The sequence below is a fragment of the Falco biarmicus genome, chromosome 10 (assembly GCF_023638135.1).
Source record: "Falco biarmicus isolate bFalBia1 chromosome 10, bFalBia1.pri, whole genome shotgun sequence".
Taxonomy (NCBI): Eukaryota; Metazoa; Chordata; class Aves; order Falconiformes; family Falconidae; genus Falco; species Falco biarmicus.
Genome location: NC_079297.1, coordinates 13,470,049 through 13,528,755, shown reverse-complemented (window position 1 = coordinate 13,528,755; position 58,707 = coordinate 13,470,049). Strand labels below are relative to the sequence as shown.

General features: G+C 48.1%; 1 protein-coding gene across 2 annotated transcripts; it reads right to left on the bottom strand.

Moving 5' to 3' along the window:
- Nucleotides 1-23,453: 23,453 nt before the first annotated feature.
- SLCO4A1 (solute carrier organic anion transporter family member 4A1) lies at nt 23,454-52,086 on the bottom strand. 2 transcript variants are annotated; one of them, XM_056354872.1, is made up of 12 exons: nt 52,032-52,086; nt 37,828-38,805; nt 36,660-36,750; nt 35,713-35,834; nt 35,295-35,406; nt 30,142-30,296; nt 29,263-29,458; nt 28,516-28,681; nt 27,737-27,909; nt 27,301-27,365; nt 26,624-26,772; nt 23,454-25,824 (listed from the first exon to the last, which is right to left on the bottom strand). In XM_056354872.1, the coding sequence occupies exons 2-12, from the start codon at nt 38,651-38,653 to the stop codon at nt 25,675-25,677; spliced, it is 2,205 nt and encodes a 734-aa protein (XP_056210847.1). In that variant the 5' UTR covers nt 38,654-38,805; nt 52,032-52,086; the 3' UTR covers nt 23,454-25,674. The 2 variants fall into 2 exon arrangements, with proteins under 2 accessions (XP_056210847.1, XP_056210848.1); XM_056354873.1 differs by lacking the exon at nt 52,032-52,086 and adding an exon at nt 39,117-39,167.
- Between the last annotated feature and the right edge of the window lie 6,621 nt (nt 52,087-58,707).

Genomic DNA, 58,707 nt, shown 5'->3' with positions numbered 1-58,707 from the left:
CCCCCCACCATTTGTGTCCCTGGGCAGTTTGTTTTTTTAAAAAAAGGCAACCCAAAAAGCAGAACACACTGGGATGTGTATGATGATATTCATAAGAAAATTACCCTGAAGAAGGATCAATCTCTGGGAAGAGACAGCTGGGAAACGAGATGTCCAGACACCTCTTACAGGTCCCATCTTCTGTGTGCTGCATGGTTAAATTCAGTCCTTTGCTTTGGCAAAACTCCTTTAAAGTTAACAAATATACCGAAATATTTGCCTCAAACAGAGGAGACTGGTACCTCAGCTGGGCATGCACAGGAGGTATCAGCTGCTTTAGAGATAAAGTAGGTTTTGGGTCCCCCGAGTTGTTACTGCAACAAGCCCAAATCGGATTCCTCATGGCAATAAAATGTACTTTATCTTCATAACTGCAATATAAAGTGTTTAACGCATAGGCAGCTGTGCTCACACACTGCACACAGGGTTTCCCTTAGTAAATCTTGTTTTATTCCAGCAACAAACAAAAAGAGAAGGGACAGAGGAGTTCAAAGGGAGAGTTTGTGCCTGCTGCAGCTGGGAGACTCTCAGTGCACATGTAGACGGGCAGTTACTCTACTTCTAAAGGATTTCATTTGCTTTTGCAGCCCTGGCTCTCCGGAGCCTCAGTGGCTCTGCCAGGGATGCTTCCAACAGCTCCGCGCAGCGGTGCTGGCTCGGAGCGCAGCCCTCGCTGCTGGGGAGCACGCCAGCTCCAGCTCAGCATCGTCCCTTCTCCCCATACACAGCACCGACACTTCTCAGGAAATCTCAGGAGGCACAGATTAACCTAATTTTCTCACTTCCCCTCACCAACTCCCAGTAATTTCTGTTGTTTTTCAAAACTTCAGCATGCCTGGCAATTTTGAAATGCAAACGAAAAAGCAGTGCAGTAAAAATCCCTGGCAGCCAAACACTCTTCACTGCCTTTCCCCAGTGACCTTCCCATACATTTGAAATGCTCCCAAGTCCTTATTAAATGCCTTGGATTTCAGGAAACACAGAAAGCACCGGACATGCTTTGTGCTCTTTCCTAGTGAGTCTTTTTATTAAATGCTGGAAATACCACGGGCTGGTAGGGCTTTCTTCTTGCCCTTATGTCACCTAACAACATGACATTAGTTCAGACACCCCTCTCTGCCTTGGTCCCTTAGACCCAGAAAGGCCCTTTCCTTACGCTGGGGAGACCAGGGCTGCAGGGTGTAGCAGGGTCAGCACCAGGGAGGTTCCCAGCGGAAATTTTCCTGGGACACCCTACACTGGCTTTGAGTCACTCCGCACTGCTTCAGCAAACTTGAAAATTTGGCACTTTGATGTCTTCCAAAGCACATTGTGACCTGCTGTAAATACATATTATGTGTCCTGCAATCTGGCTGGTTCCTGCTATTCTTCCCTTTAAGAGCCCATATCCTCCCATTTTTTGCAGCGCAGGCACCCTGGGTTTGCCTGAGCCTGGGCTGCTCCCTAGCCCATGCTGGCACCCCTCGCACTGTGCGAGGAGAGGATGCTAACACTGGTCTGCAGCCTCTGAGAGTGATGAGAAGGTCTGTCCTGGTCATCACCAGGAGGAAGAACCGGTGGCTGCAGCGGCTCCTGAGCTCCATCACTGCCAGTGCGGACACGGGTGCTGTGCAGCCGCCTGGGCACAGCCCGACCCCAGCGCGGAGAAATCCCATTGTGTCCTGCTGCTCCCTCCGTGACCTGGCCGCAGGACCTGCTGCCCCGATGGTGAATGTGAGCCTGGGAGAAGGGTTTGTTCACTGCTGTGGCCAGGGGACAGTCGGGAACACTCCTCCGTGGGCTCGCCTGGGGACCTTTCTTTCCTCTGCTGACGTGTCCCGCAGAGCCCAGCGGATCTGTAGAGGCACAGCCGGACACCCCCAAACTGCAATCTCACACCTCCAGCCTTGCTGATTGTCGTCCTTCCCTTTGCCAGGCTGACCCAGAGGATTTCTCAGTTGGAGCATCTTGGCCCAGAGAAGACAAAACCAGTTTGAACTCCGTTAGAGTGTGCAGGGAGCCCCTGGGGAAGGATTTTCTTTTCCTTCTCCTGTTATGGCTCGGTGGTTGTTGCAGCCATCCTGAGGGAAAGGGCTCCCACGCTGCGGCAACAGCCCCGGCCCCAGGCTGTAACCTAGAGCAGCCCTGGGACTGCTCTAAATTAAATTGTATGAAAACAGCCAAAGGAGGAAGTAGGAGAAAAATGAAAACAACAACAACAAAATAATTACAGAAAACAGTCAGGGAGGCTAATTCAGTTCAGACTGCATTAGAGGGAGCTCATTCGGTGCCTTTCAGCATGATACTGGGGCTTGACTGTAGTTGCATTTAGTGCCTGGGATATTTTTTTTTTTTTTTTGTAGATCTGAACAGAGCTGTCTGGGGAACTGCAGGTATTGAAGAAACTTGGGAAAAAAAATCCCGGCTTGTGTGAAATAAATCTTCAGTTGATTTAGTGGAAAGATGTTTACTGAGAAGAAGTCTCTGGACAATAGCTATCTTGCTAAACTTTCTCATAAATCACAAACAAACCTTCTGACTACAAGGACAAATATTTCTAGCTGTTTCATTGTTAAAAAAGAAGTGATTCTTTGCATTGTAAAGCAAACAATGCCTGCTTTTGCAGCGTGTTCGTTTTGCTTCTAGAGAGTTTCCCGCTGCACTTCTTGTTCTGTCTAAACTGCAAATGTCTTTTCAAAACATAATGCCAAAGCAAAAGGGTGATCCTATGGTATCTGCTGGAATTGATTATTTGCTCCTCAGGGCATGCTGCTGTAGCTGTGTGATGAGGGAAGGCTTCTCTTGTGGAACGCTCTTCCAGATGGTGCAAAGAAAATATGGTCCAAGCTTTTCCTTAGGTTTTTCTGGAATGACTTCTGAAGAAGACAGTCTACCTCTTGTCTTGAAATCAAGAGTCCTTCACTGATGCAAAGGCCATGTAAAACAACAGCTTGTTTCTAGCTCAGACTTTGTAGCGTTTAGAGCCTTCACGAGGAGCCTTACCCAGCCGCAGTCTGGTGCAGTCTAATATCGCTGAAAAGCCATAGGGATGGGTCAGGCTTAATGCGGTGGGCAGGCTTACTTGGGGCAGGAGGGAAGGGAAATGCATGAACATATTTCATCCCAAAACATACTCCACTAGCAGTAATTAATTACTGTTTATGTACCTCTAAAAAACATGGAAATATGGAGATCTCATACATACTGGAGAGATTTTAAAGGGGGGTATTATGGAGGGGTAGGGTTATAACCAAGGAAATCTTGAGTATTGCTGGAGACACCCAGTAGATGTATATGCAAGGCATATTCCCAGCTCATGTAACAGTTTTTCTCTTCTGCTCACAAAGCTCATGCATGGCTGGATGTTGAAACCAAAATCAGTTCTCTTTTAGTGCAGTACGTGACTTTACAGCAAAATAGGAAAAGCTGCCCACCCAGCCTTGAATCCCGGTCTGAGTGCTGGAGGAAAAAGTTTAGAAAATTATTTGGGTAGAAGGATGCATTCATACAAGAATTTGCTGAACATCAGCAAAGCCACACTGGTGACAAAGATGTGAAATAGGTTAGAAAATTTAGATGGAGTCCTTCTCCCTCAGTAATGATAATTTCATCAAAGAAAGTCATATTTCACTACATGGTAAGCACAGAAGTAATGATGACGGTAACTGCCACAAAAACAGCTGTGAGATGAACTGGCAGACATCTGAACAGAGTTCAATTAACAAAAAAAGATTTCTTTAAATGATTTGATTCGCCAGAATTTGCTCTGATCTTTCAACCAATCCTTCAACACATTTTGCATGCACCGGTCAGCTTGGCACGGGTGCTGTGTGAGGTGGTGGTGCGGAGGGACACTCAGCCTTTGCCTTTCCTGGGGTGTGCTGCAAGATGAGGGGCTTCACCTCAGTGCAAGGACAGATGTTCCTCTGCCGGTGAGGAACAAGGAGAAGCAGAACCTATGGAATTCAAGAATTGAAATCCAACAGCCAAGCTGAAGTCAGCATGGCAGAATCTGTCCCCATTTCATTTGCACAAGTTGTAATTTCAGAGGGCAGAAGAGCACATGCGACGCTTTCTTTCACCTCTACCATTTTTGTGAAACAAGGCCAAGGCTTGGAAATGCTTGTCCAGTGTTTGGGGCATATAATATGTGGCATATAATAAAATGTAGGGATTTTGACCATAAATGTCAGGAGGTATTTGAAAAGATTTTTAGGAGTTCTTCATCTGTTGTCTCCAAAGAGCTTGTCTTGAGGGATGTCTCATTTGGCTGTCTAGCTAGAGAAACAGAGGCACCAGAGATATTTCAGGGGTGGATCACAGCTGGGAGAATAACAAGCTAACAGCATCTGGTGAGCCTCTGAAATGATAGGGAAATGAGCTGAGCCAGCAGCAAGTCCTAAATGCATCCTTGCGAGGCCTTACGTCTGCATGCATTAGAAAGCCTTGTAGTTCCCACTTGCTTGTATCTATACCTTAATGGAGATCTCCACTTTCCAGAAGCCTCCCCCCACCCAGGACCTTAGAAATATGTCCCTGCTCTGTTAGACTGTCTGCTTTCCTTGATAAGAATGCAAACACATTTGATTACCAGCCTAATATACTAGATAGAAGAAGACATTGATAATTTGCCATGTAAAGAGATTTGAGAATATACTTGAAAAAGGGCAGACTTACGAGAAATAAAATACACATCCTGTTGCCATATGAGGAGACCACTTTATCTGTTCATCTTTTATTGGAATAAAAGGGCATTTGTAGGCATTGAGTTAGCTGCATGACATGTCTCAGGCTGAGCCCCAAGCGGCATAAAAAGAAACATTTTGATCAACTGCACTTTTACTTCAAGATTTAAAAGGGATTATGTGAAAAGGCAACTTTACCTGTTTAAGCAAACTGGTTTAGAGCAGATTTTGGACATAGAGCAGATAGAGACAGCAGGTGTGCATATCCCACCCTCACCCAGCAGCCAGCCCACCACCCAACCCAGCTGCAGGGTTCTGTCCCAGCAGGACCCTTCCCTCCTGCTGCCCGCGAGGAGAACTGACCCAGGACGTTTAGCACATAGCTCTGCTTTAGCTTCTGCAGTGGCAGTTCGCAGCTTTATCTTGCCTTTGTCAAAGCTCTGAGACTGGTAGAAGAAGACAGCTGAAGACAGGGAGTCCAAGTGGGTGCTTTCGTTTGATGGGTGATCCTAATCCTGTTCTGGTTTCTGAATTTAATCACAGGGGTTTGGGGAGGAAGGATGCTCCTAATCCAGGAGAGGTGCAGTAGTCTCATGTTCAGTTCCTGATGGGTTGAGTTTCTTCTTCTAGTCAGCTAGAGAGGCTGAAGGAAGATTTTGTATAGATTCTTAATTTGCCTAATTGCCGACTTCTTTGCAAGGTGATGCTCATGGAGGACTCTGAAGGCAAGCTATTTTTGCTCTTCATTTAACTCTCCTAAGCCATTAGCAACTGAGAAGTTGTGATTAGTGCTGCGAGTTCTCCTGTGAAACAGTTATCCAGTGAATCACTCTTCACTGACAAGCCTCTGCCCACCTTCCCACCAGCCTCACCATGTGATAGCCTACCATTAGAACTCCTCCAGGGACCACTTATTTCACAAAGACAAGCTTTTCTTCCTCTCCTACCTGGTAGGGAGCTGCTCTGCTCAGATCTGTGGCAAACAGCAGCTACAGATGACATGTCCCTCCCAGACCCCGGTGTAGTCAGGGTATCTTCATGGATGGGGTTTCAACTGCTTCCACACCCGAGAGCCATGAGGAACAGTCCTGCTGGCTCCAAGGAGCTGAAAAGCTGGAAACAAAGAAATGTGCCCCTCAGTTCCTGGAGATCCACTGTCCTGGACATGCAGGGGGATCTGAACTGGTGGTTCAGGGTTGTGAAGTTTTCCCCATGAGCAGGAGTGTCCCCCCTTGTCTTAGCCAGCTCCAGCTGCAGCAGGAGGGCATTGCCCCCAAATGAGGACTTTCCTCCAGTGTCTAGTGAATACAGCACTCCTGTCCTCCACTCTATACCAAAATCAAAGCACAGCCATGCGCAGTGTTTCACCCGCGTGATGTCTCATCCGCAGGAGGAAGGAGGAGCAGCTCAGACCTGCTGCCACACCTTGTCCTCCTGTCCCAGTGCGTGGGCTGGCCTGGCCTCACCAGGAGGACGGTTGTCCAGAAACGCTGGTATTGATCATCATTATATTGCGCTGGAGAGGGATTTCTAATGACCACAATAATCATCATTGCTCCCATATCGTATTTGATCACACAGGCAGAGCCCAAAATGTGCTGATGATAACAGGAACCCCCTGTAAGCATCTTTGATTTTCTCTTTGTGAAATCACAAGTTTTTCTGTTTCCGAAAGACATTATATGAGACTCGTTACAAGGCAAATTAGGTTTGAATGTTGCCCATTCGTGGAGAGGAGATGGAGACACAGCCTCACTGAGCGCTTCGTCTCCGGTGTATCCGAGATCAGTGGTGAGGCTCCACAGGTGAGCCCCATGCTGCAAGGGCTGCCCAGACCTGCCCCAGAAATGAGAAATTTGTGATTTTCACCACGTTCCAGCTGACTGGGAGCTAACTAACAGTCTGGGTTCAGTTAACACCACCAATGTGTTTCAACCTTCCCATGCCACCACCTAAACCAAAATGAGTGGAGAAACAGCAGGGCCAAACCCCATCTCCTTCCCCTAACTCAGTGTACATGTGTCTTGCTATCGTGAGCTAATTATTACAGCTTGTGTTTATGTGTTTTTTGCCAACCTAGAAAATAGCAGTGAATACTCATGCTTGGTTTTGGCTTTGAGCAATCACCTCAAACACAACCTCCCCTGGAATGGCGCAGCTCCTGCAGCCCTTGGGTCTGCTGACACCATGGCAGTGATGGCTGGTCCTGTACGGCTTAGATGGTGTTAAGTGATTTTATGATGGTTTTTCCCATGGGTCCAATAGCAATGTCCATTCTGGAGTGCAATTTCTACCTTGGCACAGATGAGTGAAATAAATTTTGTGTGATGATATGCAAAGCAATGCTTTTGCTTTGGAATAAAGCAAGGAGAGAAAGCTAGCGGCTAGGCTGGCAACAAACCTGGAGGTAACCTGCTATTGCTGCTCACAGCTGCCTCATCAGGCTCAGCACCAGCAGTGCAATAAGGCATATAATTATGGGTGGTATGCATAATATATGTAAATACTATACATACTGTGGTTTGGCCAGCATGTGTGAATTCGAGTCCACGAGAGGAAGAGTAGCCTTTAATTTCCTTCCCCATTTCTGCCCACGGAAGATGGCAGATGGAGCATCTGGGATGCTTTAGCCCATCTGCATGGCAGCCCAGGGGGCTGGGACCAGTGGAGTTAGCACTGGTGGACATGCAGCTACTGCAGCTTCGTGTTTGTGACCTCTCCAGCTCTGTTCCAGGATCTGGCTGGGCTTTCCCTGCTCTGCACTGCCACCAACTCAGCAGCCTCTTGCTGCTGGGCATCACAAGGAGACAGGCAGGAGGACAACAACAGAGGCAGAGGCTGATTTTGCTGTGTGGTGATGAGAAGCTGTATGGGGATGTGCAGGGAGTATCACCTGGGATGGAGCAGCAATGGGAGAACACAGCCTTTCCCAGCAGACGAGACACATTTTCCTTGCAGAAGGCTGGAGGAGAGGAAGCTCTTGCTCAACCTGACACGTTTCTGTGTTGAGTCGTTTGAGAATTCATGTGCGACACGGGGCTGGAGGGACAGCAGCTGCTAAAAGTCTTGTGATGTTGTGACTGCTGAGCTGGAGGATGTTGAGAGCTGCCCATGGGGGTCTCCTGACCCGTGGGCTGCAGCCCCCAGGAGCTGCTGGGCTTTTTCCCTACCCTCCCCATGTCTGGAAGGAGGTGAAACCTCAGGGGGAGATAGCAGGGCCACCATCCCCAGCCTGGGGCAGATGAGCAAGAGAACTCCAAGAAAGCTAAGGGGCATTTGTGCTCTGGTTTGACTGACTCTGGCTCACCACAGCCAGCTGTCCTGAGCCGTGGTGGCAGCACCGTCCCCTAGCCCAGGGACCGGGTCCACCTGAACGCTTGTGCTGTGCAAAGGATGAGCGCATCAGCTAGACCCAGTGCCGGGCAGCAAGGACTGCTTGGAGCCATGGATTGCTTCTCATTTGAGAATTAATTAACCCATACATGACATAAAAGGAGTGCTGGGGTGACTGTGCAGTGCTGTGTGCTCGGGCAGACTCAGCACAGGGAAAGGCATGTGCCCACCGAGGCTTTGTCCCCTCTTTCTGGAGATGGGAAGATGTGACCAGGATGTTGATGCCATTTCATTTTCAGACTTGTAAAAGTGATTACAAACTTGAAACTTTGTTTGACTCATGACTAAAAGAAACATACGATTACTACAACATTTAGACTAAAGTATCAGTAAGAAAGAAAAGTAGCATATGAGGCAACATATGGTAAATATGTATTTAGAAGCACAGAAAGTAGACAAACTCATTTGGGTCAAGATTTAATCAGATAATGTTTGATTTAGACTCCGCACTAATGCTACTTAGGAAGCATATTACATTGGAATCTGTATTTAAAACTCTGTTAAAGGCAAATGAAAATAAAAATGGAGAGAAAAGAAGAAAGAGTGGCAAATTTCTGGCATGGCAAATTTCTATTTCTTAGGCAAGCAGAAGATCAAGTCTAATTAAGCTGCACCAACCCATGGCTTGCTGAAAGGGCTAGCCTGTGTGTATGTATGTATGTGGTTAATAACTAATTTCCTTTTGGTTTCTTCTTTATTCATCAGTTTGCAAATTTCAACTAGACCTACAAATATCACCTTAGACTCTGAAGAAGCTCCTGAAATGGAGAAGAAGGAATATACATAAGAATAATGCTGTAACCCCTTCATGTTTTAATTAAAGTTCTTATTGTTCAGGAGGTTCTGTGGGTTTTTAAGCATAACATTTTCCCCCAAAGCCGATCAATCACAAAACACAATCAGTACTGTCGTGGCTTGGGGTAGTGCTTTAAGAGCCCCATGACCCTGTGGACATGATAGCACCTAATGTTTCTCCAGCACCTTTATAATTTCCCAGTTCCCTCAATATGTGTCCTTTGACAGTCTGCATAAGCATATGGACGTTGTCATTCCAGCATGCAAAACACATCGACCACATTCAGATCTCTTTTACTCAGGTGAAGACAGCAGAGCGACACCACTCTCTGTGGGGCGTGAACCAAATCAGGATCCATCCACAGCCCTCTCCTCAGCCAAATAGTTATAGCTTCAAGCCATGAATAATACAAGACGTGTGGGATACAAACCTGAGCATGCATGAGACTCGTGGTACATATAAACATCCTGATGATGCAGAGCTGGTGGTGATTCAGCTCTGCTCTCCACAATTCTTTCCCCCCAGGACCGTTGCATCGCAGATGGCCCATCATGGTACCCAGAGCTGCAGCACTCCCGTGCTGCAACACAAGTCCAGCCACCAGCACAGCCTCTGATACCTGCTTTCCATCACCTCCTGATTGAAACAGGGCTTGAAACACCTGCTTTGTGACTTTTCATTATTCCTTCACTTGACCTCAGCCAGGATGTGTGGAAATATTCACAGAACGTCTCCTCCATTTGGTGCAGGGTGCCCTACCCAGCTCGCATTAACAGACATGATTCCATTAGTTTAGTGAGAACTGAAGTACATGGTAAAGATGATGGGAGAGGGCAGGGACCACACAACAGTCAAGGTTCAGGTCAAGTGATTTCCGAGCAGACATGTCTTTCTTTGAGGGTCAGGTTTAAGTTAGGATCAGGCATCTGATGGGGTTTCTGAATTCCCTATATATTCATGACTCTACACATAAGAAAAGTTGCCGATTTTTATCCTTAGAATTGAGAACAGTTTGAGGTTTACTCCTCTTTTAACAAAGGCACCAGGTGGCTGGCAAAGAAGCTGTATTACTTAATTAGCAGCAAGCAGAGCAGAAGGCTGTCTGTGAATGAGAGCTAGCACAGCAGAGCTCTTGCTGGAGGAAGCCAAGCAGATGAAGCTGTGGGATGGAGCCCCTCCAAGTGCTGATAGGAGAAGGGAAGAGGGGCCAAGCCGGTGAGAAATCCTGGCATTTCTTCCAGGCAGTCACAGAGACCTTGCACACTCCTTTCTCAAGACCATGAAACTATCTTCTGTCAAGACACATGCTTTGCTTCAGCCTTAATATTATCTTTCCTAACAAGGGCTGCTGCCCATAGGGCAGCGATTGCAGTAAGCCCCCCGGGAACCATAACCCATTAAAACATATGGCTCTGCTCCTATACATCTGCTCAGACATGGCAGCATCAGTTCTCACACAAGATCCTCAGCAAAGGTGGAGATGTGCAGCAGCAGTTCACAGATACCCATGGCTTTGGAGGAAAAAATTCCAGTCTCCTGGTTTTTGGACCATCTCTCCTAATTCGATCAGATTATGGCATTAGCGAGGGTAGGAGAGGCAATAAGCTAATGCGTTAGCCTTTCAGGCTCAGGGGGATTTACTACCCTCCTTTTCCTCATATCACAGAGATGCAATGTGGTTTAACATGGATATTGAGAACCAACCCTAAGACTGTACGCAAGAAGCTTCTCCCGAGTCCTAGGAGTAATTAATGTGTCCTTCCATTTTAAAAAGATAAAGAAAAATAACAGACTTCTGGGGGAAGGGGGGGTGGGGGGTGGGGCTTGGAACTCCTGTCATCAAGATTACCAAGAGGTATTAAAATGTATATGACTTTGCTATCTACCCAGGAGATCAGCCAACTGTGAAAGGAATATCTCCAATTTGAACCAACAAGCGAACTCAGATAAAGGATCACAAAGCTCTCAGACACCGCGCGTTGCCTCACAGGGTGCTGTGAATAGCCACAAGCCAGCAAAAGCAATTACTAGAACATTTTCCTTTCCTACTTGGTGGGGATTCAGACGAGTCCTTGCAGTACCAGTGGTGACTTCCATTTGCATTAACGGCACAGGGCGTTGCAGCGCAGTTATCACTCAGGGCTTCACTTTTGCTGAACACGTTAGAAAGGACAAGCTTTTCCTAGGCAATTGCAGCCCCCATGAGCTCCATGGGAGATCCAGAAGCTGAGGTTATGCCATGATTTCTCCTAGTTTTGCTCAAGTAGGGATTGCAGCAAGCAATGCCTGGCTGCACAGCTTTCCCTGGCCACACAGGTTGGGTATCTCCCTCCTGCAGACCCCTTGGTGGTCTCTGCTGCCAGCATCGCAGAGATCTTCTGTTTATCCCCCTGCCTGATCACCTGCTGCACACACCCTTCAGAGGTGGCATCTCAGGTGGCGTCATCCTCTTCTGGTGCCTTTAACTTTAATTGAAAGGTCACCTTCCAAACGCAAGTGAGAGGAGCCTGGTTGGTCCTTACTACTGTTCTCATGACACAAATTAGCCACGAAGGCACAACTGGGAAATTCAGCATCTCTCAGAAATTCATCAACATCTGCCAAACCATGATTAATCACCATTTCACTTTATAGGACTTGCTCGTTCACCCAGGACGGCAGCAGTGAGGAAAAGAAAATAACAGAGGAACTGTGAATGACCATCTTAATACAACAGTGTTATTGTCAAGTCAATGAAGGCTTGAGGACAAGTTAACAGACTTGAAACACAAACAGAAAAAAAAATGGAAAGAAGGGAAAGCTACTTCTTCAGAGCAGTGAGGTTCTGCTGCCCGTTTGAACTGGCATGATCAAAAGGGGGAAGGACTGAGAATATTTTTGTGTTACAATCCATGTAACAGTGGTTTTGGGCAGGTCACTTGGAAAGTCACTCCCTCTTCAAACGTTCAAGGACCAGATGAGCTGGCTTTGTGGGCGAACACAACGTAGTCCATACACCCTTCATCAAAACCTCTTGGTTACTCTTCCCACCGTGTGCTACCAGCCACGAGGTCTCATCCATGAAGTCCTGGCTGGAGGCGCAGCCGGACAGCAAGGAGCCCTTCCCGCTGCAGCAGGGGGATGATGGAGAGGAGCGATGCTTACAGCCTCTCCCTAGCAGAGATAAACCAGGCAGAGTAGCACTGCTAACGAATACGGCAAAATGAGCAGTTAAAGCCACAGGGACAATTTCATAATGCCGCTGGTAATTTGTAGCTGCTCGCTAGAGTTTTCCCTCACTGCTATTTCACGATGCTGGCTGATTAAATTTTTCTGTCTGGTATTGAGCCTAAATAATAATTAATAACTTATGAGGAGGTCTTCTAATGAAGCACGCTCTGTTCCTGTGATTCACTCGGTGCAAAGCGTTGGGGTTACTGCCCACCAGACCCAGGGGAGTCAGCCAGGTCCACTGCCCATTTTCCATAAATTCAGATACCAGTTGGTGAGCATCTGTAGCTGCCACCCCAGTGCCATTCACAGCTGGCTTCAAGCTACCTGCGGCTGTGAGTGAGGGGACCCTGAGCATCACCCCTGCTCCCACAGCACTGGGCATCGTGGTCAGCCCAGGAGATGAGGTGACTGGTGACATGCCCAGGGAGAATATAAAAATGGAAGCCCACCAGCCCACCTGGAAGCATCCCACCTGTCCCACCAGCTATTTCTTCTCAGCCAGCTCTTACTAGGTTTTCCTTTTCAGCTTAAGGCAAATCCCCGCCAGAATGAAGTGCTGGGCAAGATAATTGGAAGCATTTTGAGTGCTGCAGCTGGTTTTAGCTCTCCCAGGCCCCGTGCCCAGTGGAGGAAGACGGCAACTCTGCCCAGAAATGGTGCAAAAAATGTACCTTGGCTTTGCCTGGCTGGGTGAGCAGGAGCTCCGCCGCTGCTCGCCCCCCTTGCACCCCGCATAGGGCTGGTGTTTGAACCAGTTCCCTTTGAAACAAACTGCATAGCCAGTTCACAAAGGCAGGTCTGAATTCCCCAGCCTGAAATGTACTTAAAGGAGCTTTTGTGCAACTTCAGCTCCGATGATCCATGATCAGGTGGGTAATGCAAAGTGCCTGTTTCTCCCCCAGAGTGGAAGGCAGCTATTTTCTCAGCTGAAGTGTCGTGCATGTATCTGATATGCATGAAGAGCTGTTTGAGGATCTGTTGCCGGAGCCTGCCAAACAAGAAATAGACTTGCCTTCTACATTCAAGTGAATTTTTATTTTTGTCAATCTTGCTTCTCTTATAACATGTCCCCCTGTGAAATGTGTTGAACGGAGATAACCAGGCATGATGTATCCTCAGGGATTTGCAGTAGCAAGAAAACATTCTTGATATTCACAATGAAAAATGTCAAGTAGTTTTATGCCACTTATAGTATCAAATGATGATGGGTTTTATATGCAGTCTGGGGAGAGTATGCTTTGGAAAGAGCTAGACTATACGAATTTATGTACGTATGTGTTTATTTACTGCAAGCACTGATCAGATCAAGGAAGCAATAAGAAATCACAAACAAGCTGTATAATTTTCTCTGCACACCCCAGGACTTCTTTTCTTTCTGTATGTTTTCCCCCCTTCTAATTACAGCGATGATACTACCTGAATCAGCAGCTGAGGACACAGCTCATGACACCACAGGGAAACGCAGGAAAACCCTTTGCAGGATCAGGTGTGATGGCAGCGAGACGAGTGCCACCGGGAACTGGTAAGGTGCTGTCAGCCAGGAGGACAAAACACACGGGATTTGGGGAATCTCCTCTGTTCCCTGCAGTTACGAGATCCCCAAAATATGCTATCCTTTTTTTTATTTATTCTTTGCAGACCACAATCTTACCACAGCTTAGAATTTGGAGCACCGCTGAAGAGCCCATGCGTAGGGAAGACAGCGGGAGGCAGATTTACCCACCAAAGCGGATTAATTAGGAGAAAAGCAGCTGATGAACAAATGGATCAATAGGAACTGAAGGGTATGAATGAGTAAGAATGGGACAAGAGCATTTCTCTCCCAGCTACTGGTTTCACCATGTGTTTTGTGGTATCTGACATCTTCTTCAAGAGGGATAGTGCTTAAAAACCCCAAGTTAGTGAAATGAAGCCCATTTTCCAAATACGTGTTACTGGCCTGGAGGAATGACTTGTGCCAACCCTGTCTCTCTCATGTTAACTGTTAGAAAGACAAGTAAAACCTTTCAGTTCCCAGGAGGTTTGCGCAGGTGCTGAGGAGGGGGTCAGGGACCCCAGCACTGAGCCCAGACCCCGCAGAGCAGGCAGGATTGAACCCAGCCAGATGGCTCAGGCGCTGAGCGGTGAGATGGCAGGTCTACCCCTCCACATGTTTTAATTCAGGCCTAATGCTCCTAAAATTAAACAAATGCAGAAACATTTGCCTTATCCGATCTGAATTCAAAACTGAGCCTGTCAAAGTTTGGCAAGCATTTGGGACTGGAAGAGAGTTTTAACTTAATCTACCCCGTCTTCATGTTATACTGCGTCAAAATTTAGCTCTGATCTCCCTTTGATCTTTTCCAAGGTAACTTCCAGTCTGGGTCCAGTTAATGTCGTTACCCGGGTTTTTAACACCTCGTTAGCCAGTGGGCCAGCAGGAGGATGCAGTTTTAGGCTTTTCATCTTGTCAGCGGTTCTGCTGAGGTCGGGCTGTGCCAAATGCATTTGCCCGCAGAGGTACCGTGAGTGCACACCCGTGAGTGCACACCCGTGAGTGCACGCCTGAACTTGGTGCCTCCGTCTGTAATGGAAAAAAGCTCCAGGCAGTGGAATGGGGAATGCTGCGGAGCAGAGGAAGGCAAGGAGAGCCTGTCACATTCCTGTTGTCAGAGCAGTGCACAGAGAAAAGGTTAACGTGAATGATCTCTCTCTGGTGTCCTGTTAATTGCCTGCTTTCAATTATACCCTTCGATCCGCTGCAGGTAGGAAAGGATAAATTTTCATCACTTCTAACAGCTGTTTAGGAGTTTTAATTACATCTGGCACATTAAGTGTAGCCTAAATCAAAACACTTAGCATGGGGGAGGTTAAATGTTGCGCTTTTAAAATGACATATTGTGTTTAGATTTATCTAACATACATATTGTATGTTATAAAACATACATTGTTATATTGTATGTTATATACATATTGTATGTTATGTATGTTTTAAAACAACATACTGTGTTTTTAGATTTATAAACAGGATATTACGACAGCAAATGTGGCCGTGCTTGGTGAGCGCTTCCTCCTTAATCCATTTCAGCATTTGCATGCTCTCAGTTGGTTTTTACAGTAATTACATTTCCTTTATCTTTAATTCATAACTTGATCTTTCATTTCAAGTGTTTCTTTCTTCCTCTGTACATGCCTATGTATATTCCTGCTCGGGGTTCTTGCAATACACGATATAAAGCTTAAACCCAACACCAGAGGGAAAGCAAGGTGGATTTGTGCAGTGTGAAATTTCCAAAACAGGCTGACATTTGAGGAAGGATTCAGGTGCCTGAACATATAATGTGTGCTGCTTTGGAAACCCCACAGTATCTGAGACATCCCCAGAAGGGCTGGAAGACGTGACAGAAAACCTTTGGGACACCCAAGTCCTCGCGGGGACCGTGGCCCCCAAGGTTGGCTTAGTAGAGCACATAGGAAATCACGTTGTCATGGCAATTATTCCTGATGTTGAGGAGATCCAGGGGATGATGAAAACCTCCTGTCAGTCTTATTTCTTTCATGGATTTCAGGAAGGTAAAGGTGAAGACTAGCAGCCTCCTCTGTGGTGTGAGGGGGCAGGTGCCTGGGGAGGGTCCTCTCCCGCCTCAGGGTACAAGGGGGATGCTCTATACCCAGGGACCAGGGGCACTGGCCTCACAGCCCTGGTGGGTATAAGCTGCTCAGACCCAGTTTTAATCTACCGACAGGATTTGTATAAGAATGCCATGAAAGCTGGTAACTAAAGCTCTCAAGAGGTAGAGGATTTGCTGTGATCCTGGGCGGGATAAGCTAAAATGGTATTTCTTTAAAAACCAAAGCTGGCACAGATGCAGGCAAGAATCCCCAAATCCACAGAAGCTCTGTTTTAGGCTGAAAACAAACAAACAAAAAATGTTTTAAAAGAACTGGGACTCCACGTATGGGTGCTTTTTCCTGAGTTGCAGAGACATAAAGGGCATTTACCCATTTTATTATAGCACTGGGGATTGCTCCATCGAAGGCTGAGCCTCGCAGCTATGGAAAGGTGGCAGGAGGGGAAGGCGGTGGGAAGGACCCCCAGGGCAGCTGTTCAGAAGAGGAGGGTTAATAAATCACCTCCCAAAGCTGCTGCTTGAAGTTAGTCTGTCCCCATCTCCTAATAAGCTAACTACACTCCTTATCCAGGTAGAAAAACTGTGTTCCCAGCTCTGGGTTTCACTGCAGTGAGCTCCATCTCTTTGGGAATGAGGAGCCAGAGAAGAAAAAGAATAAACTTTAATAACATGGGGCAACATTTGCAATGGGATCTTTCTTTAACTTATTGAGCTTTTGGTTCCTCTGTCCCACTAAGATGAAAAGCGTGAGTGTTGCCAGGAAGGCGGTGTTGAAAAGGAAATGTGCAAAATGAAAGGAAAACTATAAACAAATGCCAAATTAAAATAGCAGCAGCCTGGGAAGTGGATCCATTGAGCAGTTTATCTGTGAGTCAGATCACAATGTACCCAGTTCTGGTGCCTTTCCCACTGCTTCCCCTGAGAGCCCATGAATGCAAAATAATTCTGTAAATACAATTATTTGCAAATGTTTCTTGGAAGCAACTTTTTTTCCCCCTCAAAGAGACAGAAACAAAATTCAACAGTGATTATGTAGGAAGTGAGCATAAAACTGAATTGGGTGCATTACTCCGCTTTGCAATTTTTTTAATGTACATTCCTGAAGAATAAAACCATTTTTCACAGCCCTGAAGAGGGGCTGGCTGCCAGCAAAAGCTGAGGCGCACACAGCCTGTGCCACTCATTTGTCACTGTCCTGCCGTGACCCAGATTCACACGGGATTTGTCACCGCTCCCGGGGATGAGACGGAGCACGACCAGGGAAGGCGATGCCCGGTCCACGATTACGGAGGTTTTTGTATCGCTGGCCTTGCTCTGGGCTTTTATTTGCCCTGACTGGGTTCAGGTGAGCCATGTGTGACTTGTAGAGTGTTTTCTGCTGCTGGAGAACGCTGGGCCAGGTAGATACGGCTACAGTCCCCTGGGGAACAGGGCAAGGTGGCCAGCAAAAACAGCCTCTCACTGCCCACCTGCAAGTTTAGACCCATCTCATATTAGGTTTATGTATAGGTAAACTCCCTAAGAAAATATGAAGCTCTTAATATTTTGACCACCTCTGTCATCCCTCTGGTAGGACAAAAAAAAGGGAAAATGAGACCGGAATTTGTGTTTTGTTGTTGGCAAAAGGAATAATTGGATGACCTAAATTTATTTCTATTCCTACACCAAGAGCAGCTGCTGTAGCCTGGGAAATGGCGCTGGCTGGTGTGTGCCAGGCTCTGCCAGGGGCAGCGGGGCTGCGGCAAAGGCTTCGGGGGGTGACACAGCCCCGGGACAGGCAGGGCACAGCTTGGTGGTGGTCGTGAGGAGCGTGGGGGAAACCTGCTGCAGCTTGCCCTACCGCCTGTGCATTTGGCATCCATGAAAACGATGGTGGGAAAGACATCAAGGAAGAAAAACTGGGTTTATGATCAGGTAGCAATGGTTTCAGCCTGACTGACCTGCTGTCTGATAGCAGCCTGCCCAGCTAGAGGGGCTCAGCTGTGGTCAGGGACAAGATGTGCAAAACAGGGATGGCTGCGGCTGCTGCTTCTGCTGCCTGCTGGCACAGACTCTGAATAAACCATGGGATGGGACGGGATAGCACCGGTGCTCTCTGTTCCAAGGTAGAAAAGACACCTGATGAGAATGTGAAATGGCTGGGATTATTTCACATCGAAATTAGGTCTCTGCGATGTAGAAATCTACATGTAAATGAGTTACCTCCATAGTCGGTGAAAAAAAAGGGCATTCCTAGGATGTCAGTCATCTCATTCTGTGGCAGAAATTAATTTTGATGCCAGCCTTTGCCTGAGATGAGTCACGGCCCAGGAATACCCACTGCTCTGCCAGCGCGCAGCGGGGCAGGCTGGTGCTGCAGGCACTGTGTCTTAGGCTTCTGCAAAAGAAAGAAATCTCACATTCATCCTTCTATGAAATGCAAATTCCTGGTCTAGGCACAAAATATGTTTTCATTTAGATTTTTATGAAATTGGAAAAAAATGCAAAATGTAAATTTAAAAATTTGATTCATTTTGATGAAAATGAGTTGTGCAGTTCCAGGTTTTCAGCTCACTGAAGCCCCAAAGATTAATATTTTTTCCCCATGTAGAATGGAAAATCTTTACTATTGTTATGGGTTAGGGAAAAAAAAAATAATCTTGCTCCCTTTCACCTCAATGAGGCACAAAAGAATAACCCACCCTCACTTTCGAAGACTCTCTGCTGATTCTGTACTTAGGGCTTTTCACAGAATCATTTAGAATTATGGAACCCTTTAGGTTGGAAAAGGCCTTCAAGATCATAATTTTCTCCTGTGTCCTCCCTTTCCCTTCATCACTAATAGCCATACAAAAATGTTGAGTATTTTGCAAAGACAGAAACGAGATGCGCCTCCTAGGTACACAACATGTTCGCAACTTCAGGCAAAGAGGCATTTGCAGCTACGAAGCTCTGCTAATGAGAGCAACCTTGTGTTTAGTGGGAATGTTAATCAATTAGACACACAGAGCATTAATGATGTTCTTTTGCCTAATTAGATTAGCAAAACATGAGCACTGCCACTTTTTTTTTTCCCCCCCCTTCCAGCTCTCCAGCTTGTGCCTCCCAAGGAGCACCACCCATCTGGCTCCGGGATGCGGGATGCTCCAGAGGGAGGTATTCCCCAGGCACCCCTGGGGAAGAGAGCAGCTGGGTCACGCCTGTACCACAGCCCCCTGTGCCCACCCTGGGGACAGGCAGGAGAGCACTGCTGGAGTGATGTGGGAAGATTTCTAGTTCTTCCTACAGCTTTTTAAGTTTTGAGGCTGAAGGCAGAGGTTTAGCAGCTCAGCAACCTGTCCTGGGCCACAGCAGGGACCCCCCTGCAAGCCCCAGCACCCACAGAGCTGGAGCATGTTTTCAGGTGGATCTTGGAGAGGACCAGATGTTCTCCTGCTTCTCCAGCGTGCAGGATTCACAAGGAAAGTAAACCCCAGGTGGGCAGTGCCGTGAGCCACCCCACACAGAGCTACCAAGATCTCCATGATAAGGGGAATGACAGAGCTATGGAAAAGTGAGACAAGGCTTATCTCTAAGAGAAGAGCATCATTTGATTCAGAGCACGACAAGAGGCAGATAAGATGCCAGAAATGCTCACAAGTCTGGAATTATACCGACCTATGAACTGTGAGAAACCTGAAAAACATTGATAAACTCTCTTGATTCTTCATCAGTTTTCTTCCTGGTTATCTGATTTACCCAGGTGTAGGTAACACACTGCTCAGTGCCCAGCTCCCCACCCCGCAGGGACAATGTGAAAGAAACACACAGCAATGTTTTAATGAGGGAATATTCCTAGATTCCTAGATTCAATGAAGTATTGAAAAAAGATTGCACAAAACCAGTCTTCCCATCTTGCTGGTGGGGAATTGTGGATTATTATGTAAAAAATGAGGACAATTAAGTTCTGAAATATTGTTAAAGAAAGATTAGCCACACATCAGATAGCCCCAGGGGGTTCTTTAGCAGCTTGGGCTGTTTCTCAGGACAAGCTGCCTCCCTGCACAGGGCAAGCCTTTAAAAAGCAAGATAGATGGACAGCCCCTAACAGATCCTGACTGATGTAAAAAAGCACGAACTTGATGGTGCCCAGCAATCTTTTGCTCCGAGTCTAGTGCCTGCATCATCCTTACTTAGTCTTGCTTAGTGTCTGCATCACCCAAGGCAAATCCCCTGCCAATCCATCCTTAGCAATGAAGGCATGCAAAAATGACGGGTACTTAACTTTTCCTATTAAGAGCATTTTTCATAGCTACTGCTCAGGTGACAACTATTGAGCAGATTTTATCTCTAGTACTGTAAACACTCAGAGAGTGTGTGCTTTTTAATTTTTACCTCTGCTGAGGTGGAAGGCTTTATCTGCGGTTTCATCAACTTTCAAAGCATTTCTCCCCTTTGGAAAAGATTTTGTATTTTTAAACCAGATAGCTGGAATAGTAAGAGATCACATATTTCATATTAGTTTGAACCAGGGCACATTAGTATGTTGAACATTCACATCTAGAGCTACAGTTTCTATAGTTACTAGTGCATTAGTGTTTCACTGAACTACTGCAATATTAATTTTATAGTAGCTCTGCTTCCCCCTTGCTAGAAGGGTAGGTTTGTAATGAGAGTTTTTGGTGGACTCATCCCATTTTATATACTTTTAGGAGGTTTCTCTGATCCTTCTGTTAGCTGACAGAGCTTTACTTGGTAACAAAGCAGGCAAGATGTAACACAACTGAAAATTTTAATTTAATGTGAGATTTAGTCTTCTATGTGTCTCTAGAAAATTGAACGGTGGATCCCTCAATGGAGAAGGAATACATTGTCTCTTTAGAAGGAGCAGAATGGTCTTATTTCCATCTTCTAAAATTGCTGCTTGCAGGTCAATATGAAAACTTGAGGGAAGACAAGAAAATCTTAGCATTTATTCTGTTCCAGAGGAAATTATTTTGGCTACAGAAAATGCCAGCACACCCTGCTCCCTTGAATCCCCTCAAACTGTTTGCTAGAAATCCAGTGCCACTCCAGCAGCAGAGCCACAGCCACCCCAAATCCCCCCTGGCCAACACCTTTGCTGGGCTGGCTAGTTAAAACACACATTTCCTTTAATCTGCCACTCTTCTTTATTGCTGTTTGATTTTAAAGCAAACCAGGGAAGTTATTAATTATGAGCCTCACCCAGAGCCCACTGGGCTCAATAAGTTTTTCCTCTGAGTTCAGCTGGACCAGGGAGACCCCCTGGGGTTATCGCTGTGCTCCAAAACAAGCGTCTTTCGTTTCCTGCACAAGGAACTCCTGTAGGGATGTAAAGATTGCATTTTCCTGCAGTTTAATTATTGTTTCACTTCTGTTTCTCACTCTGTTGCTTAGCTGACTTCAGTCAATTTAATTTCTGTCCTAAGCAAGAGGAGAGTCAGACTGAGCAGTCTAACGCTGCATGGGCAGAACAGCCCCGTGTGGTCCTGGCTAGCCAAGGAGGAGATCTGTGTGTGGTGATGCAGCTAGGGACTCACCGTGGACCACTCTTTGCATCCCCCCCATTGCTCTGGTGTTGCACATACCCCTCTGCCAGCTTGTGGGGAGGCAGAGCGAGCCCCCCCATCAGCCTTACCCGCCTTGGTGGGCACTTACTAGCTCTTTGCAAGCCAGGTTCTCCAAGGAGCCGGCAGCCCACCACCCCAAGCTGTACCAGCAAAGGGAAGGAGCTGCACAGCTCCAGCCTCCCACCCGGCGGGGGCTGGCACCCCCACAGCCGGCCCTTCACCCCAAACCCCATGCTTGCTCTTCGTTCCCCGCTTAGCAAGGACACAGCAAGAGCGGCGTGGGAAGGTGAAGGGGGATGAGCATGGGTTTAAACAGCAGGTAACCCCGAGGTGAGTCTGGGGAGATTAAATCCCTGGTAAGTCTGGGTGGCACTGCAGCCGGACGGTGCTGTTTCGGGATGGGCAGTTGGGGGTTTTATCTTTATCCAAAGGCTCAGGCCAACAGCCATCGCAACGGTGGCGTTTGGGGAAGGAAAATGAAGCAGGGGAAGTGTAAAGAGAAAAACTGGCTTTTGAGTGAGCTCAGAGCTCTCCATCCCTGCTCGCGAAGGGAAAGCTTCGAGTAAGGATTTACCAACTTTTGTAAAAACAATACAGCTGCTCTGCTCGCACCCTCCCCGCTGTGTAACTTTCTGATTCCAAATGATTCCCGTTTTCCCTGGAAAGACCTGTCCTAGATGCTAAACGTTTACCTTGGACCTCATTTGGATCTTACGGAATATACCTGAGGTTTTGCTGGGGCCAACCTGGAACGCAGCGCAACTCCGCCGGTTACCGGGGCGGGTTGCCCCTTGCCCGCTGGTTAACGGGACGGGCTGCCCCCTGCCCACGGGCCCCCCGCCGGTTACCGGGGCGCGTTGCCCCCCGCCCGCCGCTGCCGGGACCAGCCGCCCCCTCCCCGCCGCCCCCGCCGCGGCTCCAGCGCCATCTAGCGGCATCACCCGCCTGGCCCACGGCCACCGGCTGCCGCCAGCGCCGGCGCTGGGAGTCGCGCAAAAGTTGTTTTTGTTTGTTTTGTTTGTTTGTTTTTTTTTTTTCCATGCACTCAGAACATGCCAATCAGTTTTTGGGGGCTTTGGGGTAGTTTTTTTGGGTTGTTTGTTTGTTTGTGTTTTGTTTTTGGTTTTGTTTTTTTTGTTGGTTTGCATTGGGTTTTTTCCTCTTTTTTAGTTTGTTTGTTTTGTTTGGTTTGGTTTCTTTTTCCCTCCCCCCTTCCTGAATTATATTAATCTAAATATAAAAAGTGAATTACCACTCTTTGCTCCTGGGTCCTGTCCATGGCCAGAAGGACGGCTGGGCTGCAGGGCATGGCGCACAGAATCCCAGGGGATGCAGCTCCCGAGATGGGGAAGGCATCCAGGCTCTTCTGCACACCCGGGCATAGAAGAGGCCGTAGCAGCAGGAAAAGGGCAGGATGCTTTGCAAAACCATCGGTGTATCACACTCAAAGCTTTCATTTGCTGTCATTCGAAAGCCTCCAGGAAGCCTCCAAACAAACCCTGCACTAGAGAAAAACGGCTCATTGACTACCTGGGGTTTTGCCTACAGTCAGTAACGCGCAGCTCCTCCTGCTCAGACTCCCTTCTGGATGCTCCTTTGTTTGACTTCCCCGTGGCGTGTCCTCAATACCAACCACCGTTTGTTTGTCAGCAGCATGAATCACCCCTTCAGCAAACCATAGGTGACAGGACTTTGGCCTCATTCATGTACCGTGGGGCTGGGAGAAACTCCATAGCTTTAACAGGGTGGGTCTGCAGCTGGAGGAGGACAGCGAAGGTATTACCTTCCCTCTTCCTTCTTCTTCTTCTTCAGCAACCACAAACCTCATTTTGCCTTCAAAACCAATTATGCTCTGCCTCAGGAGGAGAGGGTAAGTTAGCAGGAGACACCAACCCACAGGGTCTCAGTGTCACCTGCTGTCCCACCGGTCAGACGATGCAGCTGCCTGCAGCTCCTGGCTCCTTTATTAACACTATGATTTAAGCACAAATCTGAATCCAAACTCTCCTCCTTGGGAGGCATGGTGATGACCTGCAGCGAAGCCTGGACTCCCCTGGGGTGGCCCTGACCCCATTAGCAGCAGGTTCTGTCACACAGGCTTCCCTCTCCCAGCCCACCCCTGCTGAGAACAGCAGCTGGAAAAGGGTGACTGGCAACTGATGAAAAACATGCACACAAGTACCTGTGAAATACTGATTATATTTCTTATGCTTTTATAGCAATATAATACTTCATATGAGACTGGGAAACATACTTTCAAATATTTTACGTTACCTGTACACCTACACAACCTGTTTATGGAACAGGAACGCCTTGTTGCTGCTTACTTAAGCCCATGACTTACCAGTCCCACAGCAACACAATAAATGCCAGAATCCCACAAGCTTTTCTTTTACTCTGAAAACACCACACTCAGATAAAGCTTATTTTAGAAACACTAGAATTGCATTGCAATATCCATAATATATTAAGAAAAACTTCTACCTTTCATAAATATGTCATACATAAAATATGTTCCCAAAATACATTCATGCATTTTCCCCATTGAAGATCCCTGCTCGTACCCAACGCGTCTGTAAGCTGGGAAGGGCAATCACTGGGCAACGGCTGGAGAGAGGCTCACGTTTGCAGGTAGCTCCAAACCCAGCTGGAGGTTGGGAAGAAGCCTTTGCTGTTTGGGTTAACTCCTGCATCAGCGGGTCTAATCCTGCCTCCCTGCAAAAACAGGGCTCTCCTGCAGGCTGTGCGCCATCCAAGCTGTGCCGCACTGCACCAGCGGCCCGTGTGCAAGCAGCCAAAAGCCACCCCCCCCCCATCTCACCCTGAGCACTTGCAGTTTTTCCAGCAGTTACCGGAGATGCTCAAGTCTCTCCCAGTTCTCGACAGAGGCTGGGAAGCAAGAGCTTTGGAAGTGGCAAGGTCACTACCTAGCTTTGGTGGAAGGGGATCTGTGAATGGAAGAAGTTGCTTTCTTGACCACCATCGACCTGAAGATGGACCACACTCTCAGTGCCGTCATCCCTGTCTGCTCTGAGGTGGTCCTTTGCTAACAAAGTAATCAAATGCCTATCCCGTCTCCGTTTATGAAAGCATAAATACACAAAATATACAAAAACACCTACAAAGTAATTCTAAGTAGCAGCTGGCACAGAAGAAGTGCCAGTTTTGCAGCTCAGTAACGTAGGTCCCGTCCCCGTGAATGCAGTTAATACAGTATTGGGCTCCAGGGCCTGGCCACAGCCCTCCCCGGAGCTGTACCTGGATCATGTGGCTGTGCAAATACAGGCAGACTAAGCGCTAATCTGATCTGGGTTGAGAGGGAAGCCAGACATATGCCTGCCCAAATTCCACTTTTCCCCCTCAGAAAGGTCCTGGTCAATATTGCAAGTGCACATTCAAAGGTCATTTTGGGAATGCTGCCCTCTCTACTTGCAAGCAGGCCAGTTCCAAGTCAGCATCCCCTTCCCACGAGGCAGTCTGTTGTGAGGACAAGCTATCCCTTAAGCTAGAGGTCTAGAGACAAACGAAATTCATTCTGACTTTTCTCATCTACCCCAACCCAATGCCTTTACAGAGCAACTGAAGAGAAGCATTGCATAGATCTGTATCATGTCTTCCCACACCCAACAAACAGCAAGAAATTCAAGTTTTGCACAGTACATTACAAAAGGCATCACCTTAAGACAATGCAAGAAAAAAAAATTAAAAAATGAAGTGTCACCACGGTGTAAACCCTGCAATGAAACGAGGCAGTGAACATACAGTGCTCGGCAGCTCTCAGGGGTGGCTGCCTGTAGTGTACTGATGGATTTGCTAGACAAATCTCCCCTCAAATCTACTTCCCATTGCACAGTAATATCAGTTTGCATAATTAGATAATCTGCTCCTGAACAAAAGGAGCGATGCTGTGTCACAGGAAGGAGGAGGACACTGTCAGGGCCGTCTGCTTTGCATACAGTAATTTTAGGGCCAGCTGTCCCCTTTGCCGCACAGGCTGCAGGACAGCAGGGCTCTTTTCAGCCTTAGGAAGTCTCGACAGAAGTTTTGCTACAGTTGGCTTTTCGATTGAGACATTAGGGCCCAGATCTTCTGGTGGTTTAAACCTCACATGCTCCATTGGAGTTACTGGTGCTCATTTCCACGAGTGGAGAACGCGGTCCTTGCTTGTCACAGACATGAATAAAGCTACGGTAGCCCTTTAAAGAAAATTAAATAACTGCATATGGCATCAGCGCACGATTTTAAATGTGCTTCTGCTGTTAAGAAAATAGGAAGCACACCAGTGGTTAATTTAATTATCTTGAACTAAAAAAAGTGATATTACTATTAATTTAAAACCCCCTAGGGACTGCATAACGTCTTCTCGTCGTATCTTTGAGACTGAGAAAGTCACTTGCACGCGTAGAGTGCTACATATCCTCCCCAGCCGGCAGCGAAGGTTTGTGTTCCTGGAGGTCACCGTTGCCACTGTCAGATGCATCCGAGCTGCCTGGAGCCGACTCTGGCGGTGGAGGTTTGTAGAGTAAACAGGCGACTATAAAGAAGGTTGTCCCAAGCACCTGCAGCCACGGAGACACCCCGTTACCCTCTGCTCCCCCAAACCCAGGCACTTAGCCCCCATTTGGAAGGAGATTTGCTGACCAAGCTTTGGGGAGGAGATGATGCTGAAGGCCAGCCTGGGCAGCAGACCTGTGCACAGAACTGCAGGGGGTAAAAATCTGATTTTAGCCAGGCCCACAGCAATGGCACAGTGAGAATTTGGAAAGCTGTTCAGCCCCACACAGACACCTGGAGTGTGGTGCTGCGTGGACCAACACCATCTGAGCCATTTGCTGGAAGGCTTTCGAAAACCTCTTTATCGCAGCAACCGCTGAACGCTGCTATCTAGGGCAAGTGCTTGTTTGGGAGCAGTTAAAATGATGGTTTTCAGCTAATAAATAAGGAACACAGAGCTATTTTCTCACAGTGATCAGGGGACGGTTATTTACAGCCTGCCTATGATGCCATCCTTCACTCTCACTAACTCTCAGCAGTTAAATACTTTACTCCATTTCTAGCAAAAAATCACTTCTGTAACTGTTGGGAGAAGAGGAGATATTTCTTACGGTGCAACAGAAGCTGTAAGCCTAGAAAGTAATGGGAATTTAAGAGAATGATGGTGCCTGGAGCACCATTACCTGGCAAGAAGCAACTGGAGCTTTTGCCTTCCTTGAGAATATTTCTTGTGTGAAGGTCTAATTTGGGCTGGGGGGGCAGATCAGGACAACCCAATTGTGTAAAATTCTCTCCCAGAGTAAACTGCTGCCTCCTAAAGACCTGCTTGCTTTATCAGAGAGTGAAGTTAACCGGCAGCTTCACCTTGTAGACCAGTCCAGCGATGAGGGTGTACCGGCTCATGGCTGAGTTCTGGTAAACGTAACAAGAACCTTGCTCACCACACTGGTCCTGCCAGAGCAGGCAGGATTTATCGATCATGGACCCAAAGGCGATGGGGCCAGGGATGCCTCCTGTGGGAAGAGAGAGCGGACCTTTAGTTTGGGCAGCACCTACGCACCAGTCTCGCAAGGCACAAGGTGCTTACAGAAAAGTATCAGGCTCTGCTGCTACTGCGATTAAGCAAACTCATCCCGCAACATCTGGGGCCATTAGGTATCTAAAATACGCTGAATTTCAAGACCTGAGAGTCCAATGGATCTTTTGACCATCCTGACCTACATGTTGCACAGGACCCAAAAGACGTATGCAGGAGCTTCAATGCCTTTGCTCCTCTTTACTTGATGACACGTCGCCAGGACATTGCTCCTCTACCCGCCCCGCAACACGTTATGGAACCCTTCATTCAGTTTGCGAATCATGTGCAAAGGGAATTGGGTTTTTCTCAATGACACCAAACAATGGAAAGCATCCTCCTTTCAACAGCTCGTATCCTACCCCCTCCTTTTCCAACCCAGTGTGCCTCGTTCTTAGGTAACAGCTTGGCACACACTCCACAAAGCCAACGGACTACACCAACGCACAAATTCACTGTTCCATACCTAGCGTTCGTACTACAATCCACTGGATCCCAAGTGCAAATGACCTTTGCCTGTCAGAGACACACCTAGGGAACAAAAGAGGATTGTTTAAACATGCTGCCAGGCTGCACGGACCTCCCCGCGCCCAAGGACCTCCATCCCCTCCGGACATCGAGGTTCATCCCAGTGCAATGCACTCCCCCCCCTCCCCGCCCCCCCCCCCGGCTGTAAACTGGGACACACGTGTGTCCCATGTCAGAGGATAGAGCTGCCAATGCTTAAATTTGCTTTCCCAGCTAGACAGGGAAGGGAATTAGCCCTGATGTCTCCATGCGGCCAGTAACAAGGTGGTTCCCATCACACTCTCCCCACAACCTGAGCCAGCAGGATAGACTGGAGAGGTGGATACTGGGACTTCTGGCAGCGCTGGTGGAGGATGAGATGATGCCGTGCTTACCGCAGAGTGGCAGTCAGGGCAGGAATACTGCTCAGGAAGGTGAAGAGGATCACCATGAACATGAAGAACAGGAGTAGGGGCTTTTTCGCACAAGAGGAGGTGCATTTCCCTGCCTCTGCGTCGCCGGGGCCGGGCAGGAGGGTTTTGTCAATGCAGCTACAATGCAGGTAGACCTGGGAAAGGAAGGCTGGTGGGCACGTTGCCAAGGGGAGCACGCTGATAGCCAAAGCTTTACAAAGCAATTCAGGGAGGGCAGAAACCAGTGGTTTCGCTCCCAGAGTGAAGCAGAAATCAAGCTGCATTCTTGACACACCTCTGTTTCAAAACAGATTATTAAATAAGAGAAACTAACTTTGCCAGGCACCCCTTGAACACTGAACGTCATTGCCCTTCGTAAGCCTTTGCCTGACTATGAGCAACATGCTGGGAGGATGATGAGGTGCATCGTGTTCATTGAAGACTCAAAATAAGCATCAGGACAGGAATTTGGTGCCTACCAGGCTCCCTGCCTGCCTGAGGGATTTACCACAGATTTCAGTGCAGTTTGATGCAGAGTGAGGCAAAACAGGTTGGACACACCGAGAGAAGCAAAGCAGGGTGACCTCAGGGTACCTTCTGCCTTCATCCCAGGTGGTACCTGAGAGCATCCATCCTACACCAGGCTTTTACACTGATTTGCAGCAAAGCTCAAACCTGTAGACACTTTTGCAGAGCCAGCCAAATCACTCCAGAGAAGACGTGCCACCACCTTATTAACACACCGTGCCTTCAAGACATACCTTCTTGCCGTTCCTGAGGTTTTCAGACAGTTTTTTGCACCCGGCATGGCAGGGAGAGTAATACATAATGTCATCGCTCCCACAGACAGGGCTGTAGGTCTCCTGTAGACAGCCACAGTTGGTGTTGCAGGCTGCTGTCAGGTTGAGGTGGCCACCAGGCAAAACACTAAGGGAAACAGGAGCGGTAAGTGGGGAGACACTGAACAGCATTTTCCAGGAGGAAATGGGTAGAGCAAGAGAAGGAGAATGGGGGACAGTAGGAGATGCGGTGGATCCCCAGGCAGCATAAAGCCAGGCTTGGGAAGGGCTTCACCTCACCCCATTTTAACCATGAATAGGAATTGTGCCCTGGAGCTGTCTCCTTCCCACAACTACCGAGGGAGTTTAAGCTACCAGCTCACAGGGAGACACCTCCACTTGGAGGGGAGATTCCCACTCCTAGTCCAGTTTACCCCAGTGGATAGAAACGGGGGACCACATGAAGGCAACTGAAGAGTGGAGTACGTCACACTGGTGCTGCTGATCTCCCTCGCTAAAGAGGGAGCCTCTTCCATAAACTAGATGCAAAAATTAGGACACTTGTATTCTGGGTCTCATCCTCAGTATCTGCCTGTGAGAATGACTGGACATCATCTTCCACCACCAACACATTCACACACGACCACCACCAGCACTGTGTATTTGGAGTTATCCTTCCATTCTGACTAGGGCCACACAGCATAAGACAGATGGGATGATTGTTATTACCTTCCCTTGTACGTCTGGGTTACTCCTGCCATCGGCATGTTAGGGCAGTGAATAAAAAAAATGAATATAGCCAGCAGACTTGACACTGTGCAAAGTAAACATAATTTGATGATTCCTGAACAGCGGAGTTTAAATTTATTCACAAGGAATCCTCCCAGGAACGTGCCTCCCCCTCCAGCTGGTACAACCAAATAACCTGAAAAAAAAAAAAAAGGGATAAAAACACAAGCAAGTTTAGAAACATCAGCAAGGAGTTTTCAAGCCTGAATACATGAACTGCAGTGTGTCTGCACGAGAATAACCCCTTGGATGCTGCGTGGCTTCTTGATGGGAGTTCAGTGGACTTCTCTACAGTCGGTGGACCTCTGTAACAGCTCAGGTAACGTGGCACAAGCCTGGTAAGGCAGCTTTTTCTACCCAGAGATCTTCACACCCTTTGAGGAGCTCATGATGAGTATCGACACGTGTTGGACACCACATCCTTGGTCTGCGGTAAGGCAGCTAAGTGAGGATCTTCCCAGTTTCAGGATGCCGACAAAAATATGCCCCCTAGTTCAGACATCCCCCATTAGAAGAAATATTTAGTCAATGTTTTCTGGCAATGCACTAGAAGGAACAGTGTACAATTATTCTGCCTTCCTCTAGAGGGTAACAGATGGCTGCAGAAGTGACACATTTCTCCTGATCTCAATAGATACAGCTCTGAAAATGCACTTGCTACAGAAGTGCTGATGGAAAACAATCCTATCTAATAGCTGAAGACAATAACCGCTCTGTAACTGAACTGCAAAGCATGTTTGTCTCCATTCTAAATGGGCGACAGTGCTCTCGTATTTGTAGGCAAAATGGGAAAACATTGCAAAAACCTGGTTTCCTTACCAAAAAAAGTAGCAGCTTCAGAGGCACTTAAACTAAACTGAGACTCCAGGAACTTGGGTCCAAATGTGGACATCCCAGCAATGAGGGTGGCTTCAGTCGCTCCCGCTAAGCAGAGGAAGATGAAGGTGGGATTCTTCAGAAGCAGCAGTACTGATCTAGGAAGGACAAATATACTGGAATTGAATCACTGTGTCACATTTTGATTTGAGGTCTGTCCCCTACCTTTAAGTCAGAAGGACCACATGTAAGACAAGGCAGCATCCCATCATGCTGCATCTCTTTGAAAAAACCAAACCCAACCAAACCCAAAAGGATGCTAACTGGAGTTTGACAGAGCAGTAAGCTCCCCCACTTAGGTTTACTGAGTCCTGCCAGCCAAGGAAGGATGCTGCAGATGCCCTCACCTCTCCCGCTGTACTGGCAGAGCAGGTGTTGGTGCTTGTGGAGATGTCTCCATTGCAGGTGGCCATCAGCAACTTTGCCCTCAAACTCTCTCTTTATATATAACGCCTCTCATGGGCCAACCTGCTCTGGCTCTCGTTCCTACTGGGAGTTGTCCTGACTACCTTCAGGCACCTACCAGAGGCACATACCCTGGCTGTCTTTTATAGCTCCACTGGCTACAGCCAAGTGCCACGGGAATCTGAGGAACGTCAACCAAACACCTAAAACACGAGGGAATAATCTGGGGCTCTTCGACTCTTCTCTGTGGATCACACAAGGGCACCAGATGGGTCTATTTATCTCATGTGCATGTTCCTAACAGGGACTGAACACCAGTAGCACGTGTGGGATATCATTCACACTCAGGAGGCCCACGACTTCTAGACAGATGATTTCAGCAGTAATTTTCCAACATTTAGGGTCAGCCTGAGTATTTTCCATTCCTAAATGGGGCAATACTGAAAGGATACAACTCCTCAACAAATCTCAGTCCTTTCAAGGTTTTATTAGTCCCTGCTGGCAGTTATCTTGGGACTCCTGACTAAGAGCAGGGAACAAGGTTGTGTAACATCCTCATATATACACGTGTTATTCATGTGAACCCATGTCCCCACGAGAATAACAATCTCTGATAACCATGGACGTTTTGCAGCTCAGGGGAAATACCAAGCAGGCCTTTCTATATGGAGGAAACACCTCCAAGACACCTTATATCCCACTGGAAAACAGAAAGCAATCTTTCTCCCACAATTTAACCACAGTTTACTTTAAGCTTAATGTATAAGTCGAGCAAATACATTTTATCTTCGACCCATCAGGATTTAGCAGAGCGCCATAGATATGCCTGAAAAATTGCCAAGTGTCATTTATATGCAGAAAGATGATCCAGCAATGATTCCAACTCCAAGACGCAGAAAGGCCCCCAGGCACATGGGATGGTCTCAATTATCTCTCACTCTCTCGGATATTGGACTAAGAGGGCCGACACTGCTTTTGCAGGGGGTGTTTTGTAACAGGCTTGAAATGCTGCTGCATGACCTTCCCCAAGCCTGGCCCGGACCAGTCCCACAGACCATCCCATTTCTGAGATGGGCACAACCCCACCATCCCGCAGTGATGGCACAACAGGGATGCTGTGGGATGCTCACTGAACTGAAAGGCACAGTCACCACCTACTGCTTTGCAGGAAACGTGAAATCAGATAAAACCAACTGTAGTACAACCGAGAGACGTGCCAAGGCTCACTATCAGATTTATACAGCTTTATCCACATAAAGTGGAGAATTTCATTATAAAAAAAAAAAAAAAGAAGCTGAACGGCGGAAATATCACACATCCGTACACCTTGATTACAGGGGATTTACACTAACTATTGTCCAGCTACTGGGATTAGTTTACTAAACTATTTTCCAGGAATGATTTTTTCACTTGTGCTTTATTTCGAAGCACAAAGCCTCTTAGCAAGAAAATACTTGTGGACCCTGTGGCTGATGTAGAAAAAGCGCAAGGTTTTCACTTTTTTACAGTTCGAGAAAAGAGAGGATTTGTCCCCTGGTACCAGCGTGACTTTGTGCCTGTTGCTTAAAGCTTACAGGTTAGACCTGCAGGTAGCAAAATTCAGAGGAACTCCTTTCAGTGCTGAGTAAGGATTTACTCACATAATTTAATCCGTTTGTAGACAGAAGACATAGGTGTGAGGAGTTACAGCGTCTGAAACCTTACCAAAGTCAACACAGACCTTTTCACTGCTGTTGGCAGGACTCTAAACACACCCAGAAACCACCTAACTCTTGAGTACTCTTGACTGTCAGTTCTTGCAGCTAAAGGCATTTCAGGAGGCTCAGCACTACCAAGAGAAGAACCCCACCACCTGTAAAAGCCTGATCCTGCAAGCCCTTAATGATAAGGGCGCATATAGGTATAGATATAGGTACTCCTTCCTCAGTAATGGTCCTGCTGGGTAGGTTGGGACCACCTGTACAACCCAAGGCAGCTCCTCTGAGAAATGCATGCCCAGGACACCCCAGGCTGTAAGGGCACAGTCACAAACTAATGAGTCATTAATGACAGACAGATACTTAATGCAATCTTCGAGCATGTGAATGGGGATTTTTCCAGCACAAAATGACACCTACTGTCACCACCACCAAGGGAACAGAGGGCAGCACCTACGTCCCACAGGAATGTAAACCAACCTCCCTTTACAATGCACGAAAGCTGTAGTAAAGGCATGAGATAAACCAAAGCCCCAGCCTGCCACCTAACCCGAGGGGGATGAGTGAATTCCTGACCGTAGCCTCTCATGAGGAGGATCAGGGCTTGACACACCAGTGAGTGATGTTCACCAACTCCATCTTGTAGCTCGCTAGGACCGAGCCTCCTCTCCTGGCACAGCTCTGTGTGCCTTCTGTTTGAATCCCTCTGTACTGCCAGGAGGGGCTATTTCACGAGAACTATCATATGGAAGCAGAGAAAGGCAAATGCTATTTTATCAGGCCTTTTCAACCTAAGAATTAAGACAGAAGTCTCTTCAGGGCAGAGGATTAGGCTGTGCAGGCTGCATTCCTGTAAGCTCCTGCTCTTAGACAGCACTGTGAATACAGCTATTCACCAAGCTCACTTAGGAAGGACCTGATGGCATAGAACAGTATTTTATTTCATCAGTATTTCTGCTTATCTTTGGGAGATTCTTACTGTCCATACTGTGAGAAAACGTGTAGCATCTCAGCTGTTACCAAAACAAAAGCAACAGTGTCCTCTGGCCTTGCTCCCCAGCCTGGTCCACGTGTCCCCAAGAGCTGCACGCGCAGATGTGATCTCCTTTTTAATGCAGGCTTCCAGAATAGCAAGCCTTTAAGGCACTTCCCTTTTAATAATCAAAACCAGGGAACACAAAAGTCTGTTAGGTTTTTGCTTTCAAACGAAAAGCACACTAAGGACTGGACTGATCTGAACTGTTTGATGTGAGTTGCCCACCTTTAGGTATTTGTTCTTCAGGAATGAGGGGTGAAAGAAGATGCTCCCGGAGGAGGACTGCCTCCGTACCTGCAGTCAGCCAGTCCTCACTGAGAAACAGTGGGAGCTTTGCTCCAGATAGGCAAGAACAGCATCAACCACTGGATTTCATCCCTCTCTGCTACCCTGTTTGTGTTGGTTTTAGTCATAACCTTATCATTATTTAAATGCAGGTTTTGAATTTAATTTCCGTGTGGAGAATAAGCCATGACCTCGGAAGATGGCACCCAGTCAAGAATGCCATTTAATAACAGTACTGAAATCTGTTCAACGTAATATTCTTCGTAAAGCTGCCTTAACCCCTGGTAAACTTCCTACAAAGTCTCCAAGAATTTCAAACCAGTGTGAGTAGTTGCATTGACCCAACACAGGCTGACTGCTGCTGAAAAGCCCCGTAACGAGCACCTGCTTCAATCCCCCTCTGCCAGCACAAAGGCAAATACCCCAACCCAAGTTCAGACGTAACTGCTGGCAGCAGCACGGGGTTTGGCAACACCGAATGTTTGCCTTTGCATGGGGCAGCCATCACACATGGATGCAAACTCCTTCCTCAAAAAGATCCTGGGAGAAATACAAAAAAGAAAAATCCCCTTATTGACTATGAGCTCCAAAAGGGATTGGTACCCAGGTATCTCTGCAACATCCAAAGCTTGCACACCAGCTAAACACAAGCTGCAAATAAAGCGGCACCTCACCCCCTGCCCTCCATTTAAATATAAACTCAACACACACAAAAAAAAAAAAAACCAAAAACCAAAACACAAAAGATTTCAAAGATCCACAGCAAATATTTCCAGGTTAAAAGACCGCATTTTATTTTGGCCACTCGCATGTTCCTACCCAGGATCCCTTTAAACCATTTCCTACCAACCCGCCCCTGGTGCCAGCACGCTCGCCCACAGCCCAGCCAAGCAGCAGCCCTGAGATGAAGCACACTGCTCTGTCACTGCTTTGCAGGAGAGATAAGAAATAGTTACACATAAAAGGTGGCTGGAAGATGCAAAGGCAACATTAAAAAAAAAAAGGAAACTAAGAATAAAAGACAAAGGGAACTGAAAGCTACAGTGCAGGATATCTTGTTCCCTGGATTTGGAATGGAGCTGTAAGAGCTGTGAGTTTTGTTTCCTCTCTTCTCATTAAAAGGAGAAAACAGGGATCTAACAAAAGGAAAAATAAAGGAAGCAAAGCCCTGAAGGGATGGGGATGGAGATGGAGGAGGAGAGGAGAGGACCCTGGACAACACCTGACTGGGCCAGGTGAAGCCAGACACAAGCAGACTGGAGGAACTAATGCTGCTGGGGAGAGGGCATGGGGGGCATTGCCTGTGCATCTCCTGCCACTGGAAGGCTGGCACCAAGCCACTCCGTGAAACTCCACACGCTGCATATGACTGCAGGTGGATCTTCACTCGTGGACGTGAGCTTCTGAAAAACACGGACAGGACCAGCCACTTGTCCCCTGCTCTCCCACGCGGTCCCCAGCACAATTTCTCGTTCAGCCCATTTGCTGAGAGCTCCCAGCCACTGACAGGACCAGGCACTTTGCAACTTCCCCTGCAAGGAAGCATCATTGCTATCTTTGAAGATGGGCAAAATCTTTTAGCTAGCATCACAGAAAGCAAGCTCAGTTTGGGCCCACTGCTCCCGCCCCTGGGGAGGGCTCCCTGAACCTCAGGCATGGGGCAGTTTTCTCACCGAGGCAGATCTTTAACTGTTTTCCCAAAGTCTGGATCCGATGCTTTTTTGTGGCTCCCATCCTTTAGCTGATGAGCCTCTGACACCCTCATAACGATATACCGCTGGGATCCTGAAAATGAGAGGCAAATGGGAACGAGGAGCATGTGAGACATGAGATACGGATGCCACCCAAGTGGTGGATTTGCAGCGTGAAAATGCAACGCAACATCCTCCCTCTGCCAATGGCTGCAAGGCAGGAGCAGGGAAGGAGGCAGCTGGAAAGCTGCAGGGGTGAAATCCATGTAGGAATTAAAATATAAACCCTGGAAGCTCTTTCTCTACCCTGCGTCCCCAGCCACACACACACGCAAGGATGCCAGCCCCAAGGCGTGTGTCAGCACCGTGCAGTCCCAGCCCCGATTCCCGCAGCGTGTACCTGGGAGGCGGTGGGGGTACCCCAGGATGGGGATGGAGATGAGGAGGGAGGCTGCTCCGGCCCCGAGGAAGCCGATCCACCATGCTCCCACCCACAGCGTGTTCTCCGGGGTGATGTCGATCCTGTAAGAAACAGCCAAAGGACACAAGGGAGAGAGGTGGCGGTTTGGAACGGAGCGGGACAGCTCGGCATGCCTCTCACTGAGCTGGCGGGGGACATGGGGGGGGACGTCAGCGAAGGAAACTGAGCTCTGGCCTCTCCCATGGTGATCTGCTGGGGATGCCACATCCACCACCACCCCCGCCACACCGCAGCACTGCCTGCCTTACCAGAGAGCACCGCACTCAACGAACCTGGGAAATTACATCCTTTAATTCCCCTTTAATCTCCATCTTGCATATTTGCTTCTCCCCATTTCATTTGTGCTTTGGGGGTTGCTACAATCCTTGTTTCACCCCAGAGCCACCCTTTGCCAGAAAACTGGTGGACATAACCCACTCCTTCCCCTGGAAACCCACTCCCCCTTTTCAACCCATCCATCTGCCAAAGAGCCTGTAAGGAGTTCAGGATAAATTACAAAAACTAAAAGGGAAGGAGGGACTAAGCATCCTGGCTGGATGACCGGGAGGATGAGCAGCACTGCTGGTAGCGTTGCCTCATCAGGGAACTCATTCAAACAATTCACCTGCTGCTCATAGCCTCATTAGCACAGGCAGTGCAGCGTGAGGAAGGATTTAAGCTGACAGGTTCGTCAGCAATTTTCTTCTAGAAACAGCGCTAATGCAAGCCACCCTTCCAGCCTCAGCCCCCCCGCAGAAACACCGCTGAATGCCATGGGCACGTTTCCACCCAGCCACCGGGTCATTTCTCCAGATTGTTTTTTTTTTAGCCCAAAGGAAACATATAGCATAAAGGAAAAGGAACAAGATTATTTTTTAGCAACTTACTCTCTGCCAATTTCAGTATAAATATTTAGAAACATTCCTCCTACCAGATAACCCGCTGCAGGCCCAAGGATTGCAGCAGTGTAGAAAACAGCTGAAAGGGAAAACAAGCAGTGTGAGACAAATAGCAGCGCTTCAGCCAGGGATGCTGTGGAGAGCTGCTGGTGCCCAGCATCCTCCGCCCCACCGCAGCAGCCCAGTTCCCTCCCGGATCCAGGATGCTCAGCCTCCTGTCGCCCCGTCCCCCTCTCCCTAAGCCACTGAGAAACAAAGCCAGACAGTTTTAACAAGTTTCATCTCCCATTTATGTCCCAGGGAAACTTCTGCATCCATCCTGGGAACTTTTATAGCATAGGGCAGGCAAAATTGATTCAGTGGAAAACCATATTTAGCGGGGTTGTAGCTGGCCCCGCTGCCACATCCTGACCGCCGGCATGACCCGCTGACAATATGCAATGGATTATAGACAGCAGAGGGGTCTGTGCTAATCATGGCACCACTGGCACTTATTCTGGTTTGCTGCTGTGGAGAGATCATCCGCTTGCTGATCTCCTCCTCTCCTTGCCCAGCCTTCTGATCCAACAGCATGGGCAGACTGCTAAATTTTGGAATTGCTAAAAGGTTGTCCCTTTTAGTATTTTCACCAAATAGGACTGCAAGCATTTGGCAATTGCTAAGCGATCAGCGACAGAGAGCAGAGGAGCGAGCCCAGCCTCTTGGCTGTGCTTTGCACCAGCAGCACCTGAGCAGCCCAGCGACTGTCCCTGCTGTGCTGTGGCACTAAGGGGTGATGCCCCCTTGCATGGACTGAGTATGGCCTCATGGCTGTTTGCCAGAGATGCTAATGCCATGCACTGGGGCAGGCTGTGGGGCTCTCTCCAGCTGGCCCCGTGCTGGGAGCCGGAGGCACCCCCTGATCTGCGAGGCATGGCTTGTGGGGGGGGAAAACACCCAGCTGCACTTAACAGCTCCTGCCTGTAAATAATCAAAACCTCCCCAACAGCTGCCTCTTCCCTCTGATTACCACCTTGTCCATTATCAGGAACAAAAGACTGGGAGCACCTCTCCTACAGCTGCTCAGTGTGCCCTGTCCGGTGCCGAGGCAGACGGAGCAGCTCTCCTGCCCATCGCCCGGCTCACGGGCTCCAGCTGCCCCTCCAGCTCAACTCACCAATGTACACAGGGGAGTAGTTAGTCTTGACGTTTTCATCTAAATAGGTGACGCCGAGTGTGTAGAGTGGCGTGGCTCCCATCCCGTGCAGGAACTGCCCCAGCATGAAGACGAACCTGTAGCTGGAGAGGCTGGAGGCAGCCTGGGCACAGGGCAGGCTCTGGTTTCCCCCGCAGACGCCCACCTCCGCCGCCGAATGTGCCTCGTACTGTCCCGTGGTGAAGTGTGGCAAGGCGAAGAGTAGGGAGCCCAAGCCCATGACCAGCACGCCCCAGCCCAGCCATCGCGGTTTGTGGCCGTTTCCTCCAAAATAGCTGACGAAGGTCAAGCAGACGCATGCCGCGATGTCGTAGGAGCTGGCGATCAGCCCGCTCTGGTAGCTACGGAGGTCGAAGCGTCGCTCGATGGAAGTGATGACCGTGTTGATGAAGCCGTTCACTGTCATGCCTTGCAGGAAGGAGGCCACACAGAGGAAGAACAAGACGCCCTTAGAGGTGTTACAGAGCTGCAAGCATCTGGGGGTGAACCCCCCCCAGCCACACGCCAGTTCCTCCCCTTCGGCCGACACATATTTAATCCCTTCGTTGAACTGGGTCTCCTCGTCCCCTGGGGTGGCGGAGCAGAGGGGCTCGGCGCACGAGTCGGCAGGGCTGCGTGCGCCGGAGGATGCGGTGCCGTTGCTCAGTGCAGTGCCGCGGGGCTCCCGCCCGCTTGAGGCATCGAAGGTCCGGCCGGGCTTGCAGGGAGGAGGGGATGGGCAGGAGAAGTCGAGTGTCTGAGCAAAACAAAAGCCATTCTCTGCAGTTGAATTCTGTGGCATTGCCATGAAGGGGAACACGGAGCCTTGGCAGGTCGAGGTGGGGCTGGTGGCCAGGATGGCTTTGTGGGGCGGTGAGGACCCGCTGATCCGGGAGATGCAATTTTCGGCGCTCACATCCGTAGGGAGATGGTGAAGGTCTGAGCCAGGACCGCTCTGATCTGTAAAGAGAGAATTTTCACATGTGCCTTTTATAGAACCATGCTCAAAACCTGCTCCTTTCTTTTTCTGTTTGCTTTTTTCATGAAGTATTAGCACGCCGCTGTGCAGTTCAGCTGGCTGCATATCCTCCACCATGGGGTACCTTGGTACCTCGGTTATCAGGGCAACATGAACATTATAGAAAAGAACAAAACATTCCAGAGCACTAAAAAAAACCCCAAACAACCACCTCTAAAGGCAGTCTCCCTGCCATCTGAAGCCCCTTAGCCCTCCTCTCAAGAAGCCCCTGGTTCGACAGCAAGACCCTCACCTCCGTCCCTCTCCTTCCCCCCGCAGAGAACACCGTGCACAGCTACAAGTTTCCCACTGCTAAAAGTCCTTTGGTCTCTCTTTCACACTCTGCCAATAATAGTTTATAATTATCCTGAAAAGTTTCCACAGTCAGATTGATTTTATTCCAAGCCCTCGGATCTGTTTACAGCTATTCAGTAAAATCCTTTCTACAACTAATTAGACTACGTGCCATTTCAGAGCGAGCTGGAGGGCAGAGGCAGCTGACTCTAACCTGATTACTGATGCAGACTGCCTTCTCCCAACCGGCTCCGGTGTACTGCAGCACCTGATCGTGCCAGCAACCGAGGGTATGTTTTCTCAAATGCCTTGGCTGAAATACAAATGATGAAAACAGTAAGGTTCTCCCTTGAACAGAGGTCTTCAATTCACAACAAATGCGCGGCAAGCACTGTTTTCTTAGAGTGCAGCCTCAAAGCATCCTGTATTTCCCAGTATTTTTTTGCCACTATCAGTTCAAGACGTTCCTATAAAAACTTTTGAGAGATCGATCAGCCTCATCAGCAGGGAACAGGACAAAAGGGCATTTGTTTCCCCAATAAAGTGAACTGTGTTCAGATGGTTGTAACCGGGGAATATTGCAGCCTTTGGTGAAGAAGTGAATACTCACCTGTGTGTTTCTGGAAAAACTTACTGACATTTGGCTGGTAGGTAATCACGTGCACGAGCACCAGCGCGCTGCCCTGTACTGGCAGCTCTTGCAGGTGCCAGGGCAGGAGGACTTGGCAGAACGTGATGCTCAGAGCAGCACTAAGGTCCTGCTCCCACCCCAGAAGGGCAGAGGGCTGACCACACACGTAAGCAAATTTTAAACAGCCAGGTCTGGTCCTTAAGGCAAGTTAAACAAATAGGACCCACCTTTTGTTGGCAAATAATTCCATCTCAATTACCCTGTCTGGGGAACGGAGTGTGCAGAATATTCCAGGGTCCAGATTTTAGTAGGAATTTGATGACAGCGCAGGGGCAGGGGGAGCTGGCAGCCAGAGGGGCACTGCTTGCCAGGTCCACCCTAGACTCCTTCAGGTAACTTCTACTTTAGCTGGCCGAATGCAGCACAGGGTAACTTTGATGTGTAAATGCAAAACACTAACTGCAGGGATTGAAATTTTGCTGCAGAGACAGACTGTTGCAATGTGTTGGCACAAAAAAGTTAATGCCTTGGAAGCAAGGCTGTATTTTTTCCACTTTTTTGTCCCTCCAATGTTCTTATGACTCTTAGAGCTTTAAATCTGTTTCCTTGTCTTTGGATGCAATATTGGAAACAATAAATAAGACTGGTTTAGCACTCCAACTTTATTAAGGTCAGAAGTGATTATCAAGTACCGGATCAGGCTCTAAGGGGTGGAAATGTTCACGTTCGTGTAAATCAACCGTGCCTCCTGCACAGCAGCTGGGTGACTTCAGCTGCACGCTTTCCGTATCAAACATAAGCCTGACATTACATTTGACTGAGCCTGTAAAGAAGGTTGCTTGGCTGGGGACTGAGTTTGCTATCACGGATTTCTGCAGACCGAAAAAGCCCACCTCTGTGAGTTAGCTGCTGAGAGCAGGAGCCAAAGGCTCCCAAAGTGGCACACCTTGACCCTGGAGGAAACAATCCTACTGCCTCTTTACCAGCACTGGGATATCTCCCTTGACACTTCATGAACATATATTGATATTTTGCTATTTCATGGGTCAGGAAAGAGACTACATCTTTTCATTAAAGTTTTTTTCTCCTTGAAGCAGAAGAAAACTCCTTGAAAACCAGGTGGTCACACCATCCTCCCCTTCAGCTTTGGTCACCTCCAAGCTCTACTTAACAGCAAACACAGGGTGAAACATTTCCAAGAAATCAGCCAGCCTCTCCCCCAAGCAGCAGATGTTTCCCCACACACAGAAGCCTTCTCTGCCCCCAGAGCCCACGTCCTGGCCACCTCCCCGATGGCCCTGGGCTAACGACTTGTGCCCATGTGCTGTGGGCTGGAAGCCCACCCCTGCTCGCTGCTGTCCACCAGGCTCTTCTCACCCCAAAGTATTTATAAACTGGCAGTGACACATCCACTGGGAATGTTCACTTTCAGAGGAGCCATATGGCACTTCAGAGGACAAAATACAATCTTTAGGGAAAAAAACCCAACCAACTTCATGCATTTCCTAATCATTCTTATTCATCTAAGCCATCCATTTATTGCTTCCCATTCATCTCTCTTTTTAATGACTCAGCTGGTGATTTCTTGCTTACATTGAATCAGTCCCAATGCTATTATCTCACAGCTATAGATTTACTCATTTTGCTGCAAGATTTTAACTCTTTTTTTTTTCTCACTGTGCAGCTGCTTCCAGACTGCCAACATCACCACGTCAACACAACAAAAGTAGCAAGGCAATGGAAGTGTATGATTTGTATTTCGTGATGAAATCTGTAGACTACCCCCCTCCCCAATACTTAGCATTAAATCAATAGTAAAACTTACAAGCTTTTCATCAGGTGATCATTTAAAAAGTCACAGGACCAGTCACAGTGTCTCCGCCAAGGACTGTGATTAGATTAATGTTACAAATTAACTCATAACTGACATGCAAAATAATCCTATTTGCTGAAGCATGCCCAATAATAGTTAATCTTCCCTTTTATTCTATGGTTCTTGACTTTTATAGGGCATTATTGTGGCAAATAACATCTATTCATAACTTCTGCTTTCCATAGCTGAGCACGGTTTACGGTTTATGAGCAGACTTAATCATTTTTTCAATTCTATGGCACACATGGAGATATTTGCTAAGGAAAAGGAATGAGGGATTAAAAATGATGAGAAAGTGTACTGCAAACCAGGGAGGAGCAGCCCCCGGCAATGCTTGGTGGCTGCGCGGGGCAGCCTCAGTTATTCTCCTTGACACGTGAGTCAGCCCAACCTCGCCAAACAAATAATGTTGAATTTGGGAAAGTCCACATCCCAGTAGCAAGATCATGTTACTCCAGAAAGGGACAAATTCATCTAGGTTTGTACATTTAATTTCTCATTCTAAATTTTTCTTGGGTAGTTTGGCATCAGTGGATTATCAGTATTACTTCTGTCATGGCTGATAAACACCCTATGGATCAAGTGTAATCCACTTGCTGGTTTAGGAGTGAGGAAGTCTCCCAGAAGTGAGATAAACCCACGTCCCAGTCCTGTGAACAGGGCTTGTCCTCAGGGTGCTGGTTCAGTTAAAGGGAGATAAAGCATGGGGTGATCAGGTTGTTCATGTGCAACATTGAGTTGTTTTCCTGGCAGCTGAGGAACTTTAGCCATCTCACACAAAGTGTGAACCTTGCATTTTTTAGCATGCTTTTAAAAAGCATCCCTTTGGTTCAGCAATACAGAGGATGCTGCTGTTGCCAGGAGCAGCCTCGGGACCAGCCTGGAGCCTTTTGTAAGCAATTCCTACAGGAACGCCATTGTCCTGCACACATGGAAACGTTTCAGGAATGAGAAACACACCTAAGGAGCAGGCAGCTGGCCATGCACCCAACACTGTGCTCCTGTGCTCGCCAGCAGTGCTGCAGGGCCAGCTGAAGTGCAGGGGGCAGCGGCAATGCCCTGGCCCACCCCTCATGTTGGAGACGTGGGTTTGTGTGCTTAGTCCCACTGGAGTCTGAAGCATGGAAGGCAGCAGTAGAAATTGGCTTTAAATTATCACATGAGCAAGTACACATTTATAATTAAATAAATTCCAAGTAGTAAAGCTTAGCACTCACAAATCCTTTCTGTGTTTTCCAAGCACTTCCCATTCGCCAGCAAATTAATGCAATAATATGCGAGAAATCAGGAAGGTGGCTTGGATAATTTTCAATTAGCTGTTTGAAAATGCTTTGAAGATAAATCTACCCAGATTTTCTGTGCTTACTTATTTGTTCCAGCTTATCTGTGCAAATACAATTGGCTGCAGCTGCCTTAGACCATCTTTAAAAACCTGCAGCTCCAACGCACAAAGCAGATTTAACTGGACTGCTATATTTTGTCATAGCAAAAGATTAACAAGACAAAAGGTTCTTTTATGCTATAATACCCAGCTCCCTCTCCCTCATGTCACTCTTGCTTTAACATCTTTTTCCTACCCATAAGTTTGATGAACAGTGAGAAGGCTTTCGCGCTGGCACAGCACCGTGCTCTCCAGCCACTGTTACTGCCCACAGAGCTGGTGTCTCTGTGCCTCTTCCAACGCGGACACACCACCAGCACTTTCCCAACATCTAGTCTTGCCCACAGCATGGCGTTATTTTCCATCATTTAGATTCTTACAACCTGTTTAAGGGCATTCAATATTCAGGATAACGTTTCTGCATGAGCCATTAGTCAGCTTTTCCCAATTACCAGTTAGTTCCTATAGCTATCCCTTCTTTGTTGCCATGCAGAAGATACAGATTCAGGCAAAACCTCTATGATATATAAAACAAAGTGAGCAAAACCCAAATGAAGAATACAAGACACAATTCTTTGCTGCTTCTAAAGATAGAAGCAATAAAAATGCCAAAAAATGCAACATCCTGTGTTACACAATGCAAGGATGCTGACTACAGGGTAAATATAACAGAATAATGCTGTCATCTACCATGGTTCACTTTTTCTATCTCTTCATCATTTCTTCTCAAAAGAGAACTTAGTCTTTTTCATACCCCTGGTTTCATCACTATGAAGGCAAAAACAAAAAAGGGAAATCCAGAGGAAATGATACCATGAAACTCTGTGGAAGCCTTACCACAAAAAGATGGATTTGGCACAAATAACATGAGGCCCTTCCACTGTAGGTGGTGTGCTGATAAAATTTCTGCATCCTTCTCCTAAACAGAGGGCAACAGTCATTGCTGGAGCAGCAAAGCCTTTTCACAGGCTTTTCTCTTGCATCACTGCTGGATAACAGCCTTTTCATTGAGATACCTCCTTCATCTGGCTTTTTTTTTTTTTTTTTTTTTTTAACTTCCACTGAATGACCGATTCATGCAGTACACCAAGCTGCACTCCTCTTGCAGGGTATCAGGAATCCATTTTTGGCTTGATCATAAGAGCAAAAGCAGAAACACAATTGTGCTTGGAGTCAGGACTATTTATACCCTAACTCGGACCACTACCCTCCTTTCTACTGTCAACCATTCCACACACCTAAAGAAACGCGCACATTTCCACACTCATTCTTTTTCCTTAGAACACCTGCCATGCCTGTGCTAGTGCAGACTGCGAGGCACCATTCCCTCAGGGGGTCTTAATGCCTTTTTCCTTTCAAATCAATCAAATAGATCAATATTTGGAGATGAAATACAAACCTTAAAACCCTGATTCCTGCCATAGCATGGGAAGAAATCTATACGAAACCCTGGGGCACGCTGCCATGCTGCAAAGGGAGGGATGTTGCAGGGGGCACAGCCTCCATGTATCCTTTCCACAAAGGGGGTTGGAGATCAACATCCAAATTACCTAGTACTTCACTTTTTCCTGAGACAAGGTTGCCTTCCAACCCCTCTTCTGCACAGTAAGTGGATTTTCAGGGGGAAATCACGTACCACAAGGTCATACTGCTCCAGCAGCCAACAACAGCCTTTAGCTTGAGGTTTCTATGACAAATTCTCCAGCTCAACCCTACGTTGGTGGGCTGGATGCCCACCCCTTTCCCTCTCCAACCAGACAACACAGAGCTGAAGGGAGCACATGAGAAGAGCTAAATGCATCACAGAAGAAGAAACTTGCTGATCATCAGCATCCCCTGCAACAGTTGGCATCCTCAGCGAGCACAAGGGCACATGAGCCCGTGAGATGGGCAGAGGGTGGAAACACTGCGTCAGGCGGGAGCCTGAGGGACACAGAAACTACAGGAAGGATTCAGCTGAGGGAAGAGCGTTTCCCACACAAGCCCACTCTTTTTCCAGATCAGCAAGTAACAGCTTCCCTGCACAGCCCCTGGAGCACAAACTCAATGGTGCAGACCGCTTAGCCTGGATCTTGTTTAACGTTCAGCGATGCCCTCTAATCCTCTTAGGTATTAGTCTTGAGATTCCTGCCAAGCACAGGAACAGCGCAGCCTCCCAGACAGCACTTCAATGAACTTGCTGCTTGAAACAGGACATTTTGCAAAATACGGTACAACTCCAGCTGTTCATTTTCACTTAACCTCAGATTAGCACCTAGGAAGTCACTACAGCATGCAAAATGCAAAGTTAAATGACCCTGATTTCTACGTCACAGGTGACTCCCTAGGAAGTCATCCTGCATTAAGACTGGGATTTCTCTCTCTTAATTACTTGTTTAAAGTTAAGTACCTAATTTGAGTTAGACATTCCTATTGTGTCTCTGTTGCCCGCTGCAAGGAGATCATCACATTCAGGTTATCTACAGCCTTCAAGCCATAGAATCCTAGAATGGTTTGGGTCGGAAAGAATTGTAAAGACCATCCAGTCCCACCCCTCTGCCCTGAGCAGGGACCCCTCCCACCAGCCCACGTTGCCCCCAGCCCCGTCCAGCCCGGCCCTGAACCCTGCCAGGGACGGGGCACCCCCAGCTGCTCTGGGCAGCCTGTGCCAGCGCCTCGCCGCCCTCACAGGGAAGAATTTCTTCCTTATATCTAATCCAAACCTACCCTTTCAGTTTAATGCCGTTCCCCCTTGTCCTGTCGCTACAGGCCCTCGTAGATGCCCCTCTCCAGCTTCTTGTCAGCCCCTTTAGGTACTGGCAGGTGCTGTAAGGTCTCCCCAGAGCCTTCTCCAGGCTGAGCCCCACCAGCTCTCTCCGCCTGTCTGCACAGGGGAGGTGTTGCAGCCCTCAAGCCCTCTCCCATGTCTCCACAATCACTATTTGGTGTGTCACTAAATCACACATTACTGCAGATATGATCTGTAGCAAGAACAGGCACATAATCATATTTCTGTTGGATTAGCCAAGCATATTACCCCGAGCTTATTCTGGCCTCACATTGGCTACCACAACACAAACACTATTTGATCTAGCACAAAGCCAGATGGTGCAAAAATTAACCCTTTCAGCACAAACCTGACGTGGTACAAGGGAGTTCGGACAAGATCAGTGCCCCGGCTCATGCAGCTGTAGGATGTCTGATGGTGCTTGCAGCCTCTAAGTTTCCCAACACCAAGTACTCCCCCACCTGCCCTGCAAAGAGGAGCTAAACAAAAGCCCCATCCTTCATCGCATTTCATCCACTTAGAAAAAACACATCAGCTTGCCGTTAATTTGCATGTGATCACGCAACACCCTAGATCTTGAAACATCATCGTATATTTTGGGATTTCTTTGAAGAAGGCATGTCCCTATTGTGTAATCAAGGGGAAACGATGGGCGCTTTCAAAGGGGTGACTTCTCTTCACTGTTGAACACAAAAATCCCAAACCAGTACCATAACCACAAGCTACAGTGACAGCAAGGGTAGGAACCCAAACCCAGAAGGGATGAGATCAGCACGCTGGCAGTATGCAGGGCTGCTGACCACTGCCACCAAGGATGGGCAGGAGAAGCCAAGCTGAAACAACACCTTCCTTAGAAACCTCAGATATATTTCAGCAGCGAGCCCTTGTGCTGCAGGTTCCTCCAGCGGTTACAGCAAACAGCTCGTCTAGAAAGGACTGAAAATCTCAAGGCACAACCGGCTGCCAATGGGCAGGTATACCTCGGCTGTGCTGTCCTCGGCTGCCCGCTCCTTCCAGGGCTGGCTGCACCCAAGTAAATAAAAATCCCCCCTGACCGAAAGAGGTGAGACTCCACCGACTCCTTTGAGAGATGCTGGCACGCTAGAGCAATACCGTTCTGCATTAACAGGCCCCTGTAAGAAACCCAGCTCGGTGTGAAACAGCAGCCCCATACGCACACATCAACGCACAGGCTAACGCATGGAGAAGGGGCACGCACAGGCGCTGCATGGTTTGCAAGCCGCGCACGCCTCTCACCAGCCATTCGTTCTTACTGCCAGGCAGCAAATTGCTGCCAAATGGTGTTTCTTCCTGAGATAAACGAATAAACAGGCTGATAACGTGCCCGTTGCCAACGCAGAACATCTGCTGCGACTCAGAGGGGATCGCTGTCCATGTGCGATGGGGTGATGGCTTCTACTCTGTACCCACCCCCACCTCCCCTTTTCCCGCATGCAAGGAATCATGGCCTTAGACAGCTGCCACTAGAGGATAGATTCACCTGAAAAATCTGCAAACTGCCTTCAAGGGATCCCTGCTTCCACCCACCAGCACAGCGGGGTTTCCATTTCTGCCTCAGAAACTTTTTAATTGTCCTTGGTGAGGACTTGCCTGCATCCCACAGCCCCCAGCAAGGTGCCAGGAGAAACGGGCACGGCAGGATAACCTCCCTCTTGGTTATCAGCTTGAACGTGGTCACTGAGGGTGGATTTGTGATCAAGGTACTCTAAGAAATGATGGGCCTGATCCCACCCACTGCAGCTTACTCATGAGCAGGGTTTGCTCACACAAGGCATTCAAGCGGGGTTCTTGAGGTTGCTCACAGAAAGTAAAAGGTAATTCAAGGCAATAAAAATCAGCTGGCTTGTGGTGGTAGGCGAAGAAATCTTTTTTTTTTTTTTAATTGAAAAAAGGCAATATTTTAAATTTTAAATTATTTTAAAACAAGAAGATGGGAGACGTAGTCAGTGTAGACCACAGGCTGGATGCCCACTTTTCACTTCTAATCCAGTTTCTTCAGCATCTTAAAAAACTCTTTCAAAGGTTTGCTGCCAAATAAGAGGAAAATACGCAACACCAAAGGGATCACAGGTCAAGCAAGGTTATGGCGGACTCCAGAAAAGGCTAATTCAGTTGTAAACAAGACCCACATCTGGCTCGAAGGATCTAAATCCTCCACGAGACTGAATCCACCCAGCAATACAAAGACAACCATAAAGTTGCTTTGAAAGCACTGTGAGGAAATCCCTTTTCTGGGGGAATTCTTATGCTAACATAAAGCTCCATGGCATCTTCCCCATCCTGGATTATGCTGAAGTGGCGCAGGATCAGATCAGTCATGGGGGAAGGCGTTAGCAAGCCCTTCCAGCTAAGGCGAAGCAGAGCAGCCTTGCAGCTGCTCCAGCTTGCAGCCAGGACAAGGGCTGAGCTTCTGTTTTCTACGGGGCTTTTAAAGCAAAACAAATCTTGAATTACATTTTCAAATCTGATTTATATGATAAGCTACAAAGATTGATGCAGTTTTCCAAGGAGAGGATATGAAAGAACAGAAAATCTGAAAGAGTCCATGTCCTTCAGATGTTTTGGGGACTTTTTATTTGTGTTGTGGGTTGGTATCATTTATTAGGAACTCTAGAATCTTTTTTGTTTTTTAATATCTTAATGCCATCTAGAAAAACAAACTCCTATCTCATAGCATACCCAAGGCACTTGAATTCACAAATATGAAACCATAGCTATAAAAGTGCCAAAAAGTACTTTTTCTTGGATTTTTTCCAGCCAGGAACATTGCAAAGTCAAGGTATTTTTGGGGGGTGGGGGAGGGGGGGGATGGAGAAAAGTGGTTGGTCTTGCTTTCTCAATATGAAAATGAGTCCCTAACTCCTTCAAACCCCTGGACGACAGTTAAACAAAGCTTGTCAGCATTGCATTTTCTTCTTGAAGCAACCAAGCCAAGCTGTGAGAATTCAAATGACTGGAGATTTTTGATGCCATACAGCAATACACTTTATCCATTAACAACAGCAATCAAATTCAGTTTTAGTGGAACTATACACGTGTCAGTGCAACAGCACAAGAGAAGAAATGGGACTAGTGCCTTCACTGCTCCAAGAATTTCTAAAACTTCTGGAAAGGCTCAGCACTTTGCCAAACGAGGCGAACAATAGAGTATTTCCCACCACTAACATATTCCCATTGCTCAAGCTCATTTACAGTCTAAGAAGTGGAATGACATTATTTTTGACAGCAGCAACACAGTAGTACCCTAGATTTAGGGGCACTTCTGCCTGAAGAGAGATTTAAGGTTAGAATAACATTACTCTATTAATATTAAACACTCCACTGCCTCATCTCATGCTTTCTGCTGCACCAATGAGGGGTCTGATGCAAAATCTATTCAAGTTAGTGGCCCACTTGTCTACAATCACTCATCACAGCTACCAAAGTAGGGTGGATGCTTTTGTCTGGGATTCATAAACCAGATGAAGTCCTTGACCTCTCCCAGAGAATTTTTCCCAGAAAGTGTTTGCAGAAACTCTTTGTTCTCAAATCCTCCAGTTCAGCATCACCACTTGTGCACCAGGAGGTCACTCAAGGCCAAGACGGAACAAAACTAATTATATTGTAGGGAGGTCTAGCAATAAATCAGTTTTGAAAAGGGAAAGGAGAGTGGCTCCAGGGTAGGAGCAGCTCTTGCATCTCGAGAGGGTTGGGGTAGCTGGGGAACCTGCCGAAACCTGGGGGCAGGGAGAGCCGTGCTGCCACCGACCCTTCGGGCACAGCCCCGGATCCTGCCAGCGTGCTCTGGGCTGTCACCGCCCCCAGATTCTGCTTCTCTGCACAAGGATCAGCCCCTCACTCAGCCAAGATAACATGTTTTTCAAACGTGCAAGGGAAGCACAACACAGTTCAGGGTAGCCATTGAAACCAAGACCAGAACGCTGACCCATTTCAGGGCAGCCCACAGCCGAGACAGCCTGCGCACGCTGAACAACTCCTGCACGCTGCTTTAACACAGTGACCTTGGGTTATTAAGCATAAAATCCAAAGGGGCAGCCTTTCCCTTGAAATCCCGCTCAGCATCTCACTAACCCACCAGCAACAGGCTGTCAGCTCTGCTAAGAAGTTGCAGGGTCTTGCAAAGCTTTTCCACCGTCCACTGTTGCATTAATGGGATTCTGCAAGACGCGAATATCCCAGGCTCCGAGTCACCAACTTACAGGCAGCAGCTCAAGGGGCCAGGGGAGGTTTACCCAAATGGCAAAGCAGAACATTTGGCAATTTGGCACGTGAGCACCTTCTCCTGTGGGTTGGGAGCAAGCCCGTAGGCAAAGGCAGGTTGTGGGGCTTGATACGCTCAGTTAAAATAAAGGAAAGCAAAACAAGTGCTCAGTGATGCTTTTTGGGGTGGACTGAGCAAAACAAGCAGAGTAAAGCGGAGCCATGATTCCCTTTTTGTGCTACTGCGGGGTATAAAGCCCCGAACTGGAGAGCAGGATCCTCCCCAACACAGTCCGTGCTGCAAAAGACAGACTCAAAACCAGCTTCAAGCTGCCTCGAGGAGTTCACGGTTGGAAATCATGAGGCACTGAGCAGCTGGATGCTGATCTCCCTAAGCCGGTGGATATTTCTTTTGTTAGTGGCTGATCCCATCTTCCCACTTGCCTGCAAATCTCTAATCTCCGTAAGGATTCCTAGTAAGTACTTGCTCAGGTAGTTCCCGGTTTTGCTGGCCAAGATATTTAGCCCTCGCAGGAATCGCTGCTTCCCACCTCATTTACCATCCCAGGGTCAGGCTTAACTTTTTCGCCACTGTCACTTGGTGGGTTTTCCCCACGTGTAGAGCAAGTTAAGGTGAATTAGTGGTGTGGCTATTTCACAGAGCTTCAGGGGACACTGTCACGCCTGGACAGGCTTGTGGCCGGCTGGTGTGGCCCATTGTGGCTCTGGCACGTCACAGCAGGGCAGGTGGCTGTGGTCTGTCCCCCCAACTCGCCCGCTACACAGGGCTGCTGCTTCACTTCCGATCATTTTCGGTAGCCTGCAAACTAGACCTCTTTGCATATAAATAGCTACAATATTTTTTTTCCTGTCATTATTTGACTAACCCTCTCCCCCCGTCTCATCATTTCTTCATTCTTTTTCTCACGTTTACAACCGCTCACGGCATACCTCTCTAAAGATCTCCTCTGTGTTCATCCCCCCTCAAATATTAATTTAATATGTGTTTTTACAGCTAAGTGGCACGACAGAAAGTGGGAGCCCAGAAGTCAAAAAAAAAAAAAAAAAAAAAAGGTGCCAGAATGGGATAACTTCATGTTTGCAGTGTGTTGCCTGGTAAAACCGACCAGCCTATAAAATGTTCACACAAGAAACTCATGTCATTAATGCCCGCTTGTGCCTTTTGAGCTCTCAGAATCAAAAAACCACGTTTTTATTAGAACGTTGGTTTTGATTTGTATCATCTGAACAAATAGGTTAGTAAAAGGAATATAGGTCAGGTGCTGAAAGTGCTGTGATCCCAGCTCTTCCTTCTCCAACTTCAGTTCCTACCCACCCTCTCAAGTCAGGGACCATTTTACCATCAGCATCCTTTCTAATTGTTGTAAGGATCACTTTGCCCTGCCACTTTACTAGCTTTTCTTATTTCCCACCTTTTCCCTGCATCTTTTTAATTCCCCATAGAAAGGCAAGGTCTTGATAAAAGGAAAAAAAAAAAAAAAACCGGAAAAAAAACCAAACCACGGTGATTCAGCCCTAACCAATTTCAGTTACAAGACAGTAATACCGGTCGTGAAGCATCACCAGCGATGTCTTGCAAATGGAAAATCTGAAGGAGTGTGACTGTTTTGGTGACTCTCCCCGCCTCCCCCCCTTGGCACCAGACGGGCTCTTCCCGGCACGGACCCCCCGCTCCTGCCACCAGCCCCCCGAGCCCACCCCACAGCCCGCACGCCGGGGCCGGAGCGCTGCCTGCCGCCGGGCCCCGCACCGCTCACCCCGGCCGCGACCCTCGCCGCCAGCCCCATCCCGGGGCTTTAACACCCCCCGCGCCCATCCCCGCCTCCCCGGAGCTCCCCGCGTCGCTCCCGCAGACACGTGCGGCACCGCCCGGTAGGTCCCGCCGTGGGGGTGTGCGGGAGGGGGGGCTCGGCCGAGCAGCCCCCCCTTCCCCCCGCCGTGCCCGCTCCGCGCCCCCCGCATCCCGCACCGTAGCGGTACCTGCGCCCCGCGCCGCCGCCGCCCGCTCGCCGCCGCCCCCGCGCTCCCCGCGCCGCGCCGCGGGGCGGGCACCCTGTCCTGACGGACGGGCGCTTCCTCCAATCGGCAGCGGACGCCGGCGGGCAACCGGCCAATGGCGGGGAAACGGAGGGCAAAGCGAAAGTGCGGGTAAGGCAGGCGGTGCGGGGGGAGAGGGACGGCCGGGGGCGGGGGGCGAGGGACGGGGGAGATGGGAGATGGGGGGGGGGGGGAAGGTGGGAGTGGAAGGGCAGGGAACGCATCCCGTTTTGGGGGGGGGTGGGGGGGTGGTAAGAAAACGGAGAGAGGGGCGGCAAGGGGAGGATGGGGAGAGGGATGGGGAGAGGGATGGGGAGAGGGATGGGGAGAGGGATGGGGAGAGGGATGGGGGAGTGAGAAGCAACGGGGTAAGAAGGGGCAGGGGCAGCGGCAGGTGCATCTTATGAAAAACGCCCAATTTCCCCCCCCCACTGCGCACCTGGGGCCTGGCGGCCCCCAGTCAGGGTTGGGGCTATCCCCCCCCCCCCAATACCACCATCATCCCCGGGGTGTCCCAGCCTCCCTGCACCCCCGGAATGCTCAGGGAGAAATTCTGGGATACATCCATGCACCAGACCGAGGGGGAAACGGCGCTGGAAGGAGCTGCATCTGTGGCTGTGGTGGAAGAAAGCAATGGCAGGAATTTAATCTTTACCTCCAGCCATTGCAACGAAGTGGCTGCACGTAAAATAAAAGTACAAGAGCAGATAGATGCATGGGTGTATTTGATCTGGGGCATAGACACAGCTTTATTGGTGCAATATAGGCCTGGTGCTGTCAGGCTGGGCACAGCTGGGTTGATGGTTGCAGAGGCCAGAGCTGAAGGAGAAAAACTGTGGGAACCCACTGAACCCCCTGATTTGCATTAACCCGTCAGTTTGGGCTGCCTTCTCTGCCGTTCGGGGACGTGCTGTCACAGTGGTTTGGTTTATAGGCACAGAAGGGGCCCTCGTGCAGTTACACAAATGAGGCTCCAGACCAGCACCCACACCTGAGCACTCCACACCCTCCAGGACATAAATCACCTGGGCAGGAGGAATCTCAGCACGTGTGACATGTGCATGTGTGAGGGTCTAACCGTGCGGCTCTTGCGTGCCTGCCAGTGCAGCTTCTGCAGCCCCCCTTGCATTTCTTATAAGAGCTGTCTCACATCACTTGGGAATTTGGCCTGTTTCTGCATGTTCCAAGATAAATAATTCAGGCACAGTATGTTTAGCTCCATAAAGTGCAATCAGTTCTCCATTATCCAGAGTGCACCGGATAACCTGGGTAATGGAAAACCCCAGCTAACGCTGTGCAAGGCAGCGAGGAGGCCAAAGACACGGCCAGAGGTGCAACATGCAGCCCCAACACTGAGCCCTGCGGTACCCACCTCTGCTGGGTGCAGGGGCAGCGGTGCTGTATCCTTCCTGCGGCTGCTGCCGGAGCTCAGCGCCCACAGGTAACGGAGAGCTGGGGCAGGAGCCGAGGCAGAAGCAGCCCCTGCAGCTCGCCAAGGCTTATCCTGGGCTGTGGCAACCATCGCTGCCTCCTCCTCCTCTGAAGCAGCAGCTCTGGGATGGAGCTGGAAGGTGCTGCTTTTTGTCCCATCCTTGCTGTTAGAAGTGGATGGGCTTCTTGCAGATATTCCTTTCAATTCCTAGGCTAAATTGGGAGCTGCCAAGCAAGCTTTTAAAGCAAAATTGAATGTGGGTGAGCCTGCTGTTTGTGACATGCTGTGGTCAAGAAAACCAGGAAGCATTAGCTCCGTGGCCGCACACTGTTGCTTTATTATATATGAATCGTTTCCTGCACACTGAAGCTACAACATTGTTTTGGCTGATCCTATCCAATCGCTGATGAGTAAGGCCCTGTTTCAATCAGTTTGTATTTTAAATAAATAGGGTGGAAAGGACAACAGATGTGCAAAGGTGAAGCAATGCGTCAAAGGCATCCGAGCTGGGGAAACCCCCAACATTTCCTGTTCAACCATGCCAAGCTGCATTCATTGCTGGCTCCAGCTTCAGGGTGATGCATCCCTGTTCCTCAGCTCTGCTCACTTTTCCATGTACCTTTTGGTCCATCCTGCCTTTGGTGAGCTTGTCCTCAGAGGTGCAGAGTAATTCTTTTAATTTTTGATGATTTTCTGCACAGCATGTCAAAATACATTACCTCTTGGGTGAGGGAGAGGTAAAGAGAGGGAGCTTGTTCTACGGATTTGCATGAGCTAATAGTAACTATGATAACGTGTCCAAGGGAGAAGATGTGGCAAGGACAGAGGTCACCTGGAAAAAATCTGTCTCTTGCAAAAATCTTTAAAAGATGCTGGGCAGTGTCATGGCAAATCAGTCTTGCCATCTCTGCTGATTTGCTTGTGAATGAAAATGAGTCTGACTCAGGGGCAACTTTGTTTTAAACTCCAGTTTTAACGCCCCCAGGGCTCAGCATGAGCTAATGTATGTACAATCTGCTATGTGAGTGGCAGAAGGCCCCTCCACAGCCCGGAGTCTTCCCAGGATTGGGCTTATCCTAAGGATCTTTGAGGCTGCTTTAAGGGATAGGAGAAGCTGGAATTCACTTTTCAAAGCTATAGAAAAGCATGAAATGTGTGTGATGCAATGAAAACTGGAGGAAGCAGGGCGTGGAAAGGATGGGCAAGGTTTGCAGAGCCTAGATGAGCACAGAGTGGAGCACAGGCAGCGTGGCAGGGACCCACGTGCGAGGGTGCTGGGGGCTTGGCATGAACTCGGGCGTGCCTCTCTCCTGGCTCTGCAAATCTGCAAAGGGAGAGGGTGCAACGGGAGCAAAGGGTAAGGTGGTTTGCAAAATAATTAGAAAAGTACTCACCAGAGGGTAGTCCTCATCCTGCTGCAAGCCACAGACGCCTCCAGCAAGGGAGGTGGGAAGGGCGATGGGGAGGCACAGCCCTGTCCCCTGCACTGCTGGGGAAGCACATCAGCTTTCCTTGGCAGCATCTGGCCTAAATCTTCCTCACCTCCACTAGTCTCTTGTCTCAGGACCATCTCCTTTCGCTCCCTTGCCTGTCAAGCTCAGCCGGACTGGATATGGAGCTCTACTAGTGGCAGCTGCTGGTGGTGGCTTTTGTTTTCAAATTGAAGGGGACAAGTTTTTTGCTTGGCTGGGGCTTGGTGATGGGCACAAAAGCTGCTTCTGAAAGGATGGGGCCATCTCTGCCCCTGTCCATCGTTACAGCTGAGAATTACCAGGGCAGTGATGGTAATAAACAATGACAAGGAGACTGGTAATTGTATTAGTAGTGTTATTACTAACATTATGGCAATTATATTATTGTTATTATATGGGTTACTGTCTCCTTGGGTTTGGGAGGCTCTGATCATTTTAATTTGACTGAAACCCTGATTTTATGGGTCATGTTAATGCTTGCAGATACACCTGCAGTGATTTTCATTCAGTATTTCACACCGGGATGGATTTATGATGTGTTGTACCTCTGTCAGAAGCTTTGGGAGTGTCAGGAGCTCTGGGCTGCCATTTTTTATAAATCTCCATAAATCATTAAAACTCTGGTTTTAATGAATGCAAATTTAGTGCCACAGAAGGGAAGTCAGTTGGCTGGAGGCGCTCACAGAGCTGGAATCACTCCGTCACCAGCGGCTGTTGAAAGATGTTTCTTCAAGTTCGGTCCTGTGAGCCACATGGGACCTGAGATGATCTGACAGTCTTCGGGCTAAATCTGTGCAGACATGAACCTTATTAGTGCCCATCAAATGAAACTACCCTCATTTTTCCAAGATCCACACAGCTGACTGGTAAAGAAGGGAAATTGTTGTATATTCATCATGTAAAGTCTGGTTCTGGGAACATTCACATTTTTAATATAGTTAAGTATGCATGTATTTACAAGATTAGGTTAACATAATAATAAACATTTTATTTAAAGACATAATGTCTAATACAGATTTCTCATGCCTGAATGATCATTTCCTGATACCACTGTTATAAATACTTCCATGATTCACAACTCCTGTTGCAGAACAAGCAACAAATCTCCGGGAAGGAAGTGCAGAGCTGGATTTTTTTCTAAAAGAAGATCTTTTTTTAGAGTTTTATTATAACTCTAATTTGAGCCAGAAATTCATTCACAGGAAACACATAATAAATAACACATAAAGATGGGATTTTTCAAGAGCAGTGGCTAGTGCTGGCTTATGGTGGGAAATGCACTTCTGAAAATCCTCCCCTGGGATTTTTAGCAGACTTTGTGTTATCCTACCTCTGTAAGACCCTATTGGTTTTGCTAACTGGAGCATCAGAATCCATCCTGCTCAGCACTGTGAGCTGCATTTATTATTATGAGAGCAAAGGATCCTGTAAATGAAAGTATGAGGCAGGAGGTTTAAAGCAAACTCATGCCCAGCTCCTGATGAAACAGTGGCAACCGCTGCCAGAGGGCATTGCAGAGCCAGAAGTGTAACTGTGTTCATGGAAGGATTAGACACGTTCACGGGTGACACATGCTCTGGCGGCTGTTAAACCCAATAATCTCCATGCAGACCTCTGGTTTGGGATGTCCCTGAGGTGCTGGTCGCTGGCAGACAGAGTTGTGAGGGGCAGTGATACCTCGCTGCTTGTCCAGCTCTCACTGTCTTCGTAGAGCAGCCAGCAGCAGCATGGCAGTACTGTACTTCGGGGGTATTGGGAACCAATGTGAAGAACTTTGCTGCTGAGCATGTATAAAGTATGATGTGTTAATTTTAAAAGAGGTAAGGGAAAGATGTAGCTTCTCTTTGAAAGATTTCTGAAGAGTCTGAGCTCTTTTTCCTCAGGTCTTTTCCCTTATGTGATGCACAGACACTGCAGCCTTTCTTTCCTAAGATAGAAGTGATTTTTTGCACTCTAGTTGAGTTTTCTTTGAACAAAATATGACATTACATTGGCAAGAATGATGGGAAAGTCCATAGATGGCATTGTCCAAAGAGAAAACATACTGAAGCTCAGTGTAGCAGCTGTAGGTATGTTCCCATAGAGTCCAAACAGTACGTGGCACCCGGCAACTCAGAGTTAGCATCAAGGTCATTTCAGCCTTAGGAGTTAAAAGGGAAATTTTGACTGCGATAATGGGAAGCACAGTATTTTTGTAACTGTTGCTTTTTGGCAGAAAGCGGCCCAGATTAGGAAAGCCACGCCATGGGACTGCATGTTCTGGTACAGGCGAGGCAGGGGTGTCACCATACACACCCCTGGCCACGCTCGGGGTTGGCTCTGCTGCTCCAGGCAGGCTCTCAGCAGCACAAGGGGCTCCTTTCTCTGTGCCGTGTGCTGTATTGGGCACAGGAGCTCCTGAGCTGGATGCTGGAGTCCTACAGAAATGCAAACAGTAATTAGGAATAACAATAATTACAATCCAGATTGCTATATGGGTTATGCCCAGCTCCAAAGTTTAAATTCTTGGAGCATAACTCATCTGCTAAGTTTTTATTTAGGAGGAACTATAAATCGTGGCCGGTCTCCTGAGATGAGGGCTAGAACAAGGCACACTGCACCTTACCTTCACGGTTGCTAGACCCAAAGCTCTGCTCTGGGATAAGGATCACCACCTCGGAGAGCTGTGGGTGTGGGTGCAGCTGTGGAAGTCCCCCAGCTTGGGGAGGGAGCGAGGGCAGGGATGTACCCCAATCCCACTTCTCCTCTGCTTGATTCACTGGGGGGAGGGGGGGTGGGTGTCAAAAAGCTATGAAAAATAATGAGAGAGAAACATATCCGATGAGAGCAAATCTTTTGTGATGTCATGATAGCTCAGAGTTCATCGCTGTGTTCTACCAAGCGGTTGTGCAAACGGGAGCATGGGGAAAATCACCTGTGCTGTGGTCTTTCCTTCTTAGCCGCTTGCTGTGCTTTTGGCACTGTGTCTGATGGGCATATTTACTCTTGATTTAGCAGCAGCACAGACTCCATCATACCAAGGAAAAGCATGCTGAGCTCTCGCAGGGCACAAGTGAAGCAGCAGCATCTCAAATTAGATCCCAGTGGAGCCTGTGGTGTGCAGGAAGTGATGCGGAGCACCAGCACAAAGGTTCGGGCTTTGGCTGGAACAGGGTTGCCATGGTCAACACAGCATGTTTGTACAGCAAGAGGAGATCATATTCATCAGAGCAACACCCTTCCTCTTTACGTGTGTTTTTGAAGTGTAAATGCCACTGAATCACCCATTTAACACCCCTTCTCTCTGGCCAGGAGACTAGAGAGAGGTTATTTTCATTCACCAAAGGTATTACTTTTTTTTCTTAACAAAACCTGGTGAAAAACCATTACAACTGAGGCGTGAACTTTTGATGACTTTATTGCATAATCTTTTCGAAAATTCCTGTTGAACTAACTGAGCCTTCCAATGCTTTTCATTGTTGGCGTAAGATGATGGCACAAATGTTGCTCCAGATCTCAGGTACTGTGCTACTTGCTCTGCCCAATCCCACCTGAAGCTTTTGGTGAATGTTGCCATTGCAGTGTAATGAAGCACAGGTGCTTATTTGCAGTGATATTATCTGCCCATATGATGTGGGAGATGGTCATAAGCAGCACGTGTTTGTGAAGAATATATTCCAGCATGATATGTAGCATACTTAGCGGTATTGGAAAGATTTCCAGATAGCTATTGATT

Coding starts and splice junctions, on each gene's coding strand:
- SLCO4A1 (XM_056354872.1), bottom strand. CDS start 38,653: ATGGCAATGCCACAGAATTCAACTGCAGAGAATGGCTTTTGTTTTGCT. Junction 35,835..36,659: donor TATACTGAAATTGGCAGAGA/GTAAGTTGCTAA, acceptor TGTTTCTTACAG/GATCGACATCACCCCGGAGA. Junction 29,459..30,141: donor TGAAGCTGCTACTTTTTTTG/GTAAGGAAACCA, acceptor TTTTTTTTTCAG/GTTATTTGGTTGTACCAGCT.